The sequence below is a fragment of the Sceloporus occidentalis genome, unplaced genomic scaffold, assembly GCF_023333645.1.
Source record: "Sceloporus occidentalis isolate IW3139 unplaced genomic scaffold, rSceOcc1.0.p SCAF_38, whole genome shotgun sequence".
Taxonomy (NCBI): Eukaryota; Metazoa; Chordata; class Lepidosauria; order Squamata; family Phrynosomatidae; genus Sceloporus; species Sceloporus occidentalis.
The window spans coordinates 6,508,069-6,579,016 of NW_028317018.1; the positions used below are offsets into that span (position 1 = coordinate 6,508,069).

General features: G+C 41.0%; 6 protein-coding genes across 8 annotated transcripts in view; 3 read left to right on the forward strand and 3 right to left on the reverse strand.

Moving 5' to 3' along the window:
• Positions 1-6,101, forward strand: part of LOC149290686 (actin-related protein 2/3 complex subunit 1B-B) — an 11,415-nt gene extending 5,314 nt beyond the window's left edge. The window contains exons 5-9 of the mRNA XM_089488483.1: positions 1,133-1,339; positions 4,025-4,100; positions 4,913-5,109; positions 5,443-5,533; positions 6,031-6,101. Coding sequence (XP_089344609.1) covers positions 1,133-1,339; positions 4,025-4,100; positions 4,913-5,109; positions 5,443-5,533; positions 6,031-6,069 — 610 coding nt within the window. The 3' untranslated portion in view covers positions 6,070-6,101. The remainder of the gene's footprint in view (positions 1-1,132; positions 1,340-4,024; positions 4,101-4,912; positions 5,110-5,442; positions 5,534-6,030) is intronic.
• A 5,865-nt stretch (positions 6,102-11,966) lies between these two features.
• On the reverse strand, positions 11,967-22,087 carry LOC149290687 (28 kDa heat- and acid-stable phosphoprotein-like). The gene is made up of 6 exons (XM_089488543.1): positions 22,075-22,087; positions 17,533-17,624; positions 16,473-16,580; positions 14,174-14,295; positions 12,386-12,537; positions 11,967-12,055 (listed from the first exon to the last, which is right to left on the reverse strand). Exons 1-6 carry the CDS (start codon positions 22,085-22,087, stop codon positions 11,994-11,996), a joined length of 549 nt encoding a protein of 182 aa, XP_089344669.1. The 3' UTR covers positions 11,967-11,993.
• A 657-nt stretch (positions 22,088-22,744) lies between these two features.
• LOC149290688 (protein BUD31 homolog) lies at positions 22,745-26,411 on the forward strand. The gene is made up of 4 exons (XM_089488558.1): positions 22,745-22,838; positions 23,885-24,007; positions 24,430-24,596; positions 26,361-26,411. The coding sequence occupies exons 1-4, from the start codon at positions 22,745-22,747 to the stop codon at positions 26,409-26,411; spliced, it is 435 nt and encodes a 144-aa protein (XP_089344684.1).
• A 218-nt stretch (positions 26,412-26,629) lies between these two features.
• Positions 26,630-33,594, reverse strand: LOC149290689 (pentatricopeptide repeat-containing protein 1, mitochondrial-like). The gene is made up of 8 exons (XM_089488460.1): positions 33,376-33,594; positions 32,423-32,563; positions 31,155-31,373; positions 29,927-30,028; positions 28,993-29,676; positions 28,300-28,416; positions 27,478-27,660; positions 26,630-26,797 (listed from the first exon to the last, which is right to left on the reverse strand). The coding sequence occupies exons 1-8, from the start codon at positions 33,592-33,594 to the stop codon at positions 26,630-26,632; spliced, it is 1,833 nt and encodes a 610-aa protein (XP_089344586.1).
• Positions 33,595-34,585: 991 nt separating this feature from the next.
• Positions 34,586-38,911, forward strand: LOC149290690 (cleavage and polyadenylation specificity factor subunit 4). 3 transcript variants are annotated; one of them, XM_089488461.1, is made up of 8 exons: positions 34,586-34,688; positions 35,738-35,788; positions 36,078-36,230; positions 36,422-36,517; positions 36,606-36,699; positions 37,237-37,309; positions 37,387-37,557; positions 38,843-38,911. In XM_089488461.1, exons 1-8 carry the CDS (start codon positions 34,586-34,588, stop codon positions 38,909-38,911), a joined length of 810 nt encoding a protein of 269 aa, XP_089344587.1. The 3 variants fall into 3 exon arrangements, with proteins under 3 accessions (XP_089344587.1, XP_089344588.1, XP_089344590.1); XM_089488462.1 differs by having other exon boundaries at positions 37,462-37,557; XM_089488464.1 differs by having other exon boundaries at positions 37,465-37,557.
• A 13,909-nt stretch (positions 38,912-52,820) lies between these two features.
• ATP5MF (ATP synthase membrane subunit f) lies at positions 52,821-55,697 on the reverse strand. The gene is made up of 4 exons (XM_089488465.1): positions 55,655-55,697; positions 54,036-54,143; positions 53,032-53,148; positions 52,821-52,898 (listed from the first exon to the last, which is right to left on the reverse strand). The coding sequence occupies exons 1-4, from the start codon at positions 55,668-55,670 to the stop codon at positions 52,870-52,872; spliced, it is 270 nt and encodes an 89-aa protein (XP_089344591.1). The 5' UTR covers positions 55,671-55,697; the 3' UTR covers positions 52,821-52,869.
• Positions 55,698-70,948: the final 15,251 nt, after the last annotated feature.

Below are 70,948 nucleotides of genomic sequence, written 5' to 3' on the forward strand. Positions count from 1 at the left end.
ATTGAGGAACACCACAATGAGTCCAAAATGTTGACTTGGCCTCCAAATTCCCCAGATCTCAATCCAATCAAGCAACTGTGGGATGTGCTGGACAAACCAGTCCGATCCTTGGTGGCCCCACCTTGCAACTTACAGTTCTTAAGGGATACTGCTAACGCCTTGGTGCCACCTTCAGAGGTCTAGTGGAGTCCATGCCTCGATGGGTCAGGGCTGTTTTGACAGCAAAAGGGGGACCTACACAATATTAGTCAGGTGGTCATAATGTTATGGCTGATCGGTATCAGTATACATACAGTAAGCCATATGTAGATAAAAAGGTAACAGTGTAATAATAATAATAATATAGGTCAGCTTAAAATCTTACAGTGTAATATCATGACAGGTTTCACAAAGAAAATATGGTGGCATCTGTTACTACACAAGATAAATGTATTTTTAAGTTTAAAAAACCTGTTTGGAAGCCAAAGGCTTAAATTATGTTGATACAGGAATGATGGTGAAGAACCAAGCTGTGCAAATGAGTATGTAGGGTGCAGGGCCAAACAGGATAGTCAAAACTATGCACAAAGGATATTGAGTGCCAGCAAAATATGTGTGTCTGTACAGGAAATTAGCACTGAATACATACATAACACTAAATGAAAAAACAAGCATCTGAAGTGATATGTTAAATAACAAAGTTTATTAGATACAGCAGTGCATGCTACAGTGAAAATGATCAGTGGCAAAAGAACGTAAATGGTGCGGTTGGTGATCACACCAGCATGTTGGCAGAGAAGATGCTTTTATCAAGGGTAGCAATGTGATAAAGGCATTGTCTTTTGTCAAAGTGTGAGGGCGATCTCACCACTCGTCATTTTGCCATGGAATGTGTTTTTAATCATAAATCTAACAAAAGATAGTTTTTACTTTGCATATTACTTTAATTGCTTGTTTTTTTGGTGTGTGGCATTTATTATTTGTACTTTCAAGAATTCAGTGTATGTGTGTAACTGTTGGGTCTAGCATGAAGCCTATTCTTCTGGATCTATTCAAAACATTTTTCTTCAAAGGGTAAACCACATTTTGCTGCACTCTGGGTCATGCCAGTCTGTCTTTCATACACAAATGTTGTAACAATGCCTTTCCACAGGATCTTTTCATCCTATATTAAGGAAGTAGAGGAACGCCCTGCTCCAACTCCTTGGGGCTCCAAGATGCCTTTTGGAGAGTTGATGTTTGAGTCCAGCACCAGTTGTGGATGGGTTCACAGTGTCTGTTTCTCACACAGCGGAGACCGCATGGCCTGGGTGAGCCATGACAGTACTATTAGTATTGCTGATGCTACCAAAAAGATGAGGTAAGAGGAGGACTAGGACTACTATGTCTTATTTTTTTTTTTTTTAATAGAGTGGCAGCAGGATCCATTATGCCACATTGAAAGTTGTGTAGATGGGTACAGTGATGAAAAATAAATAATGTAAAAAATGTTGACTGGGTCTAGCAAGATAAAACAAGCTATAAGCACATGTATACAGAGATGAGCAGAAGATAGAGAGGAGATGTGTTTGTAAGAAGTTTACATCAATGAAAACACAAATACTGTAGGAAATCTGCAAGGCATTAACAAACAGGATACTAAGGGAATAGGTATTAGAAACCCAGCTCATGTGTATACATTGGCAGCAGTTATTTTCCTCTCCATTAAGAGATTGCTTCCTTTTGGTTGAAGCTGCCTGCTGACAGGGTATAGTAACAAAAAGCAAATTCAATATAGGAAATGGATTATATTTGTTTTCTTAACTTTTGCCATTGTTACCAGCTTCAGTTAGGTAAAATAAAAAAAAATGAAAAATATATTTAAAAAAAAACAAACAAAAGAAATAGATTGGAAAATAATAAGCACAAACTACTGCCTGTTTTAATACATCAATGACACGATCATGAGAAATGTTATGTAGATTAAACTTCCTTTTCAATACATTTGCTCACTTGCAAGGTCCAAAAGAAAGGCTTCTCCCACTCCTGTTCTGAAATCAAGGCCTGTCAGTACGTACTCAAGTGCCTTATAGCCAATGAGTGTTAATGCTGTATCACCTAACTAAAGGCTAAAAATAAACGGTATTTAACCCCTTAACGTCCATTGCCGGGTCAGGCACGTCATGCAAAACGGTCACTTAACGACCCATGATGTGCCTGACACGTCATGAGACTTAAACAAGCTTAGAAAGTGATCAACAATCACTTTCTAAGCTTAAACGGTGTTGCTGTAATGCCTCAATGTCGAGGCATTCAGCAACACAGAAATCGGCATCATGGGCCATGTCTGGCCCCTCCGCGGGGCGTCAACAACCGCCATACATTGTATGTGGACGCCCGTTTTAAAAGCGTTTAGGAGGCGATCAACAATCACCTCCTAAACTTCAATGGTGTCGCTGGAATGCCTCGATCAGGTACTGCATTCAACCATACAAGTCAATGGAGCCCAGCTTTCTAATCACTATGTGATTAGTAAAATAAAAAAAAATAATGAGAAAAAAAAGGTTAAAAAAAACATGGTAACATTTAAAATCCAGTTCCAGCAAAATGTAAAAAAAAAAGTCCAAAAAGAATAAAATAAAAAAATAGAGTTTATTATTATGAGCAAATGCTAAAATTAGCGCTGTATCTTCCCAAAAATCCTGAGACGGAAGAATTTAAATAAAAGCATTTCAAACACCCAAGGGGTGTCTAATTTAAAAAAAATTAATGGTTTGATGGGGTAAATTGGAGTGGCCGGGCTCAAAGATAGGGCATAGGCACAGACTGACCGTAATGGGGAAAAAAAAGCGCACTTCCAAAATGTGGCATTTTAACCCCAAACACCAGACAAACTCTTACATGTGGGGTATGACTGCACTCGGGAGATGTTCCTGAACACACATTGGGGTGTTGTTTGATAGTGATGTATACCTGGAGCTATAAATTTATACCCAAAGTACAACTTGTTTAAAAAAAATACTACCACAAAGTGTGCCAAAGGCTGGTGGTAGAATCTCATGCATGGAAAGGGTTAAAATACTAGCATTTGAAATACCTTGGGGTGTCTATTTTTCAAAAATGTATGGTATGATGGGGTAAATTGAGTTAGCCGTCTTCAAAGATGGTCCTATTAGGACATGGGGGCAGAATGACCAGATGTAAAAGTTCCAAGTTAAAAAATGTGCACTTCCTAAATGTGGCATTTTACCTCCCAAACAACCTGACAAACCCATGCATGACTGTACTCGGGAGATGTTGCTGAACACATATTGGGGTGTTGTTGAAAGTGTGGTATACCAGGAGCTGTAAATCCATACCTGAAGAGCAATTTTAGCGATAAAAAACACAAAATAAATTACTACCACAAAGTTTGACAAAGACTGGTGGAAGAATTAGTGCATGGAAAGAGTTAAAATTCTAGCATTTGAAATACCTTGGGGTGTCTAGTTTTCAAAAATATATGATTTGATGGGGTAAATTGCGTTGGCCGGCTTCAACGATACCCGAAATGGCACATGGGAAGAATTACCAGATTTGGAAAAAATGGTTTTGAAATAGCAAAACGCTACTTGTACTTAATGCTCCATAACGTGCAGAAAAAAGCAAAAAAACATAAAAACATTGGGTATTTCTAAACTCAGGACAAACAGTAAAATATAGTTAGTAGGTTTTTTCATTACCTTTTTTGGATGAGTAAAATATTTTTGGGGTAAAAGTCAGAAAATGTGGGGTTTTTTTTTAAATTTTTCATCATATTTTATTATTTTTTTTATGGGAAATTAGATAATATGATCAAAACTATGGTATCTGAAGAAAGCCCTTCTTGTCCTGAAAAAAACCCATATAATTTGTGTGGGTTCACTAAATGAGTGAGGAGAAAATTACATCTAAACACAAACACCGCAAAAGTGTTGAAACAGCCTCGGTCCCAATGGTACAAAAGATAAAACACAGCCTGGTCCTTAAGGGGTTAAAGACTATTCTTTTGATTGCCACTCTCCTAATCAATGCTTTCCTTTGGCAGGGTCACATCCCTGATGACAGACACTCTGCCTCTCCTGTGTTTGACCTTTATCACTGAAAACAGCCTGGTTGCTGCAGTAAGTAACTTTAAAAGGTTTTTTTTGTGTGTGTATAAAATGATGTGGTGTACCGTTTAGGTGGGATGTTTTTCTTTTGTATGATAACTGAAATGTTCAATGACATGTCAATAATCATCATGTAATTGTATTGGCTATTATATTTAGTTTCATTCTATTTTCAAAATAACTAAATGCATTTTTGTCTAAAGTTTAGATTAACTAGTAGGTGGACAAAATCATGCGTTAATAATCTATTTAGAATTTAGCACCCACAATAAATGCAAATAATTAAGTACACCCGCATATATTCATGGCTACCTTCTCAAGATAAGTTGGCACAGTGAGACTGGAATAAAATCCAAGCAGCTAACATACCAACTACATGCCTGTTAATTGATGCAAAAAGGAACACAAATTGGTGTACAAGACTGGGACTTGAACTTTACCTACAAAAGATGCAGAAAAAGAAGCTGAAGAATAAGAAAATAGATGTTCAGTGTGGAATTTACCCTTACAATCAAGAAATGCCTTTATCTTGGTGACCCATTGCACTTGGTTACGCAAGGCTAACATGGTGCCTGACTAGCTTTTTCTCGTAAATAGGTTCCCTACTAAGTTTTTCTAGCAAGCATGAGACATTGGGAGCTGTGGCCTTTTCATCTTTGCTGAAAATGGTCTACCTTATCGTCTCTTGGCGCACATGCAATTTTATAGTACAGTGGAAAAATCATATATGCAAATATATTTTTATCCACGCAAATAGAATTTGTAACACAATATATTCTCAGAAATTATACATATGCACCACTTTTTTTTTTTTGCTTTTCCAGGGTCATGATTGTTACCCTCTGCTGTACACCTATGATGAAGCCCAGGGGATCCTGAGTTTTGGAGCCAAGTTGGATGTCCCCAAGCAGAGCTCACAGAGAGGACTGACTGCACGTGAGAGATTCCAAAACCTGGATAAGAAGGCTAGCAGTGATACAAACAATGTCTCCCTCGATTCATTGCACAAGAATAGCATCACGTAAGGATGGAACAGGCACAATGATAAGTGGGAAGAGCTAGATTGGGAAAAAAGAGGCAACAACTAAAACAAATGATAGCTTAAGCTATGCTGGCAATTGATATCGTAAAATACAATTGAGGGGCATGAGTTAAAGTATAATTTACCCCCTCCCAATTTCATTCATGTTTTTGGAGGTGAGAGCGCAGCAGTAGATTTTAGTCTAGAAGCACCTGAGGAAGGTGGTGCCAGTCTTCTACACCAATTAGGAACAGTTGAAGCTGTATAACTATATAAACTCACTCTATGAAAAAGTGCTATAGGATCGTGCATTAACTTTCATCTATGTCACAGTCAAATATCTGCGCTCAGTGGGGGTAAAGCAAAATGTGTCAAGTTCTGCACTACAGGAATGGATGGAGGAATGTGCATCTGGGACATCAAGGTAGGCAACACACTCCTATACTGGTTAATGTCCTTTATACAATAAGTTAGATTTGAAATAAAAACAACAAAATAAAATTCTAAATTATAGAAAAGCAAAGTCTTCAAACACTGTACTTTTGTACACTGTAAGTTTGTAAATGGGTCTGTTAAAACAGCGCATTAATGAACAAACCATTAGCTTAAATTAAAAGCATTAGCTATATAAAAAGTTTGTTTAGAAGAAGTTTCAGTGATATTTCAGTATTTATTTATACCCACCTTGTAGAAACACATAATACTATGGTTAGTTATGGAACCTTTCTAAACCCTCCACCTTTTTTCATAATTTGTATGCTAGTTGACAAGTTAACAAAATATTAAGTAAACAAAACATTAGGGGAAAAAAGCCCCCAAAGTTTTTACTTCAGAGCCAAGTATTTGTGCTATCATTTAATAAAACAATTGAATGAACTTATATATATATAACTTATAATATTGTTTTTGCTTATCCCAAAGAGTCTGGAATCTGCAATGAAAGATTTGAAGATAAAGTGAACATAACAAAGTCATGATATCAGTAATTTGACCAAACTGCTTCAACCATATATAAAGCATATGCAAAGCTTAAATTACATTACGTATTTTCATGGTCTGTTTCTATATTGCAATGATAAGTAACTGCTTTTTGCAGCTTTAATGATGAAACAAAGTATGCTGGTCATAATTTTTTACTTTATCAATCCAATAAATCTTTTATAACTACTAAATCTTTTGCATTGATTATTTGTTGGAAAGAAAACCATTAAAATGAGAAGTCTTGCCACTGGAAAAATTCCTAAAAAAACAAAACACCTGCCTTCCTGTGATTTGCAAGCTATATGCAAAATTTGTTTGTGTTGTGCACAAAAGTAAGATTTGTTCTGAATTAATTAAATTTCTTCGGGTTCACAGATATTACATTGTGTATGGAGCAAAAGGTGGTTTATAAAGGTATTGCAAGTGCACAAAAGACACTGCTATTCTAGCATAAAGATAAGTAAAAAATAATTAGCAACCGTATGTATATTTCTGTTACAGATGTGGTACCTGTTTTGATACCTCCTATGCATAGATTGATGCTCTCTCAGTTAAGGGTAAAACAGGCTTCTTTATTGTGCATAGCTTCATAACATACAACTGCCATGCTGAGCTGGTTAGCTCCAAACTCCAGTTGCTACAACTCACACTAAACTCTCCAGCACCCTCTGCAGGTGGGACATAACATAAACCAAAATACTATAAACTTCTAAGAGATGCCCGATCAACGTGGGTTTTGTAAAAACAATTCTCTCAATTGTGTGTAGGTGCCAACAAAAGACGCCACAAAATAGGTTGGCGCTCATCTTTTAGAGGGACACTCCAGCCACCTAATGCACCTTAATTCATATGACAACTTAGAGGTCTCTTCAAATTTCCATGGTGTCCCTCTTGCAAATACATGGGGGTATTCTGCTGAAGCCCCAATATGCAGTGGACCATTTGCCTCTCCCAGTTATTTTCAGTGTATGAGATACGTTTGGCCGAACAAATTTTCTAACTTGTCATATAACTACAGATAGCGCCAGGGGCGGGCTGGGCCGGGGGGCAAGGGGGCAATTGCCCCCCAGGCCGCCCTAAATCCGGGCCGGTGGGCCGGACGGACGACCGGCAGACGAGCATTCAATGCAGCCGCAAAGTTAAAAACCAAGCGGCCGCGAGCAAGATTGAATGCGGCCGTCATGCCAGTAGCGAACCTGGCGGGGGAGGGGGGTGGTCCGCCCCGGCTGCCGCTCATCTGAGGGGTGCCACCATGCCGGCACGCCTTCAGAAACGATGTGCGCGGCAACAGTGGCTGTGCGCCGGGACTTGATGTCAAATCCCGGCGCACAACACTGAAGCCACGCCCACCGTCTTCCGCGCTCAGTGCACAGGACAGGAAGAAGAAGAAGAGGAGGAGGAGGAAAAGTGAGAGTGAAAGAAGAAAAGGTAGGACAAGATTCAGGGAGAGTGGATTAGTAAGTGTGTGAGAGTGATGGGTGTTGTGCTGAATGTAAGTGTGTGAGAGTGATGGGTGTTGTGCTGAATGTTTGTGAATGAGGGTTTCCGATAGCATGGATGTGTAAGTGTTGGGGGATAGCTTGGCATAGAGAGTCCATAATCACATTCCTTTCATGCCCATATTCCAGCTTGTAGTGGCTGCCTAGGCATGATAGGAGTGTGATTGCTGTTATAAATTATTTTTTGGTCCAACTTTGGTGTGTTAACACTTTTATTGGACAGAATAATTCAATGACAGTATTAATATATATATATATAATTGCAAACAGCAATCACACTCCTATCATGCTAAGTCAGCCAGCACATGCTAGAACCTGGGCATGATAGGTTCGTGATTGTTGTTATATATATGTGTGTGTGTATATATATGTATATATATATATAATGTTAATATTGTTATTGATTTTTTTGTCTAATTTTGGTGTTACTTTTAATAAAGTATTTTAAAGTTTTTTTTTTTTGTTTTTTTTTTCCAGTTTTGGCCAAGTGAATGCTGAATTTTCAATTTCAGTCCAGAATTTTCATTTCGGTGCATCCCTACTATATACTATGCCACTCACTAAAGTGGTAAGCCTACACCACATCAATGTTTGGCTTAGTATATAGTGATAGGGGTTGTCAGTGTCTGGCTCAATGTATAGGCACACATTGACAGGGGTACCGCGTAATCCCTAAGCATATAATGATAACAAATATGCTGTACCCCTGTCAATGTTTGCCTAACCATAGAAACTATGCAGTTTTAAAGTGTGTGTGTGTGTGTGGGGGGGTGCCACATACAGGGTCTGCCACATACAGGGTCTGCCACATACAGGGTCTGCCACAGGTGCCAAATACTCTAGGTACGCCCCTGCATCATGCGGCTGTCAGACCCAACGGCCATTCCTCAGCTCCTCTTCCCACGTCTTAAAAGGGGTGGGATGAAGAGCTGGGCATGGCCATTGGGCGGCACGGTGCACACCGGCCACTTTAATTTCATTAGGCGCTGGTGGTGTGACTGCCGCACGACGGCCGCTTTCAATGTCGCTCGCAGCCGCTTTGATGGTGCGATGGGCCAGTTGACTAGACTTGCCCCCCAGGCCTTAGGCTGCCAGCCCTCCCCTGGATAGCGCCATCGCGAGCTCAGCAGAATTGGCAACCCGTGTGCATGCACCGAAAGCATTCCTGTTGATTTCGCTTCCACTCATTGGCTGCTTTAATGGAGGCGGACACAGCTATAACTTCTTCCTAAGCCAAGTGCTTTTTTAGTGGTTTATTTATTCCTATGTCATTCATACGTCATTCATACGTCATTCGTACTTTAATATATATTCTTCTTTAAAGATGCTGTCATGGACATTTTTGAAATCCTTTTAATGCTGGTTTTAATGCTTCATTAGGTATGGCCTAAGCAATATTTGCCACCTAGGCCCAGGCATTTGTTGATTCCTCTTTTGTGCTGCAGCACGGTATTGGAATACGCTCATATACCGGACCTACAGGGAGCTCTGCCCACTAGAGGAGCACCAACGTCTATCCCATGTACAGTCAATGTAGGAGCTGTGTTTTTCATATCATTTTATTTAAAATGTTTTAAGCAACGTTTATAGGGTCCACAGGTGTATTTATTGGCTATTCCTTAACTCCTTGTGTACATATTGGTTATCTCATACCAAAAATGTATTGATATTGTTTCCGGGTGAGCACAGTCCGGGTGAATCGCTAGATAATGTTGCCTAGTATACCTACCAAAATACATTTTCAAAACCAATCCATTTATTACCATGTTACTCTTATGGAGGGGACTATTTTAGGAACATCATGGGAAGCCACAATTACACTTTTTCGGTGTCGTGCCTGCTCAAACCCACGTTTTCAAAGCATTGCCTGAATAAAGAAATAATTGTGCCCATCTAGCCTCAAGTCTGGGCCTTGGAAGAGGTATATTTTTTTGCTATCATATCTTCCTAAAGTCTCAGTTTTTTAAAAGCAGCCATAGGCAACTAGAATTTGTAGTATGTACTTTTTTGAAATAGACTGCTTTAGGATATTCAGAGCTGTCAGCAGGGTTTTTATTTGTTAGTAGTATACGACCCATCAATTGTACCCCAAACAATGGCGGCTTTTGGAATTATAAAGCTACCATGTCTAAATACACTTTTTTTAACACAAGTCCTTAGTTTCAATATCATTGCATCTTTTCTGCAGCTATGATGCAATGCTTGGCTATCATCTACAAAGCCACAAGTCTTAAAACAAATGCTTGAGAAGTCAATCACTTGCACGTTGCCAACATTGCTATTTGCAGTGATCGCGGGCACGTCCGCTTCATACCAATAATGAGGTGGCAAAAGATGGCTGAGGAGAGTAAAAATTTTTTTTTAGAATTTTCATTTTAGCTGCTTGATCACTCATAGTGATCAGCAGTATTAGAGTTTTTTCTCTACACGTAAGCTTGAAGGAGTTTAAGGGACTTAACACTGCAGATCCATAGGTTTAGGCAAAATTCATAAAACGTCAATAAAAATTTAAATAAAGAAAAAGTAGGTGTACATGATCTAATTTGAAACATACCACATCCAAAACATGACATACAGTGACATATTTTACTGCAAAAAAATGTTACTGGGTGTACAAGTTAGTGGAGTTAGGAACTGGTCATACTCGCTGAGCTGAGGCTCAGTGGACCACCTCATAACTTACTGTGGAGATGACATCATATACTGGTGTTCTGCTTCAACAGTTTGAAGTGGATGGAAAACCAAAACTTTGAAGACTTTGCATCTGTCGTTCTAAAATGTGTCTACAACTCCATCCATAACTATACCTCGTATCAGATGGGTAAGCATGATTCAAACGTGACATTTTGCTGTGGGAAGTATATATATAGGTTGATATTTAACATTTATGCATATAGAAAATATACCCACTGTTTATACCACTTGCACCGAAATGATGCATACCGTATTTGCTCTGATTACAATCGACCCTGGTATGATTTCTGACAGCCGGGGAAGGTCTGCGCGATGGACGCAGACAACCCCGGCTTCTAACCGCACCTCCTTCCGGCTGCAGCGGAAGTTGTCTACGCGAATTGCATAGACGTCTACCCGCAGCCCTGCCTACACACCGGGGATTCAGAAGCACCGGTAAGTTTTGGGGGGGGGTTAAATGGGGGGCATAAGACAAGAGGATCCAGGTCCCCTGCAGCGCTGCAGGGGATCTGGATCTTAGTCTCATAGTCAGACCTATTTGAGGTCTGATTATAAGACGACCCTGATTGTAAGACGAGGTGTATTTTTCAGAGCATTTGCCTGGTCTTTTTGTGTCGTTCATACCACTTGTCGTGGTATCCCCTGTAAAGAAACTTTAGGCAATGGCCGCATTAGACAAAATGGCTGTTTTACACTAATAGGAGAGTTGGCAGGAAAGCTCCAAATATCACTCATTTCACTATTCATTATGAAGGCCCAACACTAGAAAGTTTCTCCAACATGGATGGCTGAACTGGCCCTGTATAATGTATAATTCAATGTGTAAAGAGACCTTGAACAAATCTCACTGATTTAACTATACATTATAGAGGACTTATCTATAAAATAAAGAGAAAGTGAAGAAACTGAGACACAATTCTCTTGCAAACTCTTATCAGCTTTAACTTTAGTCAATAAACCCCAATGAACGGTAACAAAAATGTTGGCTTTGGCAGGCGAGTAGATCGGGGCAAATGAAGGACAGATACTTTAGTTGGGGATTACTGAGCAAGTAAGTGAAGGGTAGTCTGATTATTGGACTGAGCTGGCCACTGCTAAGCAAAGGTGCTTACTGTCTACTGATGTTATTCTAATTTGCAGATGGACCTTTGCTTAGCAGTGGCCAGCTCAGAAGAAAAGAAAGGAGAAAACCACAAGTATCTAAGTAATAAGAATAAAACCATTTAAAAAAATTACACACTGCAAGGATACCTGTGGTCTTGTTTCTCCTTTCCTGTAATTTGTTTAATCCAAATGTAATGATCGCAGTAGAAAATAGACTGAGCTTAACGTTGCTATAAACTAAATATTTTCCTACCACATTTCCTTATATTTTACATTACAAACCCAAATTAACAAAAATGTGTTCTATTAACAACATGTGTTTGACATTTACACTGCTAAACGCTATACACAATTGAGAAAGAAATAGAATAGGCTTTCATTTGAATTCCAATCTTTATTTTCCTCCCTTGAAGAGCACAAGCTCCTAAAACACTCCGTGTTTCAATAATATGCATAAGTGTGTATCCAGTCTCTGACTGTTGTAGCCTGGGCTGGAAACTCTGTGCCAACTTAATGGAGAGGTGGTATGCTGGGGAGAAGGGAGGTGATTTGTCAAGTAATTTGAGAGACGCAGGATACCATAGTTGCTACTCCTTGTGAAACAGGCTATTTATTAAGGGACAGTGACTGCATTCCTTTTGCTGCTCCTGCCGTTGCTGAATCTTTTGCTGCAAAATAAAAGTCTGAGTTAGTCAATCAAGGTACAAATTCTGCACAGAAGATACAATATTACATAATGTACCTTTGCATGTAAACATATAAAATACATTTAAAAAAAAAACAACAAAAAACACATAGCAAGCAAGTTAAATACAAAAAGACTTGAGGGTAAGAGAGTACGAAGGAAAGTTTATCTGGATATGTAAAAATTTAGAGTTGTGTGCAATTAAACAACAAATTCTTTATGTATGTTGACACCTGGTTTGATAATGGCAAGCAAGGCCAATATGCATAGTGGAATACATAGCATAAGAGCAGGAAAGAAACCAAAAACTCACTTTTCCGTTCTTCCTCTTTTTTCTTTGCGGCCTCTTCTCTTTGTTTCCTTATAATTGCTAAACGGGCTAAGTCAGCCTTTGCCTGGTCTGTTTTTCCAGCTAAATGCATCTTCATGTAACGTTCCTTTGCCTTTTGCTTTTCTATCTCTTCCCTGTTTAAAACACATGATGTATATCACAGCCTCTATATAAAATACAAGATGGCACAAATTGCAGGGGAAAATAGGCAATGTTAACGACAATTTCTCCAGCCTTTTGCAAGATATGAACTGGTGGTGTAGAGCACTAACCATGTTGAAACTCTATACTCCCTGTTTTAGAATTTTAGCTAAAAGGTACAGTCTAATCCCTGACCCCTCCTCTAAAGTAAAACACATTTTAAAGTACTCAGACAAAAGGGACTGCCTCCATGGTCCGACTGTTCTGGCCACCGATTAGCTGCTTGACGCAATGTTCCCATTAAAATCAATGGCAGATCTTTCCACACGTGTCCCCTGGTCTGCATGCCACATTCACCTGTGGTACCACTGGAGCTGACTGGAGGTTCAGCAGAAAACATCTCCTACAGGGCATTTAGCTAGGGTTATGGAAAGAGACAAATGCATATGGCGTGGATCCTACGTAACCTACTCATGCATTTTCAAAAGAAACATTAAAGTGCATATTATGGCTGTGGTGTCCTTGTAAATGTATTTGTGTTGTAGTTTTGTTATATTGAATAAATACTATACCCTATTTTAGTTACTGTTATCGGAGATTACTGTCTCTTAAAAGTTATTATTGTGACCCAACACGTTAAGCATCAGAAGAGCTAAATCTCGGCCAGTGCATCGGAGATTGGCTGTCAATTGTCAAGTTCCAATTTTGACCTTATCGCTTCCTCAAAACATTCCAAACCCACACACGTGTGGGGAATCACTGTACTTGGGGAATGTTGCTAAAATTGGTGCTTACAAACACAACACAAATGTATCCATTTCCACCACCAGAGCAATAATTAAGAGGTTCCAGTCAACTAGAAATGTTACGAATTAACCTGGAAGAGGAAATGTGTCTCAACACACTGTGAAGAGAATGGTTCAAGTGGCCAAAAATTCTCCAAGGATTGCAGTTGGGGAATTGGAGAAGTTAGTTGCGTCCTGGGGCCAGAAAGTCTCCAAAACAACAATCCAACATTGCCTAAATATCCACAAGTTGTTTGGAAGGTTTTCAAGGAAAATGCCTCCACTCTCGTCCAAAACCAAACTCAACCGTCTTTAGCTTGCCAGACACTACTGGAACTTCAAATGGGATCAGGTTCTATGGTTAGATGAACTGAAGAGGAGAGTCCACCAGTGTTGGCATCAAATGTTGAAGGATCTAGATAGATTCTGCATGGAGGAACTGTCTCAGATCCCTTGCCATGTATTCTCCAAACCTCATCAGGCATTATAGGAGAAGACTGAAAGCGGTTATCTTGGCAAAGGGAGGTACCACAAAGTATTAACTAAAAGGGTGCCATACATGTATAGCATTTTTTTTTTTTGGATAAACCGGTGTTGTGTTTGCCATTGTTTTATATCCATGAGAACAGAGCATTGCCGTGTAGAAATTAAGAGGTAAAACTGAATAGGGTGTGTCCCCCCCAAAATTTTTTCGTAATTTTATATAGACGAATATGGTTTGGGAACAAAACCATATATAAATTTGTGTGGGTACACTAAATGAGAAAGAGGGAAATTACAGTTGAGCACGACATAGGAGAACACATCTGTCATGGATATATCTTGGTGTGTATCTTTAAGTTACCGCTCTCTTCGTGACAACTCCTTAGGTCCTTCCAGATCAACCTGAGTGATCTTCTTGGAGGCCTGTGCTACTCTGTTTGGATTCTCTATGTCGATCAGACCCTCCACACCTTTGCGCTTTTGCTGGAAAGCATAAAACAAGTATTTTAGGCAAATGCATGTAAAACATCAAAAGTAAAAAACTTGCTCCATGAAACCTAAAAAAACACAACATACGTAAGGGGTAGGAATTTGCACTGACAAATTGTTGTGCACTGTGATGTTTTAAGAGTCGCTTTACAACTTGTACAAACAATGCGTATAAATTAGAATTATTTTTTTTTTATAGCAGCATTTTAAAATGATACATTTTAAGATGTACGAAGTACTAGTGAAGCAATGCTATCTTTACCATGGGGCAGAACAACAACAACAACTTTTCAGGGCCCAAACCTCCTAATGTGCCCCATTTGCCGCTTTCTCTTTATCCATAAGTTCTTTTTTTAATGACTTGGCTGATCTCCGTGTCTCAATAAAGAGAGAGGACCTAAAGAGAAGTTAGAAAGGGCCGAGGGGAATTGATTTAATGTCATCACACTGGGGCTGGCGCTACCTATCAGCAAGGAAGGAGCTGGCCTTGAGCGCTGTCCTCTGCGGTGGACTGGACTGCCTGTTGATGGAGGAGCATGGCTACTGTGGTGGGACAGCGAGGCCTCTGTCTCTCACTGCTCCGTTTGGTTGTTGCCGATTGATGCCGTGCACCGGAATATTAAATCATATCCCAGCACTCAGAAGTGAAGCCGTGTGTACTGTAACGGCGCAGTAAGAAAGATGCCTTGTGCTCCCACCACAGGACTTTAGCAAGGTAAGTGATTAAGAAAAGTGGGAGATGGGAGTGAAAAAGGGAAGAGAAAGATATAGGCGAGAGATAGAAGAAAGATGAGAGGTGGGGAAGGTTGCAGAGGAAAAGGGGAGATGATCAATAAGGGGAGAAGTTGGGAGAAATAATGAGAAGACGACAGATAAATGAGAGACATGGAAGAGGGGAGATATGGAAAAAAGGGTGAGGTGAAATAAATAGTAAGGGGAGAGAGAGAGAAAGTGGAGGAGAAATAGAGCGTGTGTGCGTCAGTGGCACAATGGAGAATGCATATGCACCGATTGTGTGTTTAAATGCAGGTTAGTAAGTGAAAGCAGTGTGTCCTGTAAATATACACTGTACATGGAGCAACGATACAGATTTACCCATTAACCTCTTTGTGACGATGGCTGATTTTTTTGTACCCTTTGCGACAATGGCTATTTTAACATTTCTGTGGTACTCGTGTTTAGCTGTAATTTTATTCTTCCCCATTTACTGAACCCACACAAGTTATATAGTGGGGTTTTTTTAGGACAAGAAGGACTTTCTTTAGATATAAATGCTAATGATAAAAACCTGCTAAAGAGATTCTACTGTTTGTTCTGAGTTTAGAAATACTCATACACTCAATATGCTTCTTTAAAGCCAGCTAATGCAATTTACCCCATCAAACCATAAATTTTTGAAAACTAGCCACCCCAGAATATTTATGCTGGTATTTAAACTCTTAACATGAACAAATTTTACCAAAGTTTGCAGTGGTATTTTTGTATGTTTCCCCACAAACATTCTAAATTAGGTACTGTGTGCTGGTGTGCAGCGTGCCGCATAGTGTGCGCTGCAGATTTAAAAATAACTATACAAAACATATTTGGGGTTTTTCTGTAATGTGGAGGTGCAGCCTGTCCTATCTATCACAGGCCTATCTATCTATCAGAGTCACTATTACAGGCTCTGTGTTGACTGATCAAGTTCAATGCAAGTGATTCTTTAAGGATGATCTGACAGCTTTGTGTTAAGGCACAGTACTAACCTACCAAACCATTAACAGCATTGTGCTAAGGTGCACTAAATTCAACATAAAAAGTTAGTCAGCAAGGGCACTTTTTCACCTGTATGCAGCATGCACTACATCCAGTCTTAAACTGGATTTGTTAACTGGCAAATATGCATGAGTAACAATTGCGGTATCCAAAAAGTAGTCTATTGTTGGTTGCTTCAAAAATAACATCACTTTTATCTGACTATTATTCCTATAAATAGTACATTTAGGATTTGTGAGGTGAATGAACTATAATGGCTATTTTTTTTTTTTTTATTAACTGCCATAATCTACTAAAATGGTAAAAAGGTTTTGTATAATCTACTAAGGAAGCCAAGATGTATACCAGTAACTTTAGGCTGCATTTAGTGTTTGTTCAATATGTCGTGTCAATAGTAGTAGTAGTAAAGCTCTTACCTGATAGTCATCATCATCTTCATCTGAACTCTCATCTGAACTATAATCCTTTTGCTCCTTGGTTGGGTCACCTGTAGCGCCTTGTCCGCTTTCTTCAAGCTCTGCTTCCTTTTCATAAGCAAATGGTTATGGTGAATTATAAAGACTAGCAAGTGTAGATACAACATGCAAGAATACCAAGACATAGAGCACTTTTCTGCATCTTTGAAATACACTCAAGAAGACTCATTAAATGATTCAGTTTGTGTTTTTGAATTTTCATGTAGAGAAAACTGCAAGACAGAAGTTGTCATCATAGTAGGTTCAGCAGCTATTTGAGTAGAAATATATAATGGTGTTTTATGCAGAATACAGTAGCGCCATCTTATGTAAGTAGAGCAATCAGGAACATTCTATGAGTTGGTGAACTAGGCCACAAATTGAAAAATGTCTCTGGAGGGTCTGGGACAATAGTCCTACCTCACAATAAGATCTTCAAGGGCTCAATGTGATTTGGTGTGTGGTGTCAGACCCCTCACCACCTTGAAAAAAAAAAAATGAGAAAATAAGGGGCTATATAGAACTACATATGTTGTTGGGAGGGAGGCCAGTTAACAACCCAGAGAGTGCTGCAATCCAAGCTGTTAACTTGGACAGCATACATCAAAATCAGAGAAATGTCTAGACGGGTAATGTGCCTGAACTCTTCAGTATACTTAGACCCCTTTGAATGACTTGTGTGGACAGGTTATGTGAGAGGGGTAGCAGATCCAAATTATTTGTGGCCAATAACTGTCCGTTTTGGTATTTCAAATTAAGCTTAACCAAGAGAATTTCTTGAGGGTATGGACTACTTGGTATCAAATGGAGTAGAAGGTAAACAGATGGGTATAAGGAATCATAGCCAAGATAAATGGTGAAGTGGAAGTACAAAAATGAAACGATTAAGAACTGGCAATGTATTCGAATTTTCTTAAATTACACAGCAAACGTTCCAAAACCTAAATACCGTGCCTAGTAGTTCAAAAGGCAAATTGCTGACGTATGTATGCATGCAAGTTTAAGTGTTATTGGGACCCACCTGTGCCTTTTCATGTTCTGCTTTAATCTGAGCGTCAATCTCCTCTGGACTAGTGTACTGCCTCATCCGACCTTTGTGGCCTCCTTTTCTACCTGCAGAAGACATAGAACATTTAACATCAATGTTGTGCATTAATGATGTAAATCACTCATGAAACCCACTTAAGGTGATATAATATAGTGTGTACTGTAATCGATAATATTCAGGCTTCTATGAACTACCTTTTGACCAAACAAGAAATTCAGAATTGTCTCTTATTGATAGGGGTCAATCTCTTGGCATAACCAAACAGGAGAGTTGTTAAAGGTGGAATTCCTGATTACACTTTCCTAAAATACTTACATTTTGTGGCTCTGAGATACTTGAAAGATGATCAATAACAAATAGGAGAGATTCCCTCACTGGATTTTGTTTTCAGTGAGGGGACATAAGATTAAATGTATTACAGAATATATTTGTGTTATGCTAGATGTCAAATCGCTGGATTAGGTGCATTCTTCATAGATGCAAATGTACATGTGTGGATGATATATTAAAAAATAAATGCATAGATAACCTATTTGATTTGGCACACCAAAGGCAAGTGGGATACATTGTAATTAGGTGTTTTTAATTCACAAATTGCTTTAAAATAGTGAAGCAAAAATATGATATGCAACTCTGCCCCCCCAGACTCCCCGGTGTCTATTGGGGCCGGCCGGTGGACGTCTGCACGATGCGCGTAGACAAACTCAGCTACCGGCACTTCCGTCGGTGCTTCTCCGTCATAGAAGCCCCGGTGGAAGTGCCGGTAGCGGAGTTTGTCTACATGCATCGCGCAGACGTCCACCTGCTGCCGGAGAGAAGGATCAAGGTCCCCTCCAGCGCTGCGGGGGATCTGGATCCTAACCCTGCTGCTTTCCCGTGGCAGGGCTAAATGAAAGAAAAATAAAAAATACCTGCCCGGCAACACGAATTGCGCATCCCTGCATATAGGCCGCACCCCTACTTTAAAGACTTAAAGTGTGTGTGGGGGGTATGTGGCCTATATTCGGGTAAATACGGTAGATCTTCCACTGAGAGGATATCTATGGTTGTTTATCTACCACTGCCTCATAATAAAATTCCAGACAGCTAGGGTAGTTTGTGGCCAGTAGGAACGATCATGATAGCGGTGATAACAGCAGGTATCTTTTCTGAATGTAGTTATTGCAATAGAGAAATGTAGCACTTGTCCATTGTTTCTAGATCCCATGTCGCTATAGATTAATATACGTGCTTTAACAAATTAGCTAATCAATTTTAGATGCTGACTTGTATTACCAGTGGTATTTAAGGTTGGTGATGATTCTCATATTTAAAACAAATGATATGAATGTGTGAGACGCAAAATGTTGTATTTGAACATAAAGTCCTAGTGGATTAGCCGAGCCCTATAGGGCCAGTCACCATATGTACTTTAATGCATATGATAGCTGAGAGGCCCTTTAAATTTACATGTTATATTACATGCAGATGAGTTTGGCTGAACACATCTCCTTGCACATTATATAATTACCAACAGTTAGCTCTAGCGCTGGCTTGGTGAATGCCAATGGTCTATTGAGCACACGTGTGGAACCTGCTCCCCTTAATGCCATTTTAGGGATGTGACTGACCCACTTGTTTTTTTTAATGCATTCCTATATTTGTGTGTGTGTCTGTATGGTATGACTGATAGTAGCAGCACAATATTTCAGAACATAATATATATTTGGAGTTTTGTAAATTGCTTGATAAGTAATCTAGTGCCTGGTGAAGCAAAGAAAAATTATGTACATGTAACTTCTTTAGGAATATGATGAATTATTTATTCATAATGACACAGATTTAAGGATTTTGGGGGGGAATTTGACTGATGGTAATGGACCCATAATGTTGCTTGTCTTTTTTATTGCCTATATTTTTGTGTATTTGTATACTAAAAATCTTAGGAAAAAAAACCCAAACAATTGATGTATATTTAGCAAAGCACTTGCTTTACAGGAAGAAAAAAAATAAAAATACAGCCTCGGCGCAGAATATACAATTTCGGACAGCATGTCAACAGCACACAGGGCAGCCACAGGAGAGCAGAGAATTGCAGCGCAGGCAGGTAGCCCAATGACTAAAATGGTGGCCGGTAGTAGTGCACACTGATAATACTGTAACTTGAGCCCTGTCTTGTTTTTATCAGCCCTGTGATCTTCTACTCATTGTTTGAGAAACAAAAATTGTAGTTATTGAGGCATCAAGCTATTTCCACACATATTTTGGAGGTAGCAATGTATTTATTGTGATAATTGTTAAAGAACAAACATGTTTTTTTCTGCACTTCTGCATGTGGGTGGATGTCTACACCCAGTGTGTTTCAGCTCTAAGTGTCACCTCTTTCGACTGTATCCATGTTATACAAGCATAACATCTCAACAAACAATATACAGATACAGTTCTTGCAGCAGACAGATGCACTATATATATGATATGGTATACACAACCACTTTAAAAATTAGCTGGAGGCATTTTTGTTTCATTTATTAATAACCGTTCTGAGTGATACATACTTTTCCATGGACTCTAGGTATATAAGACCAATGGCTGATTGACCAGCAGCACAATAACCATGACTGGCCATGATAGAGAGCAGCAGCTTGAACCCAAGGTAAGTTCTTTATTCCTCCCTCCTCACACTTTTGGAGAATACATAACACTCATAATATTACAAAACTAACATACTAACAAATACTTTGTTAAAGAAAACACCTAGTTGTTAAGCATTTTCTTATAATTGTATCAATATTATAAGTGTGTGAGGACTGATACACTGCCCTTGGCTGGGCTCCTTCTCAATTAAGATTGTTTCAATACCCTTACCTAGACAGTCTGTATGTTCCTCATGGGTATACAGCAACAGCTACCCTCGAGGGACTAATAAGAAGGTAATGGGCAAACATATACATCCATAATTAAGTGACAATAAAAGAATAAGAATCCTGTTTGGAATAAATATGTCAATTGTTACTAGAAGGGAACACCAATGTTTTGTTTTGTTTTTTATGTTTTAATATTTTGTTTCTTTTAAAAGATCAGTATACCAAGTTATTCTTATGTGATTAGGACAGTTTGTTATGCAAGCCTGAACATATTCCACATTATCTACCTGCACCCTCTAGGCACCCAGTAAACAACTGCAAAATGTCTGATAATGTACTGTTTAGTACACATGGCTCACAGGCTGAAGCACACCGATTAACCATGCCATAGCCGGACTGATGCTGTGTGTTGTCCTTACAGTTTTGGTAGGGCATGTAAAAAAATGAGTGACTAAGTAAATATGCGAGGTACAGAAGATATACTGTATTCTAAAGATACAGTCTGGTGTCCTTAATCATTTCCTATGTGTGTCTGCATACTGAGGTCATTCCTACACTCTTGGCATTCTTGAGAATGTATACCAGCACTATATAAAGGCACACACCATCTGCCTTTGTAAATGGTTTTTAGTCAACCTAATAATAACTTATTTTCTTTATGTCTGGTTTGTGGTAGCAGAATAACATTATCAGTTATGTTTAAAATACTTAATCCGATTATTGTTTATGGCAACCTTGAGCCTCTTGGTCCATAAAGGGGACGTGAGATCAGCGCAGGATGGGAACTCCAATACTAACCGAGGTGCCAAGAGACCAAGTTACAGACTGGACTGTGGAATGTGCAACAAGCGATGCAACAACTTTCAAGTTTAAATGCTAAAGCCTCTAGTGAAAATGAATGCCTTATGCTGGGCCGATGTTGAAAAAGTTGTAAAGTAGCATAAACTTTTAGGACTTCAGTTTTCTTCCTAAGATGAAAAAAAAAACAAAAAAAAAACCTCCGATCCCAAAAGCTTATGTGACTGCTTTTTCCACATCAGCCCAATTAAAGGCATTCACCTACTCTTCAACAAAAATTATATATATATATATATATATATATATATATCAGTACTCTCAGACAGGAATGTCCCAAAATACGGGCCAATAAGCAGTACCTAAGGGCAGGGCTTATAAACACTTCGGGTTGTAGATTTGGACTGTACAAATCTTTGCAGAATAATCTCTTCTCTGACATTTGAGAACTAAGACCATGTGGACTACGGGAATGATTTGACAACATAAGCTTAGAGATTCCAAAAGAGATTGTAAGCTTGCGAGCAGGGCTCTCTCCACCAAATGTATCGGTTTGTCTTAGTCTGTCAATTCTTGTCTTGTCATATCCCTTGAATTTATGTATTGTATTAAGCGCTGCGTAAACTGTTGGCGCTATATAAATAAAGGATAATAATAATAATAATAATAATAATAATAATGTGTACGATAACCTACACAACGCATACGTACGTACGTAGCGATTCACAATACATCAACTACCGATACGCGACCTCACAAAAGAATACGCTTCCTCTAAATGATTGAAAAGTACGACCAGCCCTTACCTCCCCCGCAACTCAGTGTGCCACTATTTTTTTCTCCCACTTAAAACCGACTTCGTTCTGACACCTCCTACCTCCTTTAGGCATGATTCCGCCGGTGTATTCTACTTTTCCTCCCTTTGGCAAGCACGCGGCTACAAGCTGTGTAGAGCAGACACCCTTGGAACCGCCTGATTTCTGTCAGGAACTGATAAGCGATACTGTAATCAGAGGTGATGAGGAATTGTCTGTAATATCGCCTTCTCCTCTTGAGTCCACAGTCTCTCACTTCTCCGGGATCTGGTTTGGCACCGGACTCCCCAGTCTCTGCTTTCTGTTCAGGCACTACCCAGCCAGCTAAACTGACGCAACTTGCGAGTGGCCCTTCCCTAAGGCCCCCTAACCGGCAGTCTTCTCCCTTTCGTGACTCACTTAACCACCGTCCCTTACTCCCTTCGACGATTTGGGTTCGCTAACATACAACGCGGTATAGCGATGACGTAATTTTACACGACAACCGGAAACCTAGCTTGGGAGTTAGCCGCGCGTTTACGTCATCAGTGGGCGCCCACAGGAAGTATTAACTTGGGAACGAGAAAGGAGCTTGGTGTACTGTGTTTTCTATAGCGTCGCATTGCGTCCTCCCACTGTTTATCGAGGCAGATCCGGTTGTTGCTTGGGTAAGCGCCCTTATTAGAACGAGGATTGCGCATCGCTATCACCCTGCTTACTACTGCTGTACTAGTTCACTGAGCGTTAGAAAATATGCCTAAAGTAAAGCGAAGCAGAAAAGCCCCGCCGGACGGGTGGGAGTTGATCGAGCCCACACTGGATGAGCTTGACCAGAAAATGAGAGAAGGTGAGTTTTACTTCGTTTGGCTATTATTTGTTTCGATATATGTGTTTAGCTATAGATACTATCGATATTGCTTTTAGGAACCTGTTTTTTATTTATTTATATATAACACATTGAAGCCATGTTTCATAGGTCGTATGTGTATGTATATATATTCGATCCGTTAATGTTGATGTTTCCACGGTGTTGCATATCTCTAGTTGTTATACCAAGATCTGTATATTTTCATAAAGGCCAAACGCCTGGCTCAGAAGAGGGGTGTGTGGTTCTTCTTGATACATCTGTTTGCTTCCCGATCTCTTTAAAAATAAACACAGTAATTGACCGATGCAAGCTTTTAATGCTCAGAAATGTGGGACTTATGTTCAGTTGACTGCATCTTATGTGCTGTACCAGATAAAAAGGATCCATGGACAATATGTATCAAAGCTAAAACTATTCATAGCATGCTGGGTTCCATCAGGTAGCCTTGCCTTTTATAAATGGAGCAAGTCAGGGTAATCAGGATTTGTTGGCAGTTTTTGGTCTCGTTTAACCCTTTGCCCAAAAATATTGTTTGATTTGTAATTCTCTAACTGTTAATGGAGACATATTTCGATTTGTGTGCCAGATATACATTATATTTTTATCTATTGTATTATTACAAAAAATGTTAAAACTGACATACAAAATTGACAATATCATTAACCCATTAAGGCATGTTGGTACATAATGTAGTGATTAGGCATGTTGAAGTGGTTAACAAGTGTTCTTTCAATGCCAATATCACAAGGTTTAGTAGAACAGTCTAAGAACATTCTTAAAGTAACAGGGCTGCCATGTCTATAATGACATGTTACAAGTGCTTCGTATATATGCCCAAGTTTATCTTTTCATAAACTGTCCACTGCTCCAGATAGCCGCACTAAAATCTTTACTGTGTATCCACTCCCACAACGGAGGAATCATTGCTTTCCATAGCCTATAGTAGGTTATGCACTTAAAAGGCCACAGTTTACAGTTGAATCACAGAAGAAAGCCTTGACATTGTCGTTTTATTTACTTTACAGCTGAGACAGAGCCCCATGAAGGAAAAAGGAAAGTGGAATCCTTGTGGCCTATTTTCCGAATTCATCACCAGAAAACCCGCTACATTTTTGACCTCTTCTACAAGAGGAAGGCTATAAGCCGAGGTTTGTTGTATTACTTAAAATACACCTTAACAGTGCACACCATGATGTTCCAAATGTTGTTGAATTTCAACTTCCACAGTGCTCGGCCGATCTACTGACTAAGCAGCATAATGGGGGTTATAGTTCTCAAACGGCTGAACACTAAACCGCAGCTCAATAGGACTAAGATAACTATATATTCCATCAACAGATAACATTATGATTTACGCAAGATGGTTACAAGAACATACCATGTACTGTTAAAAAACAAAACAAAAAAAAAACCAGCTGATAGGATTTTCCTACATCCTGTTCTTGGGTTACATGAATGATTTACATGAATGATTTAACTGCTGCGATATCATCATTTCTAGACTAATCTATCCTACAGAATAATTTTGTTAATTGCTGTAATATATATATCAATTTTGTTCTTTCTTAAGAGTTGTATGATTACTGTATCAGAGAAGGTTATGCTGATAAAAATCTCATTGCCAAGTGGAAGAAGCAGGGATATGAAAATCTGTGCTGTTTGCGTTGTATACAGACAAGAGATACCAACTTTGGAACCAACTGCATTTGTCGGGTGCCCAAAGGCAAACTGGAAGTGGTAAATATTTCACTGAATTTCTAATTGATGTTTATTTGACCAAAATGTATTTTCTTCAAGAAGGTTACTGATTGGGGTTCGGGAGGGGGCTGCATGGAAACCCAAAAGCAGTATTGAACAAATGTATGTGAAGTTTAGTAGCTTAGAGTATTAGGGGGAATGAAATCATTCAAGAATTTAGGCATCTTCAGTAAACCACAGTGCTAGCCATCTGGACCTTGATCACAGTTATATTGATCACTTTTAGTTGCACTATTATCTCCAGTAATTCATGCACTCAGAGTAGTACTATACATGAAAATAATTAGACCATAATTATGGTCAGAGAAATGTCTTTTGATAGTCCTCACACACTGAGTGCATCTGACAATTTTTTTGTTATACAAATCAGTTTTAGATCATAATATCCAGTTTCTGTGTGTAATAGGTAGGCTGTGTGCGTCAGAGCTCCAGCACAGATAGGCAAAAAAAACCAAAACAGTAGTCATAGCATTCATGAAGGCACAAGGTGCATTATCGGCAGTATTTCCAGTAATTTTCTGCGCAAGTACCACACTAGGTTGATACTATATAGCAATGCCGAGTCTTTTCATGCGTTAGTCACTCTTTCTGAGCCATTCTTACTCTGGCAAATTATCTAAGGCCAGAGACTCTTTCCATTTTTATTTTGAAGTTGCTCTATCTTTTTCCCTCTGTTCCTGAGTCCGCGGATTGGCCTAAAAGGGTTCTTCTACATAAAAGCCAACGAGTCTTTACCTGTCCGTATGTTAAACCCTAAGATGATTCATCTTCGGGCACCCATGGCCCTGTAAGCGGGGTCTTAAGTTCTTTTTTCCAGGACTTGCATAATCGGCACACCATCACCTTATTCTGAGCTGCCATGTTTTTACACACATGATGTGTGACTGAGCAAACTCTCTGAAACAGGACAAAAAACACTATTGCCACTTAATAAAGGCCTTTTAAACTTTATCTGAATAAAGCTGTTAGCATTTCAGCTTATTCTTTTTGCTTGAACTAAGCCATCCAAATCGAGTGGGCTTTGTTCCTACTAGACATTGGATAGACTTACTCTGGTACGCCGGTATAGTAACAACCCCTCCTCCCATGTCTGCATTTTATGATTTTCCATACGATTAAATGGCCTCCTTTTTTTTTAGCTGCCTTGTCGCTAACAACTCCCTCCCCGTTTTGTGAAGGCACTTTATGCCACTAATTTAAAGTCCCTGTTCTTGAGGCCCTGTTCCGCTTTCCAAATCACAATAACAGCCGACAAGTTGCCTGTTCGATCTGGAATCTCTTGTACTGCACAGTGGCAGGATATGTTGAAAGCATTTCTTGCTATCATCCAGTCCGTGAACAATCTTCAAATTCCGAAACCAAGGTTAGCCAGCATTTGTGTGTAATTATGAGGTTGTCTAGAAGGTAGTAACCAAACATGTTTCTGTTTGAGGGAGAGGGGAAAGGTGTGTGTATGTATATATATATTTGCCCCTATAAAGAAAATGTCTTAATTATGTGAATATAATTTGTCTAAGAATTATTAATATAGTATTACTATAAACTGCATAGCATTCCAAAATAAGCAATGTATTTTAACAGTTCTGACAATTAGATTGGTTTAATATAATCTTGAAATAATTTTTATGAAGTAATGAGTCTTGATTTGTGTAAAGTAGCAGTGGAACTGGTTTTCTTTTTACTGCACTTGTAATATGTATTTGTTTTGTGTTTTATAGTTCCTCTGTTTTCTCTTGTTTGTAGGGGAGGATTATTGAATGCACTCACTGCGGCTGCCGAGGTTGTTCCGGCTAAGGGATGTTTTGAGTAACACCGAAATGTAGATGCTGTAGTTTTCAGAAGTTGTATCTGTTCTGTGACCTTTTTTAAAAATGGGTATATCTATATAGTGTGTAATAAACATGTTAATTTGTGTTGATGATTATTTTTATTAAATTATGGCAACTCTTTCAGATAAAGCAAAGTAATTATAAGCATGATAAGTAAACATGTTCTAGTTCTTCAGCCCATTGTCATGTTCTCTCTTCATCGGGGGATAGGCCATGCTTTTTAAATTTGGTGGTTGTCCTATATTTCTCCCAGGGGTGCGGTGTTTCAGTTGCTGACATCCAGTCAAGCCAGCGATTATAATAGCCACGGAAACCATCAATCTTTTCCAGAAACACATTCTTACTTTTATACTAGAGTGAAGAAAGATACGTTTTAGAACAAAATAACTTTCTTATGTAACGTATCAGTTGTTAAAATGTAATGCCAGTGTGATGGTGGTAACATACTTTGTGGATAATCTTATTTTCTCAGTCCCCACCTTATTTCAAAATTGTACTGCTTTAAAGCAGAGATTACATAGATATCGAAATATTCTATGCCACATCATGATTTATGCAGTAACTTAACAAGCCCGCAGCTCTTCCAACAATTGATGCAGAGGGTGTGGAGGATTTTCATTTTGTGGTATTTGTTAATGTACTTAAAGGGTGATACATCCAGGCCAGGGCTAGCTTTAGAACAAGTACCACTGATATCTCCACCCAAGGCCCATTCACGTTAATCAACTTTTGCAGTGGGTTTACCTTCATTTAATGCAGGTCACACTTCATTTAATGGACGCGTTGCTCAAGAAAACGTGCAGAACCCTGCCAATGCTTGATTAAATCACTGAGTGCTACTTGAGCTATATGATAATTCTTCCCAAAACATATTACTGTTTGGTCCTGAATTCCAGTTCACATGTAATTTAATTTATTAATCTAAAATGTTACATTATGCAGACCCAGAGGCTTGTTATGGTGTCTTTCAAAAGTGCAATGTGTTTATGATGTCTATTTTCAATGTGTATTTCAACTGATGTGGTACATACCCTGTCAAACTTTGGTGGGTACTGCGCTGCAAACTCCAGTTGCCGAATTACCACTTCATTTGGAGCTATGTTTCTCTTTTTCATGTCCCGAAGGATATCTGTGAGGTAGATGTAATCTAGGTGCTTCGTGGCCACATTTATTAGGGAACTATATATGTAGTTGTTTGGAGAAATCCCACAAATCTAAAAGTAATCAAAGGATTGACATTCAGTAAAGGATACAAAGTATCAGAAAGCCCCCCACTTCCTGACTGACCTCTCATTTACAAACTTCTCTTTTACAATTGAAAGAGAAGGTAGTCTAGAGTAATGTCTGTGACTGTTCAATATATTTCTTTCCTCAACATGGAATTTATAAAATAAAAATATCAAATATTGCTAATATGGTGTGTTAATAAAATGGTAAGATTACATAGGTATTCATTTATGTTTTTTTATTATTTCATATCTCCTGAGGTTAACAACAAAAATGGTGCAACTGCTCCAACTCAACGTTTAACTCAGCTAAAAATGTTGAATAGAAGGGGTGTAACTAACAAATGGCCCCCTCTTTTTATACAACACAACTTTGTGGCTGTACACTAGAATATAAAGAGCCTACTAGAAGAACAAACAATACATTTTATCTCCCATACGGCTTTATAAGACAACTGGTAAATAATTACTTGCATGACTTTTATGGACCTATGTAGTAATGATCAACTAGATTTAGATGCTGACCAATTTGTGTACCATTTAGGAGTCTACTGAACCTGGTAAGTTCTTTCTCAAAGTATTGGATTGTTCAATTATATAAGATGAATGGAAATTGTATGTTTATACCGTCATGTCTTCAAGGAGCTGCAGCCCATCTTCTCTCTTGTGGCAGGCAATAGCAAGATTGCAGAATGTTTGGATATTGGGTGCAATTCCTCTTTGATGCAGAATAGGTAGTAATTCCTATAAGCAGAGGCAGAAGCACATGGGTTAGTATGTCCAGATATTGCTGCTGAACTGAGATTTTATAATTATGCCATTATAATGTACAGCTAACAAAATTATACCTTAAAACATAAAACTAGTTTTCCTGGTTAAGGGTTTGGTACTACTGGGTAATTAGAGCGCTTTAAGAGGATCTTGGGTTTGTGAAGTTGCTGTTTTCTAGATTTTATATTGTAGGCATACAATAGACATATTACACACACAGTTTTAAAATGCCATTTTCAAGAATGTTTACACTGCTGATTCCCTAGCCATTGTTAGTGACCGCATACCTATTAAGGTAAAGAAATAATTTATTGCTGACATTTAGCAAGTCACATTTCACTTTTTTTGCCAAATGCCAAAGCAGTTCCGGAGAAATTAATCTGTAGAACTTGAAAAATAGTAGCCAATTTTAAGGACTACAACTGATGAGAATAATTATCACCTCATGAATGAATAATACCAGAATCTCTACATTATTGTTTAGACAAATAATGTAATAAATAATAAAATATAAAATATTTCAATGTATGTTTTAGACCCCATGCTTACCTTAGCTGACTGAAGGCTTAACATTTTACTTTTTTTTTTTATCAAAGTATTAAAAAAAGTCACATCTGCGTGTATATTCAGTGAGTCCATGATGTTGAGAAGGGTGGATTCTAATTGGCTGTCAGGTCTCAACACTTCAGCCAATTGTGTGAACGTTTTTACAGTAGGAATCACTTTGTCCTCTTGCATCATCTTAAGTACTCCCTCCATGTCTCCAATTAAAGCTAGTCTATCAGAAGGGCTGATGATGTTTCCCAGCGAGACCACCATGCTTGTGTCTACATTAGGGTTTAGGAGGTTTGGAAGATGCTGGACAGAGTCGCTGGCTATGGTTTTAAAGTGAAGGGACACCGGGTCAGAAGGTAGCGGGGATGATGTGCTTTTAACTCTAGCAGTTTCATGAACTCCACTGAGACTGGATTCCTTGGAGTCTGTTGGACTCCCAAGAAGCAGCTGGTGCTGCAGCATCTCTACTTCCCGCTCTGTAATTTTATTGGTTATGTTTTCTTTTTTCCCTTGCCTGGGTTTGCCACTTCTGGCCTTGAGAAATTGATTTTTACTGGACAGCAACACCTCAGAAGCCACTGCAGGGTCTCCAATACCACAATCCTTCACAGCTCGAAGCAGAAGATTGTAGGTGTTAATATTTGGTTTCAACCCCAAGCACAACATCTGCCGCCACACCTACATAATCAGACAAGACAAATGAATATTGTTTACGAGGGTTTATGTAAAAGTACATAACAGGCATAAAGCAGAATAATCTAATAAAGTCTACATTTAAAATGTCCTTTCTCACAGTATTAGCGCAAAAAATATGTATCTGGAAAGACTCAATCACATACCCAGCACTTGGCTCATCCAACTGCTCTGTGGTGAGGGTACGCACAGACAGGAACCTACAACAGAGCGTGCATAAGAAAACCGAAGATACCTGCAGAGAGTAACGGAATCCAAGCATCTTGTCCTTGATGCAGCCCATAAGAAGGATGTTGAAAGTATCCGTAGTGATAATATGCCCCTTCTGTACAATCTCCTGGAAGACAGAATAAGCAGGTCTTAGTGGAATAGCTATGCTGCCACTCTGCCCCCCCCCCCGGGATATACTGCCACTCTGCCCCCCCCGGGATATGCCCCCCCCCTAGACTTACCAATGCAGACTCCCAGGTGTCTAGCGAGGCCGGCGGGGGACATCCGTGCAATACCTGTAGACAACTTCCGGTGCCGGCAAGGGAGACTGTTAAAGAGCATCGCGCAGACGTTCACCGGCTGCGGCGATGCGCGTAAACAACCTCCGCTGCCTGCACGATGTGCTTTAACAACCTCCCTTGCTGGCACCCCCCGTGGGAAGTCCTGACAAGGGATATTGTTAAAGCACATCGAGCAGACGTGCTGGCAGCGGAGGTTGTTTACGCGCATCGCCGCAGCCGGTGAACGTCTGCACAATGCACTTTAACAATCTCCCTTGCCGGCACTCCTCCAGTGGAAAGTGCTGGCAGGGGAGGCTGTCTCAGCGTATCGGAGAGTAAGATGCAGGTCCCGTGCAGCTCTGCGGGGATCTGTATCTTAACCCTGCTGCCTGCCTGGCGCCCGGAACTGCATGTCCCGGGCGTTGGGCGATATGAATTGCGCATTCCTGCGCTAACCCCAGATTATAGGCCCCAACCCCACTTTAAAGACTTAAAGTGGGGGAAAAAAGTGCGGCCTATATTCAGGCAAATACGGTATTTAAGATATAGATTTAGGATGACAATGAGGCATTACAGCAACACAATTTAAGCGAATAAAGCGCTCTCAGATCACTTTCTAAGCTTGTTTAATGCCATGACTTGCCACTCATGACTTGCCTATATAGTGCATTTATAATGCATGCATGCATAAATACAATTTTGTAACAATGTCCCACTTCTTCTGAGCACATAGATACCACATTTCATTTCATTTTTGTTTTACAGTTGACCCAGGAAGGCACACATCATGCGTTTGTGGTGAAACTACCCCTAAACATCAAAATAATCATATAAAACTATGTATCCCTCGAAAGGATAAACTAATTGCAGTTGATCTTTTACAATGCACAGTAATATTAGGTAGTTGAAATGTTTAGCTCATTCACAGTTTAGTACAACCCATAACTTTTAATGCATGCACATCCGACTCACCTTGAATACCTCCAAGCAGCTCTGCAGGTCAGAGCACAATGCACAAACTTTCATCAAGCTTTGGTATGTAATAAGATTTAGTTGGATGTTTTTGTCCCTCAATTCCTGCCGTAGTTTTAAGGCATGCTCTAACCCTGAGTCTTTCCAGGGGGACTCGGCACAGGCATTAAATAGAGCTGTATATGTAGCATCTGTAGGTTCAAGGCCCCGCTTCTTCATCTAAAATACGATAAAGTGAATTGGTTGGTGAATGAGGGTGTAGGACACATCAGAGGTGGCGGATCAGAGTAGAGAGGAGCTATAGGGGACAGGTCAGAGCAGAAGGGGCTCGAAGGATCATTGGGATGAGTCAGAGCAGAATGGTGCTGGAGGAAGAGTCAGAGAAGAGGCAGGGAAGACTGGACCTGAAGAGGGTCGGTCAGAGCGGAGGGGAGTGGGAGGTAGTGTGCCAGAGCAGAGAGATACTGGAAAGAGGGGGTAAGAGCAGAGGGGCGGTTCAGAGCAGAGGGGAACGGGAGGCAGAAGTTCAGAACATGGAGACGTTATAGTGATAAGGGCAAATAAGGCTGGTGGGAATAACAGAAGATTAAACGCTAAACACTTGTTTATCAAGTGTTTATCCTCCAATCTGCTTCACTGGATATATGGCTCTATAGTGCATTTATAATTTATGCATGTATTAATACAATTTTGTAATCAGTGCATGCAATATATATACACACACACACTGGATTCAGGTGTGTGTGACCCTAGCTTGCTTGGCACGCACCCAGAACACTAGGAACTATTGCCTAGTGCCAGCTTTAAAACAAAACCAATTTACAAATCTGAAGAGAAATATAAATGCAGAACAAATTTTAAGATCTCTAGAAAACAGTTGTATTACCTAGATATACTTTCTTGTGTCTAATGAGTTTAGACAATTACCTCAAACTTGCATTAAATCCAATCCCCCGGGTCAATCTACTCAAGAGCATAGCGCATAGCAACCTACTCTAGGGTCCTGTTTTGATACAGATTACTGAGGTGTGTTCCATTATGCCATATATTTCTCCATTATGATAACCTAGTAAAATTCATGTGTTTAAATATCAAGGATGAAGAGCTACACCCTGCATTAGCTTGTTACCCAGAGACTATATTATATGACATCGTCTAGTTAAAGGTGTATGCAAGCTTCATAAGTTTCACCAAGTCTGAAGTGCCATGTGAGGCCTTCAGACACAACAGACACCTGAAACACAACTGGAACCCTCTGTATTACTTACATCTGAATATAAACGGAAGGCTTTCTTCACATAGCCGGCCCTGCCGCAACCTCCTATTAGAACGGTGTAGTTACTTTCCTCAGGCTGCAGGTGTTCTTCCTGTAGCATTTTTACTTCGAACAGCTCCAGTGCTTCAGCCAACTTGATACACAAGAAAGAAAAAAACAAATTTTTATAGAACTAATTTAGAGAATATTTCTCATATTACATCTGTGTTAAGATTTTTGTTTTGATTAATTTCTGATTAATTTCCTTAAGCATCCCGCCTCTGCTGGTTGGCTGTATACCATACTGTCTGTTGGACACTATATACCTACATACACACACATCAGAGACGCAAAAGGGTGTATATTTACGGCACTTACCTATTTAATGGAGCATTTTATGCAATGTGTCCTGGAACTCCCAAAACAACTCAAAAAGCAATACACCTGAAATGCAGCTGAATACATTTTGGTAATTCTCTGCACTTGCATGTAACCTGCATTAAAATTGCTAACAATATGAAACAGTCACAGAAAGTTAATAGAAAAATAAATAGTGTGGCTATATTTGGCAGACGTTGGTGGCCAAATGGCTGCATGGCAAGTGTCTAAATGCTCCTGATGAAATACCATGCGTTTCCTTTTTTCCAGAAATATACACTCTGTTGAGTATTTATGTTTTATAAGTTATATATAAAGGGTATTTCCAAAATCAAGACACTTAATGTATATTTTGGGGTATTTGCCTAAACATATTAATGAACATTTCTTTTTTATATTATTCATGCTCAAAGCCATATCTGTCCTTGAGAAATGTTATATACCGTAATTTGTATGAACACACTGAAAATTAAAAGGGTAAACATGCTTGAACATATATATATGGTACAAATGTGGGAAAAGCTAAACAAATCAGTAAACATCATTAAAGAAATGGTTAATAGTGCACTCACAGTATTTGTGACTTACCTTCCCTTCTTTTATTTTGCTTTTGCATTGTAGGAAGTACCAGTAGGGACTGTTTCTTCTGGTTCTTTTGGATAGCTGCACTGCCTCTTTCTTTTCCACTTCAACCTCTGCATGCTTTAAATTTTGGAAATCCGGAGATGTTTTCCTGAACGCTGCTCTGGAGGAATACCTTTGTGACAATGTCCCAAAGTCTTCCTCCATCACATCATTGGCGTCCATACAGGTTTTGGAGTTGTCTGTCTGGATGGTGCGGATTTGTGTACTTCTTAGAGTTAGACAGAGGATGCTCAAGGAAGTGCCGCCATTCTGACCTCTGGAAGCCATAGTCCTTTGGCGTGACATGAGCCACATTCTATTAAAGTCCAAACTATATGTTTCAGAGGTCACGACAGGTGCCTGGCACACACATCTAGGAACCAGGTAGTGATGTGACACACACCGAGCGACAAACTGCAGGAACCTCATGTTTGCTGGTCTCAGTCATGGACGGAAATGTTCTTTATATGAACCGTACTAAAGATAAAAGAACAAATGTCGTTTTTAGTGTTGAGGTATTGAATCAGTAATGATCCATCTGTTTTTGTCTATCCCAAAACAATGATTATCTCCCAAGACAACGCACGAGTGATGAATGTGAAACACCAACAAGTATCACCAGTGATACTTACACACCATCACACGGATGAAGAATGTACATAACCATGTTATCACAACAGAAAAGGAGTGTCTTTATTGGGCCATCACAATAAGACACGTTACATACGTTTTACGTCTGAAACAAGAGATCTGTAAGGGAGCGAAAACTTGTGTAAATTGCCATCTTTTTCTGGGTTGACCCAATAAACACTATCAAACTTTACCTAAAGACTGTTCTTATGACAATTATTTCGTAAGGTTGTCCCCTAGCCTTCAAGCCGCACGCTCATCCGTCATTTAAAAAGTTACACTTCGTAGGACACTAGGGAAAAATTCCTCCGTAAAGGTTAAATATGATCACTCACTTCCCGCAGCACGTAGTGTTATTCCATGTGAACTAATCTCCTCCCACCATGCTTCGGCCTCGTGACTTCCTGTTTCCGGCGTGCATCGGACCTATGTCCTCCCGGCGTGCTTTGTGTCAGTGGGTCCAATCGCTCTTGGAGCGCCGTCAGTAATTCTTGGTGAAGTCCGATGCTGACGCCAGGGGTTGTGAGATTCGGAACCCGTCAAAATGCAGGAGCTTATTGCCTGTGTGGATCATATTCGGTTCGATCTGGAGCTGGCTGTGGAACAGCAGCTGGGGGCCCAACCGCTTCCCTTCCCCGGGATGGACAGTGAGTTTCTGGCCGTATTTTTCCATAAAGTATGAGACACGGATTGCTTAACCAACCCCTTCACTTATTTGCTTATTGTTAAAAACTACTGGACTTGCTCCTGAGGCCAATGCAGGCTAAAGCAGTCCAAAGCACAATAAACCATTGCAATCGATATACGCTATCCATCCCTAGTAAAGTGCAATACATTGTAAACTCATTAGTCAGGCGAATGACCCAGTCATCGTGTAGTTAGTTACTGTAGGATCTCTGATGTGGAACTGCTTTTTACAGGTAGAGACTTTACATCTTTGCATGAGTGCAGCTCGGGAGGGGTGCAGTGTGCGCCCTCTTGTGTGCCCTTCCGTGAGGGTTAACCCCTTCAGCCTGTCGCAGTGGCTTTGAGCATAAAAGTACGAAGTCTCTAGATCCAGGGAAGCCAACAAACATTCTGACATCCAGCAAATTCTGGTTTGCTAAATGCTATGTGAAAATCGTGAGATAAGTAACTCAGGAGCAGCTTGGGAGTTACTTGTTAGCAACCACTTTCCCAGAGTATATAGCAAGTTTAGTCTCACATGGGATTTTTCCCAGTGGCCTTGACATGAAATACTACACAGTTTGTCCATGTTGTGTACTTTTTGGGTGACTACTTGCTTCAGTACCCTTGAGTGAAAGCCTAGTGGGTAGTGCATTGCTTTCCAGCTGATCCAAAGACCTAAAGTGCCCAGGGAGAAAACCTCCAAGTTAAGGGGTCCATAAAGGGTTCATGATGCTAACCGTTGTGTTAAGGGTTTGTAAATAGCTAAAATGCTGTTTGAAGTTGTTCCAGCTCATTCAAAAACCCATTTTATGACTCAACTACCATGAATTCTAAAATTATATATATCATGTATCTGATCTTTCTCAGCTATTAATATGGGTGTTTTATATGTCGTTTAGCTTCACTGTCTCAAAAGCTTAAGATCTGTGTTTTTATTTAGAAAGTACTAGCTGAATGGATTTTTCCAGCTCTAGTTTTCCAAAGAGAATGATCTGTGGATTAATGCATTGATGCTTTCTTGTTTCAGAATCTGGGGCGGCTGTATGTGAATTCTTCCTCAAGTCAGCATGTGGGAAAGGTAACAGGTTGAGAGTGGTTGTATATACCCAGTGATTTGTTTAAATCTTTCTGATTCTGCAGAATCCCCCATGACACCACATAAATTTGAAGTGACCTCTTAGTTTGGCTAGACTGTAAGCTCATATTACTGCATAAACCATTGTTCTTGAGCCTACGATCTGTGCCTTTAAAGTAGTTGCTAAAAATCTTGCGTTTATTTTCAACAGCTATAGCTAATGCCGTGTCTAATGCCGTGTCTAATGCCATGTCTAATGCCATGTCCTCTTTTGCTTTGCTCTTGTTTGTAGGAGGGATGTGCCCGTTTCGACACATCAGTGGGGAGAAGACAGTGGTCTGTAAACATTGGTTAAGAGGTCTGTGCAAGAAAGGTGACCAGTGCGAGTTCCTCCATGAGTATGACATGACCAAGATGCCAGAGTGCTACTTCTACTCAAAGTTTGGTAAGCAATAGTGCTTCAAAAGTATTTTATTCTGTGTCTTACTATTTTGTAAGCTTTGGGTAAGTGCAGTGTACTATACTCAAGGTCAGAATCATTGATTTGAGCGGGATCCTGTGTGTTATATTCATATAGATGGGAACATTATATGTTATGCTCGTCTTAATGCTAGCTTGTATCTTTCTGTGTGACAGGGGAGTGCAGTAACAAAGAATGTCCATTTTTACATATTGACCCGGAATCTAAGATAAAAGATTGTCCCTGGTATGACCGTGGCTTCTGTAAGCATGGTAAGATGGGGTTTCTTGGTGTAATCCAGTAGTATGTTAATGTGACTGTGTCATTCTGTATCTAATGCTCAAATTTATGTTGTCTTAGGCCCTCTGTGTAGGCACCGGCACACACGCAGGGTTATCTGTGTTAATTATCTTGTGGGATTCTGTCCGGAGGGTCCTAACTGTAAATTCATGCAGTGAGTATAAGTTGTGCTTGTTTTATATTTTTTCACTGTTTTATTATATAATTTTATATAAGTACTGTATTGTGTACATTAAATTATGTTTTTATAAAAAGTTTAATTAAGCAATACTTTTCATTATCCTGTTTTAATTAAGATGAGGAGATACTGCCCAATATTTAGGGGGGCATTTTAAACAGTTATGCATTCAACAACTTTCAGAGCACCTTTATTGTAACACATAGACTAATGTTATCAACGGCAGCCATATAGCAGTAAATGGAATTCTGGGTTGTCTAACTGCTTTAGTGGATAGCAATGTAGTTTGCGCCTCACTGGAAGAAAAACACTTATGTATTATGGTGCGTTCACCTGAAAAAGCCTTAATTTTCTTACAAATTTTGCTAAATGAATCCCTAAAATTACATAAAGTAGTAATATGCTTCTTCACTGTTAATCTGTTAATCTAAAGAACACTGTACATATTTTGTAGTTCTCTGTGCAGCTTTTGTGTATGTTTGCAAGGTTAAATGAGTAGCCTTTCTTTTTCAGTCCAAGGTTTGAATTGCCTATGGGTACTACAGAACAGCCCCCTCTACCTCAGCAAACACAGACCCAGCAAAAGGTATCTTTCTTTCCATGTGTTACTTGTAACAGTGCACGTGGAAGTGTTTTCTATTATTTTTTCCCTTTTTTTTGCAGCAAAACAATAATCAGGTGTTACAGAGATCATCGTCGCTCATCCAGCTAACAAGCCAGAGCTCTCCTGTCAGCCAGCAGCGGTCTCCACAGACTATCGGTGTCATGCAGTCACAAAGCAACAACATGGGAAATCGGGGACCTAGACCACTAGACCAAGTCACATGCTATAAAGTCAGTGATAAATCTAACTATATATATATATATATATATATATATATATATATATATATATATATATATATATATATACATATACATACAAAATATATCTAATCACTGCGGGAACAGACTTCATATTCTAACAGTGAAGCCTTTTGTGTATAGTCCCTTCTAATTTTACTGTGTCTGTTTTAAATATGGACTATATGTTGGTATCCAACAATTCATCAGTTCTTTTTCGCAACTTTAAACCTATTGGAATCAGTCTTCAGTACTTAAGATCTAGAAGGAAAGTGGCCATTTTCCATTTTCATTTGCCTCCTATCTATTTTTCTTTATCATTATATATTCTTGGCACTGACAGGTGAAAGAAATGTATGCACCCCCCCCTTGTGAAAACGTTATTACCTGTTATACCACCTTTCATAACATTAACTGCAATCAAATGCTTCCTGTAGTTAAACTTTACAACACTGCTGAGGAATTTTAGCTGACTTTGCCATGCAGAACTACTTAAAGGTCCTGCTCCCACATCTCTTTAGGTCTAGATATTGATACGTCCACTGGTGGTTAATGTATAATACGCTATTTTATTTTGACCAGATATAACAGGGCCCATGTTGCTCAAAAAATGACACTGTGGACAAGCATTCATGTTTTTAGAGAGCAGTGGTTCCAGACCTTGCTACTTTGTCATGAATCCCATGACTGGCGGTAAAAGGCCTGAAGTTCTCTGGATAATGTCTGCTACTTCCATGCTATTTAGGCAGGAAGCTCAATCTTAGGAATATTCAATACTGTCACAAACCTTCTCCAGTTGATCAGTATGGTTCTAACAGTGGTTGGTTGGGACTCCAGAGCCTTATAAAAGGCTATATAAGCAGCTGTTCTAGACTTATATGCACCAGCAATGCCTCTTTTCAAGCTGTTCAGGAATGAACCTAGCATGATGTGACTTCAGAACTTAATTCAATCTGGGATAGAAAAGGGATAAAGTCAGATTTATGTTGGCATGTCAGTTCCAGATCAGGCTTTATACAGGTCTTTCAACACCCGACCCTAAGGATTATTTTCACTGGGTGTTAAGGAGTTTACAGGGCAGGGGCCCATCATAACTGAAGACTGCATGTTTGATTAATAAATATAGTGCTCGCACAATGATTTGACTAAATTCAATGTGAAAAATATGCAACAATGCAGGGAATCAGACAAATACATTTTCACACAACTATAGAGAACTTACTTGTAAAATCAGATACAAACCTTATAATGACCATATTTTTGTTTGATGTTGCAGTGTGGGGAGAAAGGACATTATGCCAACAGATGTACCAAAGGTCACTTGGCGTTCCTGAGCGGCCAATAACAATGACTGTTAAATCATTTGAAGACAGAAGTGGGCAAACAAGGCGTCTCCTGTATAGTCTTTCTAAGTCCAGTGGGCAGATTTTTTTTTTTAATTGCTTATGTTTCAAAATGTCTTTTAATTTCTAAACTGAATTCAGGACTCCCATCAATATTCAATTTGGTGTAAATATATCAAGATAATTTCTGTTTACTGTGAGCAGTTTCTAGATATGTTCATCCCATACCAAGAACCAGTGGCAAAATGAACTATTTTTTTAAATAAAATTATTAATTGATTGTTTTCTTTCTTTAATACAACTGTGTCTAACGCGCTCAAGAAAAGGCTATTTATCTATTTGGTTTTACCAAAAGTTTGACATGGTACAGCAAAAATAATGGCCAGACTAGATGAGTGAAATGGTTCTTATCTGCTATGAAATTCTGTGTTTGCACTCCAGGTTTTGATCGCTCCCTTCATTCTCTTCTATTCTTACTCTATGCCTTTTTGCCTTTGAAGCATCAAACCACATTCGATCATTTGTGGTGTCTTATGTTTAGGATATCCTTTAAATGTGCAAATGGGCCAAGAATGATTTGGTCAAATACCGACCTATTAGTTTTTGGAAAATAAAGTTTCCTGGCCATTAGTTTTGGATGAAAATCAGGGGCATTGTAGATTTGGAATCAAAATTTTGTTTGACATCACCCAGAGGCTCCACCATTTCACACAGGGTTATCTTGGGTCAAAATGATGGAGCTTTCGCTGACGTTCTCTACCCGACACGCCAATCACTCTAGAGGACATCACCAGCAACGGATGATAATTCGGACCTTTTGATTTGTTTTCATCTGTTTCGTGGGGTCTGGCCTTGTTGGAGATTCGTGGGGATTGACAAAATCTGAAAGTTTCATTAAATTTGCAATTTTGTATAAATCTGAATCCACAAGTCTACCTTATGTGTATCACAGTCTTGTTTAAGCTTGTGTTGGAAGGCTATTCCACTTTATCAGCCACCAGTATCAGTGGATTAGCCAGTGTGATGTCAAGCCCAACGTTTGGCTACTGAAGAGGGAAAGGGTGCAAATTAGCTAAAATGTCATCCGCTTTTACTTTTATCTTCTTTTTAACTATTAGCACCCTCTTGAATGATTTTCTGCACGTTGTAGGCCTTTTAAGCATAAACAAAGAAACATAGATTTTGACGGTGGCTAAGAACCAATCAGCCCATTTTTCCTAAAGTTAGGGGCTGAATCCCCTATTAGTCCTTGAACTGATCCCATAGTGAGGGAACATCTTTGTCTAGCCCATATTTGTTTCAATTTCCTTACTGTATTACCTTCCACCGCTTCTGCCGGGAGCCTGATTTTTCTGCTACTCTCACTAAAGTAGAACTTTCTTACATTACATCTAAGCCCCTGACCCTCTAAAACAGACTATGACCTCTAACATTGCTCCTCCTTACAAATATTGTAATTTTTATGTTCCAAGTGCATTATTTTACATTTATCATCGTTAAACTGTAGCTGCCCCACACTTGATCATCCTAATTTACTTAAATCGTTTGCAGTTTTGTTCCACTAGTTGCACTGGAAGGGCTACCCTGTTGCAGACCTTTGCATCAACTGCAAAACGATATACCTTACCATTAAGATTGTAATATCACTGATCCCCGAGGTACAAGTGACAAGACCTTCCTATTACTATACACACAACTCCAAACTTCTGCCCCCTATCACTCAACCATTGCATTGCTTATTTTAACTATTTTGCAACCAAACAGCAATTTATACGTTTCCTATGGGGTACAGTATCAACTATTTTAGTTACGCAGTCAAGTTAGCTTAACAGGATCTCCTTGTAAGGGTGAAAGTTGTGTGGTTTCCCTATTTTATCTAGTAAACTATCCACACTGAAATGAAGGTATATTATTTGAACACAAAACATAAATGTCTTGAGGAAAACATTCTACTTCAGCTCTCCGAATAAAGACCTGTGAGTCAGCGGGACTTATTTAACCATTTATTATCGACAGGAACAGTTCTAGAATATTTTAAGCTGGCAATAATAGTACTGCAAACATGTTAGTAGTTCAGAAATTAGGGGAATCCATGTGAAAAGAAAGGTAAAGTGAGCTGCATGTTAGTGTCTGCCTCCCTGGGTATGTATGTGTGTCTGGGTATTTTAGTGTATGTTAGTGTGTCTAGGTATGTCAGCATATGAACATGTGTCTTTAATATTTGTGTGGATGTGTATTAATGCTGAGTTTCTAGTTGTGCAGGTGTAAGTGTCTGTGTAGACAGAAAAAAATGAAACCGCGTGCCAAAAGGTATAGACTAAGCAACCCTATAAACATCCTCCACGGAATGTTGAAAATATGGAACAAGCAAGACTTCTGTCTAGGGGCGCTTGTAACTCACGATCTTAATTGCTCAAACAAAAAGCAGATACTGAAAAAATATAGTGTAATAAAGTAAAAACACTTAGGAACTTCAGGACAAAACTTTAATGGTTACACTCACAATGTGTATGAACCTTTTGAGCCTCCAAAAGCAACTCCTTGATGTGTGTGTCAATCCATCAATCTCATGGACGTAAGAAAAAAGAAATATACCATAGGATGATATCTTTCTAAATCAGTGTACACGCAATAATAGGATGCACTCACATTTAGGTAGATGTACCGCACTTATCAGATGTAAATCTTGGAGTTGTGGTGGTATTTGATGAAGTTCTGGATCTGAATCTTGTAGATCCTCAATTTCTTTGAGTCCTCGTCAGGTGATTCCTCTGTGTTCCAATGGCAGTGTTTATAAAGTGTTTTTAAAGTGCAGGTGCTCAGGATACTCAAATGGTAATTAATTATAAAGTATGTGTTGTTTAAAAAATGCAATTCATGATTTTTTGTCCAAAATTCATCAGAAGATAATTGTGTGCCATGATCAAATCAGAGGAGTAAATCAATAAATAAATAATTTATTCCGGCACTCAGCCCTTAAAAAATAAATACGGAGTTGTATCTAATCAGTACAAGAAACTGGGAATGGAATAAAAAAGATAAATAGATATAAATAATCAGATAAAAATCATTAAAAGCTGGTTAAAAATCAAATATGCTGTAAGCAAAAAGTCCTCTACGCGTTTCGCCAGTGCTTCGTGGCTTCCTCAGGCGGTATGTAAGTTAGTCTGTGGGGTGCTTCCTTACATGCTCCCTCGGGCATCACATTCGCGTTACTTTGGTTCTGTGCATCTATTCAGAACTCGATGGTGTCACAGGATCAACTATGGCGTTTTTTATTTATTATTTATATCTTTATCTTTTCCGGATACACGATCTCCCGTTCATGTAAAAGGTGATAATGGAAGACAAATCGAATAATCACATAATCCCTCCGTGTGCTGGAATGGAAGATGAACACTCCAGCCGCAACGTTTGCAGAAGACACGATGACTCACCAATTGGTTGATGCCAGAGGAAGAGCCTGTAGGTGACCAGTAGGCTCACTTGCACGGCCCCTAAACTCCTTAAAATGCAAGAGTTAAGTCCGTACGAACGACCAAAAAGTCGCTGGTACGGACATTTAACTGATACAGCAGGGAGACCAGTGGTCTCTCCCGGCCGAGTTACGGCACCAGGATTTTAAGTCTGTACGAGCGACTCTATTGGTCACTCGTACAGACTTTTACAATCCTAATCCAGCAATTTGTCAGGCAGAGACCGCTGGTCTCCCTGCTCTATCAGTTAAATGTCTGTACCAGCGACTTTATTGGTCGTTGTACAGACTGTTGCAGCAGGGAGAGCAGTGGTCAGGTTGCCTTAAGGAGTTAAGGGGCCGTGCGGGTGAGCCTATTGGTCACCTGCAGGGTCTTCCTCTGGCATCAACCAATTGGTTGATGCCAGAGGAGGTCCCTGTAGGCGACCAATAGGGTCGCCTCGTCAGATGAGCCCCCTGCTGGCGCCCAATAGAGTTGCTCATACGGACATTTAAACTCCTGCCGCCAGAGCCGCTGCGGTACGCGTTAACCCCGTATAAAAAATACGGAAAAAGACAGGAACGGGCGAATAGTCACGGAATACGAATTATTTTTTTTGCCGAAGATGAGCATGAAGAGCCCCCTGGTGCCCAAGTCTAGTTAAAATTAACCTTGGAAAGACACAGGTAATTACCACCTTTACTACTCAAGCTGATCTAGATGCAGTAGCGTACCTTGCGGGGGGCGGTCTGCACCGGGTGACGCTCATCAGGGGGGTGCCAACTTGCCGGCACCCGGCACCCCTCCAGAGACGGGCAGCAATGTCCGCCGCTGGAGGAGCAGGCTCGCAAGGGAGCAGTATCGGAGGTCTTTAGCAGACCTCCGGCTCCCTTGAGTGATTTTAAGCCGGGTTCAACCCTTGAACCCGGCTTAAAACCACTCAAGGGAGCCGGAGGTCTGTTAAAGACCTCCGATATCGCTCCCTTGCGATCCGCGTGGCAACAGCACTGCACAACACTGAAGCCGCGCCCACTGCCGTCCATGCCCTCTGACCCGGAAGAAGACAGAAGAACTGAAGAAGAGGAGCGAAGAGGAGGAAAAGAAGCTGTAAGGAGAAAAGAGGAAAGGTAGGAAAGCATTCAGTGAGTGAGAGTTGATTGGTATGTGTGTGGATTGGTATGTGTGGATTGGTATGTGTGGATTGGTATGTGTGGATTAGTATATGTGTGGATTGGTATGTGTGGATTGGTATATATGTGGATTGGTGTATGTGTGTGGATTAGTATGTGTGGATTGGTATATGTGTGGATTGGTGTATGTGTGTGGATTGGTATATGTGTGGATTGGTATATATGTGGATTGGTATGTGTGGATTAGTATATGTCTGGATTGGTATATGGATTGGTATGTGGGTGGATTGGTATGCGTGTGGGTTGGTATGTGTGTGGATTGGTATATGTGTGGATTGGTATATATGTGGATTGGTATATGTGTGGATTGGTATGTGTGTGGATTGGTATATGTGCAGATTGGTAAGTGTGTGAGAGTGATGGGTGTTATGCTGTACCCTTTCCAATGTATTTTTCATTATATAATTATGCTCTAGTACATCATAACTCCCATCACTCTATACTGTTCCATACAGTGGCAGAGCTGGGAGACAGAGGCCATCCCCACCGCAGGACTCCTGAAAGGTAAGTGAACTTCAAAGTGGGAGAGGGTAGATAGTTAGGAGGGGGTAGATAGGGAGAAGGGAGGGAGACGGGGGGATAGGGGGTAGATAGGGAGAAGGGAGTGAGAAGGGGTAGGTAGGACAAAAGGGAGTGAGAAGGGGTAGATAGGGCAATCATACTCCTATCATGCCAAGTCTGCGAGTACATCCTGGAATCTGGGTATGCCTGGGCATGATAGAAATGTGATTGCTGTTAATTATATATATATATATATATATATATATATATTAATATTGTTATTTGTTTTGTCCTATTTTGGTGTGTTACTTACTTGAAATAAAAGTGTTAGATTTTTTTTTATGGTGTGGGGGGGCCCATTTTCGGTTTCAGTCCAGAATTCGTTTCGGTGCATCCCTACTACTAATTAAGTGGTAGGCCTACACCACATCAGTGTTTGGCTTAGTATATTGTGATAGGAGTTATGCTGCACTATTGTCAATATCTGGCTCAATGTATAGTGATAGGGATTACGCTGTACCACCGTCAATGTGTGCCTCAGTATATAGCGATAGGTGTTATGTTGTACCACCGTCATTGTCTGCCTCAGTATATAGTGATAGGTGTTATGCTGTACCACCGTCAATTTCTGCCTCAGTATATAGTGAAAAGTGTTATGCTGTATCACCGTCAATGTCTGCCTCAGTATATAATGATAACAGTGTTATGCTGTACCACCTTCAGTGTCTGCGCCGGTATATAATGGTAGAAGCTATGCAGTTTTAAAATGTAGGGGGGGGGGGTGCCACATACAGGATCCGCCCCAGGTGTCAAATACTCTAGGTACGCCCCTGTCTAGATGAGCTTGGTTCCTTGTAGAGACTTTATTGGAAAAGTCAAGCCATGGAATATTTAGGTATAAAAATGACAAAGGTAAGGTTTTATCTTTACTTATTGATTTCTCCAAGAATTCTCTTGGAGAAAACAAGGACACAGGTTTCCAGATGGAACAATCTGGAAATTACATGGCTTAGGTATATAAACGTTATAAACAGTTATTACCCAAAAATATATTTTTTTCAGAATAATTCCCTTAAGTTATCCCTATAACTTAAAACAATTTCAACAATAAACCAGTTTGTCATCAGAAAAAAAAAAATCAAGAATAGCTCATAATACACTGCTCCAGATCCAACCCCCTTAGAAAATCTTATTTTATTGATACTACATGTGCCCTAATCAATGTTGTGAAAGTTATAAATGCAAATCTACTATTGCTCTGTTCTTTACTGCAGCCCACAAGGGAAGCAAAAAATAAATAAATTTATGTTGAATATATTTTTATTGCAATTACTGTATGAAAGTCAGCATATCATTGCATATGCATGATCAGACTCTGGTATGTTAATCTTACTGAATCATGCTTCCTGGTGTCTTATCAAGCAATTGTGGGGAGGTTTATACAGAATCTTGTAGTCCTCAAGCTGCCGTGATGCTACATTACTTACCGTATTTTTCGCTCCATAAGACGCAGTTTTTTTCCTCCCAAAGTAGGATGAAAAATCAGCCGCGTCTTATGGAGCGAAGATGCATGCAGGCAGGCAGGCAGGCAGGGAGGGAGGGGGGGCAACGATATACCGTATTTATCGGCGTATAACACGCACTTTTTTAACTAAAATCCGGAGCTTAAACCCTACCTGCGTGTTATACGCCGATAAATCCGGGGTCGCAACTGAGGCAGGCGGCGGCGGCCGCCAGCAGAGGAGTCCTGGATTTCTGCCAGTCAGGGGGGCCCAAGGGGTGCCGAGCGGTTGCTGAAGACAACCGCTCGGCAACTCTCGGGCCCCTCTGCCTGACAGATATACAGGAATCCTTTGCTGGCGGCAGCCGCCGCCACCGCCGCCGCCGCCTGCCTCAGCGCTTCAACTCCTGTGTTGGAAGCGTTTGTCTCGGGTGCCGGCGCTTTACGCTGGGCGCCGGCATATGACGTCAGACGCCGGCGCTCAGCAGTGAAGCGCCGGCACCCGAGACAAACGCCTCACGCTTCCAACACAGGAGTTTAAGGTAAGTGACCGGGGCGGGGGGGGGGGAGATCCTGAGAAGGGGGGGTTAGGGAGTTAGAGGGGAGATCCTGAGAAGGGGGGGTTAGGGAGGGAGGTCTTACTGTGTGTGTCTTACTGTGTTTGTGTGTGTGTGTCTTACTGTGTGTGTGTCTTACTGTGTGTGTGTGTGTCTTACTGTGTGTGTGTCTTACTGTGTGTGTGTGTGTGTGTGTGTGTCTCACTGTGTCTGTGTGTGTCTTACTGTGTCTGTGTGTGTCTTACTGTGTTCATAGCTTATTCAGTTATTGTAATAAATATTTTAGCCCATTTTTTAGCTCAAAATATTTTTTCCTTTTTTTTCTCCTCTAAAATCTAGGTGCGTCTTATCAGCAGGTGCGTCTTATAGAGCGAAAAATACGGTAATTGTCAGTTGTACCAGAAACTTTAAGGTGTTTTGGACTAACAGGAAATCAGAATCTATGCGACATGCACACAGCCACAAGGAGTTAAGAACTACACAAATGTTGACTTTCTGGATGTCCCCAATGGTCCTAGGTAGACTATTCTTATGATTTCTGCATTCTATTGCTCTGTATAAACAATCCTGGCGCACAGTCCCAGCACTGAATAGCAAATAGCAGTTGTTAAAGCTGCACAGCATAACAAAAAATTCACAGGGTCAAACCAAAAGGAGCATTAGTGAGATTAATCCCATCTTTTCCCCTGTGAATTTTGGATATTTCCTTCAAAACCTGACTTAGAAAGACCCATTTGAAAATCCATATTATCAGTGTTATTATCAAAGTACAAATCAAAGCACCTGGAAGAATTGGTTTTAAAGGATGTTTTCATTATAGCTGCATCCAAAAATGTATTGTACATAGACCAATGAAGCACTGACAAAATATGTTGCCAGGTGTTAAACAGGACAAGTTTACTATTCATTTTCGTGAAGGAAAAAGAAAAAACACTTGAAGCAGAAAAGAGTTTATTGGTCATAAACTGCTTCATATATACAGGAACAGTGACAATAACAAACAGATGTCAGAGCTGCAGCGTCTCAAACAAGAAAAAGAAATATACCATAGGATGATATCTTTCTAAATCAGTGTACACGCAATAATAGGATGCACTCACATTTAGGTAGATGTACCGCACTTATCAGATGTAAATCTTGGAGTTGTGGTGGTATTTGATGAAGTTCTGGATCTGAATCTTGTAGATCCTCAATTTCTTTGAGTCCTCGTCAGGTGATTCCTCTGTGTTCCAATGGCAGTGTTTATAAAGTGTTTTTAAAGTGCAGGTGCTCAGGATACTCAAATGGTAATTAATTATAAAGTATGTGTTGTTTAAAAAATGCAATTCATGATTTTTTGTCCAAAATTCATCAGAAGATAATTGTGTGCCATGATCAAATCAGAGGAGTAAATCAATAAATAAATAATTTATTCCGGCACTCAGCCCTTAAAAAATAAATACGGAGTTGTATCTAATCAGTACAAGAAACTGGGAATGGAATAAAAAAGATAAATAGATATAAATAATCAGATAAAAATCATTAAAAGCTGGTTAAAAATCAAATATGCTGTAAGCAAAAAGTCCTCTACGCGTTTCGCCAGTGCTTCGTGGCTTCCTCAGGCGGTATGTAAGTTAGTCTGTGGGGTGCTTCCTTACATGCTCCCTCGGGCATCACATTCGCGTTACTTTGGTTCTGTGCATCTATTCAGAACTCGATGGTGTCACAGGATCAACTATGGCGTTTTTTATTTATTATTTATATCTTTATCTTTTCCGGATACACGATCTCCCGTTCATGTAAAAGGTGATAATGGAAGACAAATCGAATAATCACATAATCCCTCCGTGTGCTGGAATGGAAGATGAACACTCCAGCCGCAACGTTTGCAGAAGACACGATGACTCACCAATTGGTTGATGCCAGAGGAAGAGCCTGTAGGTGACCAGTAGGCTCACTTGCACGGCCCCTAAACTCCTTAAAATGCAAGAGTTAAGTCCGTACGAACGACCAAAAAGTCGCTGGTACGGACATTTAACTGATACAGCAGGGAGACCAGTGGTCTCTCCCGGCCGAGTTACGGCACCAGGATTTTAAGTCTGTACGAGCGACTCTATTGGTCACTCGTACAGACTTTTACAATCCTAATCCAGCAATTTGTCAGGCAGAGACCGCTGGTCTCCCTGCTCTATCAGTTAAATGTCTGTACCAGCGACTTTATTGGTCGTTGTACAGACTGTTGCAGCAGGGAGAGCAGTGGTCAGGTTGCCTTAAGGAGTTAAGGGGCCGTGCGGGTGAGCCTATTGGTCACCTGCAGGGTCTTCCTCTGGCATCAACCAATTGGTTGATGCCAGAGGAGGTCCCTGTAGGCGACCAATAGGGTCGCCTCGTCAGATGAGCCCCCTGCTGGCGCCCAATAGAGTTGCTCATACGGACATTTAAACTCCTGCCGCCAGAGCCGCTGCGGTACGCGTTAACCCCGTATAAAAAATACGGAAAAAGACAGGAACGGGCGAATAGTCACGGAATACGAATTATTTTTTTTGCCGAAGATGAGCATGAAGAGCCCCCTGGTGCCCAAGTCTAGTTAAAATTAACCTTGGAAAGACACAGGTAATTACCACCTTTACTACTCAAGCTGATCTAGATGCAGTAGCGTACCTTGCGGGGGGCGGTCTGCACCGGGTGACGCTCATCAGGGGGGTGCCAACTTGCCGGCACCCGGCACCCCTCCAGAGACGGGCAGCAATGTCCGCCGCTGGAGGAGCAGGCTCGCAAGGGAGCAGTATCGGAGGTCTTTAGCAGACCTCCGGCTCCCTTGAGTGATTTTAAGCCGGGTTCAACCCTTGAACCCGGCTTAAAACCACTCAAGGGAGCCGGAGGTCTGTTAAAGACCTCCGATATCGCTCCCTTGCGATCCGCGTGGCAACAGCACTGCACAACACTGAAGCCGCGCCCACTGCCGTCCATGCCCTCTGACCCGGAAGAAGACAGAAGAACTGAAGAAGAGGAGCGAAGAGGAGGAAAAGAAGCTGTAAGGAGAAAAGAGGAAAGGTAGGAAAGCATTCAGTGAGTGAGAGTTGATTGGTATGTGTGTGGATTGGTATGTGTGGATTGGTATGTGTGGATTGGTATGTGTGGATTAGTATATGTGTGGATTGGTATGTGTGGATTGGTATATATGTGGATTGGTGTATGTGTGTGGATTAGTATGTGTGGATTGGTATATGTGTGGATTGGTGTATGTGTGTGGATTGGTATATGTGTGGATTGGTATATATGTGGATTGGTATGTGTGGATTAGTATATGTCTGGATTGGTATATGGATTGGTATGTGGGTGGATTGGTATGCGTGTGGGTTGGTATGTGTGTGGATTGGTATATGTGTGGATTGGTATATATGTGGATTGGTATATGTGTGGATTGGTATGTGTGTGGATTGGTATATGTGCAGATTGGTAAGTGTGTGAGAGTGATGGGTGTTATGCTGTACCCTTTCCAATGTATTTTTCATTATATAATTATGCTCTAGTACATCATAACTCCCATCACTCTATACTGTTCCATACAGTGGCAGAGCTGGGAGACAGAGGCCATCCCCACCGCAGGACTCCTGAAAGGTAAGTGAACTTCAAAGTGGGAGAGGGTAGATAGTTAGGAGGGGGTAGATAGGGAGAAGGGAGGGAGACGGGGGGATAGGGGGTAGATAGGGAGAAGGGAGTGAGAAGGGGTAGGTAGGACAAAAGGGAGTGAGAAGGGGTAGATAGGGCAATCATACTCCTATCATGCCAAGTCTGCGAGTACATCCTGGAATCTGGGTATGCCTGGGCATGATAGAAATGTGATTGCTGTTAATTATATATATATATATATATATATATATTAATATTGTTATTTGTTTTGTCCTATTTTGGTGTGTTACTTACTTGAAATAAAAGTGTTAGATTTTTTTTTATGGTGTGGGGGGGCCCATTTTCGGTTTCAGTCCAGAATTCGTTTCGGTGCATCCCTACTACTAATTAAGTGGTAGGCCTACACCACATCAGTGTTTGGCTTAGTATATTGTGATAGGAGTTATGCTGCACTATTGTCAATATCTGGCTCAATGTATAGTGATAGGGATTACGCTGTACCACCGTCAATGTGTGCCTCAGTATATAGCGATAGGTGTTATGTTGTACCACCGTCATTGTCTGCCTCAGTATATAGTGATAGGTGTTATGCTGTACCACCGTCAATTTCTGCCTCAGTATATAGTGAAAAGTGTTATGCTGTATCACCGTCAATGTCTGCCTCAGTATATAATGATAACAGTGTTATGCTGTACCACCTTCAGTGTCTGCGCCGGTATATAATGGTAGAAGCTATGCAGTTTTAAAATGTAGGGGGGGGGGGGTGCCACATACAGGATCCGCCCCAGGTGTCAAATACTCTAGGTACGCCCCTGTCTAGATGAGCTTGGTTCCTTGTAGAGACTTTATTGGAAAAGTCAAGCCATGGAATATTTAGGTATAAAAATGACAAAGGTAAGGTTTTATCTTTACTTATTGATTTCTCCAAGAATTCTCTTGGAGAAAACAAGGACACAGGTTTCCAGATGGAACAATCTGGAAATTACATGGCTTAGGTATATAAACGTTATAAACAGTTATTACCCAAAAATATATTTTTTTCAGAATAATTCCCTTAAGTTATCCCTATAACTTAAAACAATTTCAACAATAAACCAGTTTGTCATCAGAAAAAAAAAAATCAAGAATAGCTCATAATACACTGCTCCAGATCCAACCCCCTTAGAAAATCTTATTTTATTGATACTACATGTGCCCTAATCAATGTTGTGAAAGTTATAAATGCAAATCTACTATTGCTCTGTTCTTTACTGCAGCCCACAAGGGAAGCAAAAAATAAATAAATTTATGTTGAATATATTTTTATTGCAATTACTGTATGAAAGTCAGCATATCATTGCATATGCATGATCAGACTCTGGTATGTTAATCTTACTGAATCATGCTTCCTGGTGTCTTATCAAGCAATTGTGGGGAGGTTTATACAGAATCTTGTAGTCCTCAAGCTGCCGTGATGCTACATTACTTACCGTATTTTTCGCTCCATAAGACGCAGTTTTTTTCCTCCCAAAGTAGGATGAAAAATCAGCCGCGTCTTATGGAGCGAAGATGCATGCAGGCAGGCAGGCAGGCAGGGAGGGAGGGGGGGCAACGATATACCGTATTTATCGGCGTATAACACGCACTTTTTTAACTAAAATCCGGAGCTTAAACCCTACCTGCGTGTTATACGCCGATAAATCCGGGGTCGCAACTGAGGCAGGCGGCGGCGGCCGCCAGCAGAGGAGTCCTGGATTTCTGCCAGTCAGGGGGGCCCAAGGGGTGCCGAGCGGTTGCTGAAGACAACCGCTCGGCAACTCTCGGGCCCCTCTGCCTGACAGATATACAGGAATCCTTTGCTGGCGGCAGCCGCCGCCACCGCCGCCGCCGCCTGCCTCAGCGCTTCAACTCCTGTGTTGGAAGCGTTTGTCTCGGGTGCCGGCGCTTTACGCTGGGCGCCGGCATATGACGTCAGACGCCGGCGCTCAGCAGTGAAGCGCCGGCACCCGAGACAAACGCCTCACGCTTCCAACACAGGAGTTTAAGGTAAGTGACCGGGGCGGGGGGGGGGAGATCCTGAGAAGGGGGGGTTAGGGAGTTAGAGGGGAGATCCTGAGAAGGGGGGGTTAGGGAGGGAGGTCTTACTGTGTGTGTCTTACTGTGTTTGTGTGTGTGTGTCTTACTGTGTGTGTGTCTTACTGTGTGTGTGTGTGTCTTACTGTGTGTGTGTGTGTCTTACTGTGTGTGTGTGTGTCTTACTGTGTGTGTGTCTTACTGTGTGTGTGTCTTACTGTGTGTGTGTCTTACTGTGTGTGTGTGTGTGTGTGTGTGTGTGTCTCACTGTGTCTGTGTGTGTCTTACTGTGTCTGTGTGTGTCTTACTGTGTTCATAGCTTATTCAGTTATTGTAATAAATATTTTAGCCCATTTTTTAGCTCAAAATATTTTCCTTTTTTTTCTCCTCTAAAATCTAGGTGCGTCTTATCAGCAGGTGCGTCTTATAGAGCGAAAAATACGGTAATTGTCAGTTGTACCAGAAACTTTAAGGTGTTTTGGACTAACAGGAAATCAGAATCTATGCGACATGCACACAGCCACAAGGAGTTAAGAACTACACAAATGTTGACTTTCTGGATGTCCCCAATGGTCCTAGGTAGACTATTCTTATGATTTCTGCATTCTATTGCTCTGTATAAACAATCCTGGCGCACAGTCCCAGCACTGAATAGCAAATAGCAGTTGTTAAAGCTGCACAGCATAACAAAAAATTCACAGGGTCAAACCAAAAGGAGCATTAGTGAGATTAATCCCATCTTTTCCCCTGTGAATTTTGGATATTTCCTTCAAAACCTGACTTAGAAAGACCCATTTGAAAATCCATATTATCAGTGTTATTATCAAAGTACAAATCAAAGCACCTGGAAGAATTGGTTTTAAAGGATGTTTTCATTATAGCTGCATCCAAAAATGTATTGTACATAGACCAATGAAGCACTGACAAAATATGTTGCCAGGTGTTAAACAGGACAAGTTTACTATTCATTTTCGTGAAGGAAAAAGAAAAAACACTTGAAGCAGAAAAGAGTTTATTGGTCATAAACTGCTTCATATATACAGGAACAGTGACAATAACAAACAGATGTCAGAGCTGCAGCGTCTCAAACAGCTAGTGGTACTTCCTTGAACGATCATGTTCTGCAAAAGAAAAAAAATAAAAAAAAATACAGGAACTATTATTCTTGCTTTAAAATGAAAATGTATTCTAATCTCACAAATATAACCATAGCCCAGCATGGATATGCATTTAAGTTCTAGTACTGCAACTTACTTATATGATCATATTCCCAGACATAACTGAGCACCACATAGCCAGCTAAAAACATGGCTAAACCACCAATGCCACCCTTTTTAACATTGATGTACTTGTTAAAATATCGATTGTAACCTGCAATGAAAAAAAAAAAAAAAAAAAAAACACAATTAGCGGCAATGAAAGGGGCAATCTGTATGTTTACATCACCCATGACCTGCTATAAGATTGCTTTGTGTACATTTTATTAAGAGGGATTAGCCAAAGCAAGAACTGATCCATCACAATATAAAAAGTGATCCGATTCAACCAAAGCCAGTCTAGATGGTGATTGCAACAAACACACAAAATGTCATACAATCATACTGAATTCTGTGATCCTGGGGGGGGGGGGTATTTCTGGGCTCATAACAAGGTTATTTGCAAGATGAATCAACATGCCAGACAACAAAAAGAAAAGCAAATCAAACATTGAAGCCCAATATAAGGTGGTAATTTGGGAGAAGAACTGGAACCATGGAAGCTGGACAGCCATAAATAATTTAAATCAGTAACTCCATGACTGAATTATGTATTCTAAAAGGCTCAGCCCAACCCTTCCTACAAGAATATTCACATTTAAGGTCATTTACAATGCGATTCAAGAACATGAAACCCATAACCGCTTAGCAAATTTCCACTTTAGTAAATAAATCCCAGTATCTACAACACATGTTACCTGTCACATTACTACTTTAGGGTCACACAACACTTCTGAGCACCAACCTTCCAGAGTAAGCGATCCTTCTGAGTGCTCCCCACCCCCTGCCACGCAAAGTGGCAGGCCAACACTAACACAACCCAATGGATGAAATAGGAAATAATGACTATGGCATTTAAATAAAATGAAAGGTTAGCATTTATTTGTACTAACCCACTTTGATTACAAATGTAGATCGTTAATGTCTGGTGTTTTCAACCTGTTCTAAACTAAGAATGTTTACAAACATCAAAGCACGTAGAACAAATGAATAAGTACTAACCCTGACGGAATCCTCCAATAACGCCATTTGGTGTGAAATCACGACCTGCCAGCCAATTAGGTAGCTGTCCCAGTTTAACATCCAGAAGTCTTCTCTCTGCAATGGGTACTAACACAGGGGATACACAAAAAAAAAAAAAAAAAAAAAAAAAAGAAGTTATAGCCGGAATAAGGGTAGGCAGCAACAAAATCAGTGGTCAGCATTTTATTATAATGCTCAATATGCAGTCTCCCATAAGGCTTGTCACTTTTAACTGGCTGCCTTTGTTGTTTTTTCTCTTTTGTCAACTTAAATGCATATGAGGGCTGATATGATATTATCCAGATGCAGAGATATTCATGAGAATCCATCATACAGTTCACCTCCTACCAGGCCCATCACTGGCTCGAACAAAGGTTTCCAGAGGTTCTGATAAGATTCCTTATTGGTATTTGCATTTGGCTCGCCAATTAACTTTAATGGGAAAACTTTCCTGCCAGTGAACGGCTGACATTACAAAAGATAATTATTCAACATTCTGATAATGATAATTATTCAACAGACAGTATTTTTGTTAATACTGTTCAGAAGTTTTATTTATATTAATATAGATTTTTAATTTTTTTTATTTCCATGTTATATTAAGGTAGCAAAGCGGTAGATATTTCAAATTTTATTACAATTGAGATAAGGAATTATAATTTAGCATAATATTTGATCTTCTCAAGATTGAACCCTATAAGAATTTAAAAAAATAGCTGCCTCCATCTTAACCTAAGCGTGGGTTTTCATTTTCAATAGCACTGTTACATTTACCAAAAGTTCAAAACGAGCTTGTATAGATTTCCCCAACATACAATACAAGCACACAGACAAGGGTTTGTTCAGAAAAACGTGCTGTTGGATTCTAATTTTCAGGAGGAAAAAAAATTAAAGACTATTTTGTATTGTTCTGTAACTAGAAGCTTTCATTGCTTTAAGAGCTTGGCAAACTTTAATAGCGATGTTGCTTCTGTCTTTGTTGCAGGTGTGCTGTTTATTTCAAATCATTGCAAGTAAAAGCTGTGTACAATAAACACCAGCGCTCTGTGTGAAATCGAGCACAGAGCTTAATTTGAAACAGCCTTTTTTGATTTATGGCCAGTGTTTTATCTCCAATTATACATTTTGCTACAGAGGGTTAAAAGCGAGTGCATCACATTATAGCAAACATTAATAGTTACATTGTCTCTAGATTAATGCGCTACTTAAAATAGTTAGAGGGTAACGCAGTTGATACCGGCTGTAGCTACCATGCCTTCCCAAGGTCATTCCGGTTTCCAAAATTCCTCTTGATTTAGATACAAGAAGTTCTCCTTAAACGTGGATTTGGCTCTAACTGCATTCTTAAACTAACACGAACACTAAATAAGTACCTGACACGTTTGTCAAATGCTTCCACCGAATTACATATGATGATCGGGACTGCACATCGGATAAACCACCATAGATCAGCGTCATTCGTTGCAGAACTCGGATACAACCCTCTAAATTGAATTTAAACTTTCACCGTTCTCTTTTCGAAAACATATGCTGAGAATAACTAACGTCAAAGACTTTGTTTCCTCTCTTATCGTGTCCCATTGACCTCCTCCACTTACCAGGTTTATCCGCCATTTTGCTGTCCGAAATGTCACTGCTGCTTGGAACTGTGGGAAGATCTTAAAGACTGTGCAGAGGCGTGACAGGAAAAGGATTTAGGCGTCGCTATAAAATTTCGTCACTTCCAGTCATCCAGTTAGTGCAACCATGTTGAAAGGGGATGTACGTGTGTGAAATCAACCGTAGATTAAAATAATTAACGCGTCCCAATATACAATCGATCATTTAAAATAAATGTTTTATACAACTTCGTGGTGGGTATGATATTTCTTCTTATAATGTTTCCATGTGCGTTTTCGGCTTTGATATTGTCTGGCTTAGCCCCAATTCAGCAATATCCCATATACTACAAAAGTTTTGTCCTTCCAATTTTGAACCACAATCCCCATACTTTTTCCGATTCTCAATCTTTTTCTATACGATTGGGACCTTTACTCTTTTTGGGGACGTACTAAACAGCATATTGGGGATGATGGGATGATGGGATGATTGGCTGCAATGTTCAGCACTATCACTAGGTGTCAGTATACTTTTTACACTCATGGTAAATCAAAGTATGTTCTTTTTGGTAGTTCTTGATACTAAATTGCAACGAATACATTGCAAAAAGAAGCTGCAAATGTTTAACTGTTTACTTGCTGAAATATATACAGTTTTATAACGGAATCATGGTAAATTATATAGAAATAATAGAAACATTTTAAGTAATCAACATATTGATATAATATGGTACATGTATGCAAACACCATATTTTACCTGTTTTGATATGAATATGGCTATAAATATTTTTTTAAATGGGGAATATGGGTGGAATATTATAGTTTCACATGCAAAGGAACACATTTGACCCATTTCTGATAAGAATATGGGAATATTATTATTTTTACATGGGGATTATGGGTGGAATATTATAGTTACACATGCTAAGGAACATATTTGACCCATTTCGGATAAGAATATGGGTATACTCATTTTTTTACATGGGGATTATGGGTGGAATATTATAGTTATACATGCTAAGGAACACATTTGACCTGTTTCTGATAAGAATATGGGTATAATAATTTTTTTACATGGGGAATATGGGTGGAATATTATAGTTACACATGCTAAGGAACACATTTGACCTGTTTCTGATAAGAATATGGGTATAATAATTTTTTTACATGGGGAATATGGGTGGAATATTATAGTTACACATGCTAAGGAACACATTTGACCCATTTCTGATAAAACTATGGGAATATTATTATTTTTACATGGGGATTATGGGTTGAATATCATGGTTACAGATGCCAAGGAACAAATTTGACCTTTTTCTGAAAGGAATATGGGAGTATTATTATTTTTATATGGGGATTATGGGTGGAATATTATAGTTTCACATGCTAAGGAACATATTTGACACATTTCTGATAAGAATATGAGTATAATTATTTTTTTACATAGGGATTATGGGTGGAATATTATAGTTACACATGCTAAGGAACATATTTCACCCATTTCTGATAAGAATATGGGAGTATTATTATTTTTATATGGGGATTATGGGTGGAATATTATAGTTACACATGCTAAGGAACATATTTGACACATTTCTGATAAGAATATGGGTATACTCATTTTTTTACATGGGGATTATGGGTGGAATATTATAGTTTCACATGCCAAGGAACACATTTGACACATTTCTGATAAAAATATGGGAATATTATTATTTTTACATGGGGATTATGGGTGGAATATTGTAGTTACACATGCTAAGGAACATATTTGACCCATTTCTGATAAAAATATGGGAGTATTATTATCTTTATATGGGGATTATGGGTAGAATATTATAGTTTAACATGCCAAGGAACACATTTGACCCATTTCTGATAAGAATATGGGAATATTATTATTTTTACATGGGGATTATGGGTTGAATATCATGGTTACAGATGCCAAGGAACAAATTTGACCTTTTTCTGAAAGGAATATGGGAGTATTATTATTTTTATATGGGGATTATGGGTGGAATATTATAGTTACACATGCTAAGGAACATATTTGACCCATTTCTGATAAGAATAGGGCTATAAATATTTTTTACATGGGGAATATGGGTGGAATATTATAGTTACACATGCTAAAGAACACATTTGACCTGTTTCGGATAAGAATATGGGTATACTCATTTTTTACATGGGGAATATGGGTGGAATATTATAGTTACACATGCTAAGAAACATATTTGACCTGTTTTTGATAAGAATATGGCTATAAATATTTTTTTACATGGGGAATATGGGTGGAATATTATAGTTACACATGCTAAGGAACATATTTGACCTTTTTTTGATAAAAATATGGCTATAAATATTTTTTTACATGGGGAATATGGGTGGAATATTATAGTTACACATGCTAAGGAACATATTTGATCTGTTTTTGATAAGAATATGGGCATTTTATTATTTTTACATGGGGATTATGGGTGGAATATTATAGTTACACATGCTAAGTAACATATTTGACCTGTTTCTGATAAGAATATGGGTATAATTATTTTTTACATGGGGATTATGGGTGGAATATCATGGTTACAGATGCCGAGGAAGACATTTCACCCATTTCTGATGAGAATATGGGTATAATATTTTTTTACATGGGGATTATGGGTGGAATATCATGGCTACACATACTAAGGAACATATTGGACCTGTTTCTGATAAGAATATGGGTATAATTTTTTTTACATGGGGATTGTGGGTGGAATATTATAGTTACACATGCTAAAGAACACATTTGATCTATTTCTGATAAGAATATGGGTGTACTCATTTTTTTACATGGGGATTATGGGAGGAATATTATAGTTACACATGCTAAGTAACACATTTGACCTTTTTCTAAAAGAATATGGCTATAAATATTTTTTTTACATGGGGATTATGGGTGGAATATCATGGTTACAGATGCCAAGGAACAAATTTGACCTTTTTCTGATAGGAATATGGGAGTATTATTATTTTTACATGGGGATTATGGGTGGAATATCATGGTTACACATGCTAACTAACACATTTGACCCATTTCTGATAAGAATATGGGTATAATATTTTTTACATGGGGATTATGGGTGGAATATTATAGTTACACATGCTAAGGAACGTATTTCACCTGTTTCTGATAAGAATATGGGTATAATTATTTTTTACGGGGGGGATTATGGGTGGAATATTATAGTTACACATGCTAAGTAACATATTATATATATTATATATCTATAACTATATTCCTATCAGAAACAGGTCAAATGTGTCCCTTTGATCATTCTATTCCTCCCATAATCCCTATGTAGAAAAAATATACCAACATTCTTATCAGAAATGGGTCGAATATGTTACTAAGGGTGTGTAACCATGACATTTCACCCATAATCCCCATGTAGAAAAACATTTATAACCATTTTCTTAACAGAAATAGATCAAATATGTTACATGGCACATGCAATCATATCATAGTATCCATAATATCTATGAAAAAATTAATCATACCCATTTTCTTACCAGAAACAAGTGAAATACATCACTAGCCATGTGTAACCATAATATTCCACCCATAATCCCAATGTAGAAAAATGATTTTACCCATATTCTTATCAGAAACAGGTCAATTATGTTCCATGGCATGTGTAACCTTGATATTGCGCCCAAAAGCCCCATGTAGAAAATAATTATAGCCATATTCTTAACAGAAACTTGTTAAATAAGGTACTAAACATGTGTAACAATACTATTCCATCCATAATCCCCATATATAAAAATTATTTATAGCCATGTTCTTATCAGAAACAGGTCAAATGTGTTCCTTAGGATGTGTAACTATAATATTCCACCCACAATCCCCATGTAAAAATAATAAAATTCCCATATTCTTATCAGAAGCAGGTCAAATGTGTTCTTTGGCATTTGTAACCATGATATTCCACCCATAATCCCCATGTAAAAAAATATTTATAGCCACATTCTTATCAGAAACAGGTCAAATGTGTTCCTTAGCATGTGTAACTATAATATTCCACCCATTATCCCCATGTAAAAAAATGAGTACACCCATATTCTTATCAGAAATGGGTCAAATGTGTTCCTTGGCATGTGAAACTATAATATTCCACCCATAATCCCCATGTAAAAAAATATTTATAGCCATATTCTTATCAAAAACAGGTCAAATGTGTTCCTTAGCATGTGTAACTATAATATTCCACCCATAATCCCCATGTAAAAAAATAATTATACCCATATTCTTATCAGAAATGGGTCAAATATGTTCCTTAGCATGTGTAACTATAATATTCCACCCATAATCCCCATGTAAAAAAATAATTATACCCATATTCTTATCAGAAATGGGTCAAATGTGTTCCTTGGCATGTGTAACTATAATATTCCACCCATATTCCCCATTTAAAAAAATATTTATAGCCATATTCTTATCAAAAACAGGTCAAATGTGTTCTTTAGCATGTGTAACTATAATATTCCACCCATAATCCCCATGTAAAAATAATAATAATATATATTCCCATATTGTGCCAATCAAAACAGGTAAAATATGGTGTTTGCACATACATGTACCATATTATATCAATATGTTGATTACTTAAAATGTTTCTATTATTTCTATAGAATTTACCATGATTCCGTTATAAAACTGCATATATTTCAGCAAGTAAATAGTTAAACATTTGCAGCTTCTTTTTGCAATGTATTCGTTGCAATTTAGTATCAAGAACTACCAAAAAGAACATACTTTGATTTACCATGAGTGTAAAAAGTATACTGACACCTATTGATAGTGCTGAACATTGCAGCCAATCATCCCATCATCCCATCATCCCCAATATGCTGTTTAGTACGTCCCCTGTTTTGTCTTAAAGTTTCTGTCCCATCTACTGTGATAAACTTGCATTGAAGTGAAACTAAATGCAGGATTAAAGAAACATCATTCTTATCACAGGGAACAACCAAACATTTTAGAAACCATTGTTTCTAAAATGACTACTAAAACTTGGCCTGGTTGGTTCTATATGATTGTGGAAAATTGTATAACCCACATTATTTTAGCACAGTTATTAGAGCATCCTAGAGAGTGTCTAGAAATGTCACAGTGTGTTTTAAGATGTTCTCAAAGATGTTCAGTGGGATTTAAATCCAGTAATTGTGGTGGGCAAGTTGGCATTCCTTGCTCTTGCTTGGACTTCAGATACCCCTGGCACAGTTTCAATGTGTGTTTAGGATTGTTGACCTGCTGGAAAATGAATCATCTTCCACACAAATGTAAGCCACAAGGCATATCTCTGCAGAATAGTCATACTTTTACTTGGTCAATGTGTTCATGTCACCATCTCCAGAATAGGCAAAACACCCACACACCATATATCATGCATCATATTTAATTGTAGGTTTTAGACACCATGCCTCTCATGCAACTGTTTGCCAGTAAACAGGATATTTTTCCAGCCTTCTTTGTGCATTGTTTGACACGTACTAAATGCAAAGACTTGTTTTAGAGACCTCTTCTCTCCCAAGAAGGCTTCACTTTGCCACATGTGTTTGCTTACTGGATTAAGATGATTTTAGATCAGCTGGGCTTCAAATGTGAACCTAGCAGCAATTTGCACTGGGAATGGTTTCCAGCCTGGAGAACAACTTGTCCTCCAAGTGTTCACTGAGCTTGTTTGACATGATTACAAATGGTATTTTAACTGATGGCCTTCTACAAAGGAAGTAGGGCGCTAATATAATTAATATTAGCTTTTAATTGTTAAAAGACTAATTCACCTCACTAGTGTGCAGGGATGTTAGCCTTTGAATTACAAAGTACAAAGAGATGGCCCCTTTGTGCCGATAATGGCGTTGCTGAATGCCTCGAGGTCGAGGCATTAGAGCAACGCCGTTTCGGTGCAGAAAGCGAAAATAGATCGCTTTCTGCACCCGTTTAAAGACGTGCCGGTCCTGGCACGTCATTTGTCGTTATCGACTTGAATTTCCGTGACGTTCCCCGGACCGGCAATTGTCATCAAGGGGTTAAAGAGTCCAATGCCATCAGGGAATACAGTGTCCATGAAAGGGTGTGCATGGTCTGCAACGGTGCTTAGGTAGCTGTCAAAGTAACATCAACATGAATGGTAGGACCCATGCAGAACATTATAACACAAAAGAATCCAACCACACTTTTCACAAATAACATGATGTTATAAATAAATTGTGGTATGTATAAGGATCTCATCCTCAAAACAGGGAAACTCCTGTAAACTTGTATACCTTGTATGAAAAGAGTTCTACACAAGCCCTTATATTAAAATATATTGTTTTATTGTACAAAAACATAATAAAAAATATATAGGATATTTCATAATATAGACAACAGAGGTTTCTAGTAAACTAATCAGAGCATATGGAGGAAATATGGATATATATATATATATATATATATATAGTGTCTCAAGTGCATGTAAACCATCAAAGAATCATAAAGTGCTGAGTCATTCAAGTATAGTTGTATATTACTCTCTATAGAGTGCACCTATTAATTTTGTAAACATCATAAAGTGCATAATTAATGTTACTCACTATGGAGTGCACCTTTGAATTTTGTAAACATATAAAATACTATCGACATCAATAATAAGTATACAGGTAATCCAAATAATCAGAACAGTATCCTGAGAGCATTGTGCTCCTTACCCATATTGTCCTCCACTTCCCCTACACCGTTTCGGTTCTCCTTTTTCAAGGGGTCGCTGTCATTTCCTTGTCATATACGGGTATTTATACCCCTCCCTTAAGAAATTGCGCGCCGAAACCCAAATTGGCGCCGATGCTGTGTCTCCGCCCCGCAATTCACTGCCTCGTATCGGATGCCCCACCCCATAGCACGCAGGTCCGAGAGACTATCTCCCGAGCATGCGTACCACGGACGGGGCGCCCGATCGAAGCAGGACCTCAGGACGGCCATCGCCGCACTAGGTTTCGGCTCGGAACTTCTTTAGCCTTTGTAACGATCGTATTATGCCTGAATGAACCTTAACTGTGTTACCAGAAGTGATCCTAACTAATGAATATAACAGATATATATGTATGTGTGAATGTAAAGTGCATAGAGTGTATGTTGTAAATAAATATTATACATAAATAAATAAAGTGATAAGTGCATAAATACCTATATTTCCTCATGCAAGTAATGCATATTCATAAATAAATAAATATTGTGCCCAAAACTCAATATATTGATGCCCACGGGGGGGCCAGCATGGGCTATAGTGGGCCTTGACTGTTGTGCGGATGAGGGGTAGGCTTTTTGGCGGGAATTTAGGGGGTGGAGTTGGGGGTAGATTATATAAGTGGCTGCTTTCCCGGGCTCAGGAACCATTTTTTGTGGTTAGCTTACCTGGTTGCGTGTCTGTGCGCTGCTGGGCTTTAGCTGTCTGTCTCTCTTTGCGTTTCTGTTTTTTCTTTCTGGCTTTGCTTCTCTTTCCCCCCCTGTTGTCTTTTTACCACCCCTGCAGGTTGGCGGATGGACCAGGACATGGAGGAGCTGCTCGCTGGCGTGAGGAAGGCTGCGTTGGAGCGTGGATCAGCGTGGCTGAGGGAGCAGCTGGGATCTGCGCTGGAGCCGGTTCGAGGGTCTGGAAGGCCGGTGAGGAGGACCCGTCCACCGCGTCGTTTGAGCCCTGGTGAGGAGGAGAGGCCCAGCGAAGTCCGTGGTGCGGCCTCCGTTGCCGGACCAGGCCGGAGCACCGGTGTTTCCCAGGACGGCGGCCGGGATTTGGAGCGGAGGAGGCGGCGTCCGCCGCGGACGGCGGGATCCGGACGGCAGACGACGGAGGGACGTTCCGGAGGGGGTGAGGACCGCGGCCGGAGCCCGGGCAGGGACCCAGCCCGCTCCCCAGACGGAGGATCCGGCGGCCGGAGCGGCGGGAGGAGGAGCAGCCGCGCTAGGCCTCCGGGGCCTAGCGGAGGCCCGGACCGGGTGTCGTCCGGAGCAGAGTCCCCAGATCTGGAGGCAGGGAGGAAGAGGAGCCGGATGGACGGTCGGGTGCAGCCTGCATCGCGGCCTACACGTGCCGGGAGAGGTGGATCGGCAGCTGTCAGGCGAGTACCCGGGGCAGCAGGGGGTGCTGGTCTGTGCTCCGCTGTTGGGGGGGCCCGGGTGCCATTGCAGGGGGGGTCCCGTGAGGGGTCCCCCTTTTCCCTGGGGTCACTAGGGGGGGTGGGTTCCGGTGGGGGGTCGGTGGGTAGGTCTGTTTCCCCTGTGGGTAGTGTAGGTGGGCCTTGGCAGCTTCGCGGTGCGTCGGGTTCTCCTTCTGGTTTAGTGGGGGCCAGGGGTGCGGGGCCGGCGGGTGGGTCTCCTGGGTCCGTAGCCAGCAGTCGGGGGTCTGTACAGTCAGGTGTGGCGTCGGGGGTTGTATTAGGGGCTGCGGTTCGCTGTCGCTCCCGTAGTCAGTCGAGCGGTGTATCTGGCCGTTCTCGGCGGGTCAGGCGTTCTCGTTCCCCGTCGCGTCGTAGTCGGTCTGTTCGGCGTTCTTCACGGGTTAGGGGGGGTTCTCGGTGTTCTGGTCGGGATGTTCGGGGCCGTTCTCCTGTTCGTCGGGGGGGGGTTGGAGGGGGATCGGCGGGTTTCTCGGGATAGGGTTTCCGGGGTGCAGGCTCGGGGGGTTGTTTCGTCGGGGCGGCGTGAGAGGTCGTCTTTGGCTGCACATTCCAGGTGTGTTTCTACTTCCAGGAGTCAGCGGGCTGTTGAGGATCGACGGCAGCCGGATTTGCAGCCTGGGACCGCGGCTTCGGTGGCAGCCACTCCACAGGTTCCCTCGACGCCCGCCCAGGATTCTACAGCCCAGCGGTTCGGTGCAGCCGGGGGATCGGTTGGTGAGTGTCTTTTGCAGTTGATAAGCGCGTTGCCCGGGGCGCCGGTGGGTAGTGGGTCGGTTCGGGGTTTGTTGCAGGGGCTTCAGGCTTTGGTGGAGGCGTGTGGGCTAGGGGCCAGTTCGGCCTCGGGGGTCCAGGGTGCTTGGGAGCCAGGGGCTCCAGTGGGAGGTGGTGCTGGGGAGCGTTTGGCAGGTGATGTACCCTCGCCTGTAGGGCCAGCCGTGGGGGGCTCGGGGGCGTCTGCTGAGGTTGCCGTCAGCGAGGTTGTAGGTGATAAGGGGTCCTTGGCCGGTGCGGTGCCGGATGCGGCGCGGCAGACGGCGTATGTCTCTTTCGCTGGTCCGTTGGGGGTGCATTTAAAATCTGAGGTGAAGGAGAAGATTTGGAAGGGGGAGTATGTTGAGTTATTTTCTTTACTTCCTCTGGAGGAGTCTCTGGACATGAAAGAGGATGACAAGAAGGATAGTAAGAAAGAGGATGAGGAGGAGAAGAAGCGGAAGAAGTGGCGGAAAAGTCCGAAGACCTTTCGGAAATTGGCTGCAGGCCTTTTGTATTTTGGCGAGTGTTATCGGGGAGAAATCCCCTGATAAGTGCTCTTCTTTATTTTGTTATGTCGATGGCATATGGGAGGCTTACAGGGTGTACGGGGGTTGTGCGTGGTGGCGTTATGACGAGCAGTTTCGTCAGCGCTTGCCGGCGAATCCAGGGATGCGGTGGGACCAGATGGACCTCCCGCTGTGGTTGAAATTGATGATGGCGCAGAAGGCGTCGCCCTTTCCTGGGGGGGCCGGCGGGGGTTCCCAAGGAGCTTTGTCGGCCGCACATAAAAAAGGTGTCTGCTGGCTGTTTAACGACAGCCAGTGCAAGTGGGGTGCCTCGTGCCGGTTTAAGCATGAGTGCTCCGGATGTGGGGGTAATCACAGCCTGTCCAAGTGCTTTAAGCGCGCCAAGGCAGGGGCAAGCTCGGGTCAGTCTGGGTCTAAGGGGGAGAACGCCGGTGAACCGCGACACGATGCTGCCGTGGCTAAGCCGTTACGGTAGGCGGGCGGATGCAGCGTTTCTGGACGCTGGTTTTGCGCAGGGATTTCGTATCCCTTTTGTTCCTCGGGATTCGCAGATATTGAGGCGTAATTTGAAGTCTGTGTCGGCGTATCCTGAGGTGGTGTGGGAAAAATTGGGCAAGGAGGTCCAGTTGGGCCGTATGGCGGGTCCTTTCGTGGAGCCACCGTTGCTTGGTTTTCGAGTGTCTCCCTTGGGGGTTGTCCAGAAGCGTGAGGTGGGCAAGTTTCGCCTTATTCACCATCTCTCGTATCCGAAGGGTGCGTCTGTTAATGATGACATTGATAGGGAGCTGTGCTCTGTTTCGTACACTTCGTTCAATAGGGCGGTGGATTTGGTGCGGGAAGCGGGGCCCGGGGCGCTTATGGCGAAGGCGGACATTGAGTCCGCTTTCCGGCTACTGCCGATTCATCCGGAATGCCATCATCTGTTGGGTTGTTGGTTTGACGGGGCGTTTTATGTTGATATGTGCCTTCCGATGGGCTGTTCCATTTCCTGCGCCTATTTTGAGAAATTTAGTTCTTTCGTGGAGTGGGTCGTGCGTGAGGAGGCAGGTTGTCGTTCTTTGGTTCATTATCTGGATGACTTTCTGTGTGTGGGGCCGGGGGATTCGGATGGGTGTTTGCGCTTGTTGCGCACGTTGCAGGTGGTGGCGGCTTCTTTTGGCATTCCCTTGGCCCCGGAAGAGGGCCCATCTTCTTGTTTGAGTTTCCTGGGGCTGGAAATTGATTCTGTCTGTGGTGTGTGCCGACTTCCGGCTGATAAGCTGGCCGCACTGTCGGCGGTTGTGCGGGAGGTGCGGTCTGCTAGGAAATTTACTTTGCGGGTGCTGCAGTCGTTGTTGGGGCGCCTTAATTTTGCTTGTAGGGTTATTCCGGTTGGTCGGGTGTTTTCTTGTTCATTATCCAGGGCTACGGCTGGGGTTCGGGCCGCTCATCATAGGATTAGAGTGTCTAAGGCGATGCGGGCTGATTTGGCGGCGTGGGAAGTGTTTTTGGCCCAGTTTAATGGGACGGTGTTTTTTTCAGTCTGCCTTGGTGTCGGCCGATTCTTTGGAGTTGTTTACAGATTCCTCGGGTAGTGTGGGTTTTGGGGCTTATTTTGGGGGTCTGTGGTGTGCTGAACGGTGGCCTGCGGCTTGGCATGCTAGTCCACTAATCAAGAATCTGGCTTTTCTGGAATTGTTTCCTCTGGTGGTGGCTCTGACGCTCTGGGGGTGGCGGATGCGTAATCGCAGAGTGGTGTTTTATTCGGATAATTTGGCGGTTGTTCATTCGGTTAACAGGTTGTCGGCTGCTTCGGTTCCGGTGGTTAAGTTGCTGCGATGGTTTGTTTTGTTGTGTATGGAATTAAACGTGTTGTTTAAGGCTGAGCATGTTCCTGGGTATCTGAATGTCATTGCTGACTCTCTTTCTCGCTTTCAGTGGGATCGGTTTCAGCGGGAGGCTCCTGGGGCGGAGGTGATGTGGCAGCTCGGGACCGCTTGCTTGCGGGATGGGTGAAGTCGTCATTGGCGCCTGCGACGTGGGCAGCTTATGATAAGGTTTGGCAGGAGTGGGACCGGTTGGTGAGTTGCGTGGGTCTGGTGGAGGGGGATGGCGCCCGTTTGGATGTTTTGTTATGGTATCTGACTGGGTTGGCTTTGGAGGGTGCTTCTCCCTCTAAGGTAGATAGGGTGTTGGCGGCTTTGGCCTTTCTGTTTAAGTTACAGGGTTGGGCTGATGTGACGAAGCATTTTGTGGTTCGTCAGGTCTTGAAGGGGATTAAGAGGGGGCGGCGGGTTCCTGATGCTAGGCGTCCGTTGTCTGCGGGGCTGCTTCGTCGGTTGTTTGGGGTGCTGGAGGGTGTTTGTTTTGACGGTTTTGAGGTGCTTTTGTTTCAGGCGGCTTTTGCTTTGGCCTTTTTTGGTGCCTTTCGGGTGTCGGAATTGGTGAGTCCCAATAAGTCGGTTCAAGGTGGTTTGGCTTCGCGGGATGTCATGTGTGAAGGCGATTCCGTGGTTATCTGGTTGAGGTCTTCTAAGACTGATGTGTTGGGACGCGGCAAGCAGGTTAGGTTGTATGCTCTGCCTGGGAGATGTCATTTGCCCGGTGCAGTGCGTGCAGCTTTATTGGGCTGTTCGGCCGGCAGGTGGGGTGTCGTTTTTGGTTCATCGGGATTTATCGCCAGTGTCTCGATTTCAGTTTTTACGTGTGCTGAGGCTGGGGCTTGGTAAGCTTGGGTTGGCGTCGGCTGAATTTGGGACGCATTCGTTCCGGATCGGGGCGGCTACGGAGGCGGCTCGTTTGGGGTTGGATGATGGCGTCATCCGGAGAATTGGTCGGTGGGAGTCGGCTTGTTTTCGGAGGTATATCAGGCCGTTGCGGTTGGTGAGTTGATTGTGGTTTGTTTAATGGGTTAGGTTGTTTCTTTCCTCTGCTCGTTATGTTTTTTCTGTTTTGCTTTGCAGGGCCTCGTTTCATCGTGTGGATCATCGGCCACTCCTTCGTGTACTGGGCCCGACGGAGAGCCGCAGTTAGGCGCAACGGCCTGCAGCTGGGCTTCCCCATGGACTTGGTGCATGTGAGGTGGTTTGGGATACGAGGCATGGTGTGGGATGGAGTGTTGTTGGAGGTGGTGAAGTATTTGAGCTTGGGTTTCCGGCCCTCGGTAGTGGTTATCCACGCTGGGGGTAATGATATGGGGGCTACGCCTCAGCGCGAGCTTGTGTGGAAGATGAGGCGTGATGTTGAATGTTTGTTGGAATTGGTGCCTGGCTTATTGTTGGGGTGGTCGGAGATGATTCCAAGACGCAACTGGCGTCATGTGAGGGATAGGGCGGCTATGGAGTGTAGCCGTGGGAAGGTGAATAAGTTGATGGCGAGTTTCGTGCGCCGGCATAGCGGGGTGGTGGTTCGCCATGTTGCGTTGGAGGAGTTTTGCCCCAGTTTGTTTAGTGGTGACGGGGTGCATTTGTCGGATTTAGGGCTTGATTTCTTTAATTTGGCTCTCGCGGAGGGGATAGAAAAGGCCTTGTTTTTTCGGGGGGGGGGGAGCCCATCCGGCTTAAGGTGTCAAGGGATGGGCTCTTGGCGGCAGCTTGCCAGGTATCCAGGGGGTTAATGTGGTGGTAAGTGAATGGTTGGTAACATCTGGTGGGAGGTTCTTGGCTGTCAGTGGTGGAACCTCAGGTCAGGGTGGGGGCATCTCGGTATGTCCCTTCCTTAAGTGGCATTTGGTTATGGTACCTGCATTGCTTGGCAAGCTTGGGTGTTTTATTGTATATATTTACATGTTGGTGTTTTGAGTCATTGTCCTTGTTAACGCACCTATGTTTATTGTTTCAGGTTTTGGCGTGACAATGACTCTAATAAATAAAATTGGCTGTGGCCATTTCTCATCCATATTTATGGTGTGCGGTGTCATTATTGGGGGGTTTTTAATGGGGAGTTAAGCCTAGCCCGGAGAATCGAAGCTACAACAGTCATGATGCCCATGGGGGGGCCAGCATGGGCTATAGTGGGCCTTGACTGTTGTGCGGAGGAGGGGTAGGCTTTTTGGCGGGAATTTCGGGGGTGGAGTTGGGGGTAGATTATATAAGTGGCTGCTTTCCCGGGCTCAGGAACCATTTTTTGTGGTTAGCTTACCTGGTTGCGTGTCCCACCCTCCCTCCCTTTTTGTTTTGTTTGAAGGTTTGTGTCGTTTGTCACAGTCTGTGGGGCGGCAGCTTGCCAGGTATCCAGGGGGTTAATGTGGTGGTAAGTGAATGGTTGGTAACATCTGGTGGGAGGTTCTTGGCTGTCAGTGCTGGAACCTCAGGTCAGGGTGGGGGCATCTCGGTATGTCCCTTCCTTAAGTGGCATTTGGTTATGGTACCTGGATTGCTTGGCAAGCTTGGGTGTTTTATTGTATATATTTACATGTTGGTGTTTTGAGTCATTGTCCTTGTTAACGCACCTATGTTTATTGTTTCAGGTTTTGGCATGACAATGACTCTAATAAATAAAATTGGCTGTGGCCTTTTCTCATCCATATTTATGGTGTGCGGTGTCATTATTGGGGGTTTTTTAATGGGGAGTTAAGCCTAGCCCGGAGAATCGAAGCTACAACAGTCAATATATAACTAATTCATTAGTCATCAATGTGAATAAACATCAACATATAAAAATGGAAAAGATTTCATTAAATTAAATAAATAATTATTAAATATATATGCAATCAATAATAAAGTGACAGTGCATGAAAACAACATATTGATGACTGTTTAAATGTAAACATACACGTTAAAATGAAAATAGTGCTATAAATATTATATATACTAGTGTTGTTAACTCATTACTGGCTTCTATCGATGTTGATTTTCATGATTGTTATTTTTCCACATCTGGATCTTCAAAGGCTTGTTGCTGGGGGTATTCTTACATAACATATATATACTACAAAGAAGGAAATAAAAACAAAATTTAAAATCACCAATGGAAAAAAGGAACAAAATATATTTACAAAAAAGCAGAAAAGGACAATTGCTCAGTCGGGCCAGCAGGTGTCATAGTACCTAATTGTACAATCCACCTGCATTCCTTTTGAGCTAAGATTTTCTTAAAATTACCTTCTCGTACTCCTGTGTTGATCCTTTCAATTCCCTTTACTTGAAGACTTGAGGGATCACAGTTATTTTTAATATTGTCCAATCTGACTCATTTCTAGCCGCCAAAATATCTCGTACATGTTCTAGGGTGCGAATTCGCAATTCTCTTGATGTTAATCCTATGTATATTTTAGGACATCCACATGTTGCATAGTAGACCACATTTTTAGTACTACAGGATATATATTGGCGGATAGAATATTCGCGAGATCCGTCTGCTGTTTTAAATGTATTGGCCCGAACAATATTCTTGCATGCTACACAATCACCACAGGGATAACATCCTAACCGTGGATTTGTTGTTCCAAAAAATTGTTGATTTTTTGCTACGTAGTGGCTTCTGACTAGTAGATCTTTCAGGTTGTTGCCTCTTCTTGCAGTAAAGGAAACCCCATCTGGGATCACAGACGCCAGAATCGGATCTGTTTTTAGAACTTTCCAATGTTTTCTTATAGCTTCTTGCATATGTTCCCACTGACAATTATATGTTGGACGACAATATGGGTAAGGAGCACAATGCTCTCAGGATACTGTTCTGATTATTTGGATTACCTGTATACTTATTATTGATGTCGATAGTGTTTTATATGTTTACAAAATTCAAAGGTGCGCTCTATAGAGAGTAATATACAACCAGGGCCGGCCTTTGGGGTGTGCGACCTGTGCGACCGCACAGGGCGCCACACTG

Bases quoted from the DNA above. Each gene is read 5' to 3' on its own strand.
- LOC149290689 (XM_089488460.1), bottom strand. From the start codon at position 33,594: ATGGACGCCAATGATGTGATGGAGGAAGACTTTGGGACATTGTCACAA. The intron at 29,677-29,926 runs GTATCTTCGGTT...CTGATTATGTAG, and splicing joins GATTCCGTTACTCTCTGCAG to GTGTGGCGGCAGATGTTGTG. The intron at 27,661-28,299 runs GTATAAACATAC...GATTACTTTTAG, and splicing joins AGCTCCTTGAAGACATGACG to ATTTGTGGGATTTCTCCAAA.
- LOC149290688 (XM_089488558.1), top strand. From the start codon at position 22,745: ATGCCTAAAGTAAAGCGAAGCAGAAAAGCCCCGCCGGACGGGTGGGAG. The intron at 24,008-24,429 runs GTTTGTTGTATT...TTCTTTCTTAAG, and splicing joins GAGGAAGGCTATAAGCCGAG to AGTTGTATGATTACTGTATC. The intron at 24,597-26,360 runs GTAAATATTTCA...TCTTGTTTGTAG, and splicing joins CCAAAGGCAAACTGGAAGTG to GGGAGGATTATTGAATGCAC.
- ATP5MF (XM_089488465.1), bottom strand. The intron at 53,149-54,035 runs GTTAGTACTTAT...TTTTCATTGCAG, and splicing joins TATTGGAGGATTCCGTCAGG to GTTACAATCGATATTTTAAC. The intron at 52,899-53,031 runs GTAAGTTGCAGT...TTTCTTTTGCAG, and splicing joins CTGGGAATATGATCATATAA to AACATGATCGTTCAAGGAAG.
- LOC149290690 (XM_089488461.1), top strand. From the start codon at position 34,586: ATGCAGGAGCTTATTGCCTGTGTGGATCATATTCGGTTCGATCTGGAG. The intron at 36,518-36,605 runs GTAAGATGGGGT...ATGTTGTCTTAG, and splicing joins CCGTGGCTTCTGTAAGCATG to GCCCTCTGTGTAGGCACCGG. The intron at 37,558-38,842 runs GTCAGTGATAAA...TTGATGTTGCAG, and splicing joins ACCAAGTCACATGCTATAAA to TGTGGGGAGAAAGGACATTA.
- LOC149290687 (XM_089488543.1), bottom strand. The intron at 12,538-14,173 runs GTAACTTAAAGA...TGTTTTAAACAG, and splicing joins GAGTTGTCACGAAGAGAGCG to GGAAGAGATAGAAAAGCAAA. The intron at 12,056-12,385 runs GTGAGTTTTTGG...TTTATTTTGCAG, and splicing joins AAAAGAGGAAGAACGGAAAA to CAAAAGATTCAGCAACGGCA.